Here is a 72089-nt window from a genome sequence, read left to right on the forward strand (position 1 = left end):
TGCACTTGAAATGTGGCCTTTTAGGCTCGTGGAGGCAGAAGCTTTCCATAGCCTCATGCCGGCGGCGGCCGGGTGTCCATACTCGGTCCCCAGCCGCCACTGTATTTCCCGGTATCGCCTCCGCCTTCCACAAGCACGGGTCCCACAACATTACCCGTGCCCTCCCCAGTGCACTTACTGGTAAGGACCGCCTAACCACAAACACGTGGACAGGTGAATGTGGCCAGGGACGGTATGGAGCCAGTCCACAACTTTTTTTTGCTAAGAGTTGTATTTAGCTCGGTGAAAGGACTGGCATAGAGGGAAACAGTATCTACCCTGCGTGTCATTTCTCCCAGGAAGTCCTGTAATTGAGCTTGTTTCAGAAGCAATGGCAGCCTGTCCAACATCAACTCGCACTTGTCGGTGGTGCTTTGACACACACACATCTTTCTTTGCGCATTTAATTTCTTGAATACAGAGTTGGACAATGGCCTGATCTGTTATGCGCTTTGAGAAATAACATGCATAAGCATGGCCGATCCACAATAAAAAAGCAGGAATAGAGTGTCTGGGAACCTTACCCCGCACTTTTCTTAACCAGGACAGCTTTTCGGTAGGTTTGGACGGGCCCACCAGAGAACCGGAGGGCCCTGGCTTCTCCTTCAGGAGAGTTCATAGTGCCGAGGTGAGGCCATGATGATGATAGAGGCCTCCATCTGTTTAGTTTTCTGTTACTTGGAATGCAAGTGCAAGTATGCAGCCAGCCACGCACCCACCCACCCACAGGCCGCAACACTAAACTGCCAGATTTCTGGGAAGCTCTTTGCACTTGAAATATGGCCTTTTAAGCCTGTGGAGGCTTTTCACAACCTCATGCCGGTGGCGGCCGGGTGTCCATACTCGGTCCCCAGCCGCCACTATATTTCCCGGTATCTCTTCCGCCTTCCACAAGCACAGGTCCCACAACATTACCCGTGCCCTTACTGGGAAGGACACAGACATGTGGACAGGTGAATGTGCCCAGGGACGGTACGGAGCCAGTCCACAACTTTTTTTTGCTAAGAGTTGTATTTAGCTCGGTGAAAGGACTGGCATAGAGGGAAACCGTATCTACCCTGCGTGCCATTTCTCCCAAGAAGTCCTCTAAAGCTGCTTGCACTTGAAATGTGGCCTGAACATTACTGCTGGTACTTTTCTGTGGGAATTTGCTTGCCTCCTACCAGCCTGGAATATTTCCAGCAAACTATGGTACGACGCCATGGTATTAGCACTGTCCCCAGTACAAGTAGCGAAGCCATCCACAGTTTCCTTCTCAGGAAATTTATTTGGTAGACTGAGTGGCTGCCCAAATACATTTTCTCACAAAGGAGCTAAAGATAGAGTGGCAGTATGTGCAAGTTTCTCCAGCCTGTTAGATATTATAGAGGGTGAACGGCAGCACATTGGATCAGTGGTTAGCACTGAAGCCTTGCAGCGGTGGGATCCTGGGTTTAAATCCCAGCAAAGACAACATCTGCAAGGACTTTGTATGTTCTCCCTGTGTTTGCGTGTGTTTCCTCCTCAGTAAAAAAGCAGCCAAAGAGTGTCCGGGAACCTTCCCACTCAAATTTTCTTAGCCAGGAATGTTTCTTGGCAGGGTTGGACAGTCCCACCAGAGAATCCTCTGGTGTGCCTTGGCTTCTACCTCAGGAGAGTTCATGATAGAGCTAACTTTGCAGTTGCTATGGGGCTCTTGAGCGGGTGAGAAAGGTTAGCCCTCAGAATCAAATCCTCTGGTGGGCACAATGTTTTTCAATCTGAAACAGCTTTTCAGTGGGAGTTGTATTTCACCACAGCCATATTATTTAGCTCAGTGAAAGGACTGACATAGAGGGAAACCGTATCTACCCCGGCTGTCATTTCTCTGTCACCAGGTTCCGCTCATTCTCACACACGACCATGCCTGGCTGTATGTTCAGCGGTGAGAGCCACAGACCAGGCTGCTGTGTTACAGCTTTCAACAACTCTGCAGCGCTGGGCGGTTTGTCAATTAAACATTAAGCATGTTATCTTCAGCACAGCCTGTTGCCGCTTGGCCAAGGCAGTGCTGTCAACTTGTGACTGATGTGGTCATTTCGGAGATGAAGGAGGAGGTGAATGAGCTGAACAATGTGATTACATTGAGGTTAAATTGGTGACGCTGTTTTTTATGCTAAACAAAGATCCTATTGTTTTGTTTTTTTTTACGTTATTTTTTAAGACAAATGCATTAACTGGGAAATGTAATTTTAACATTTTACAACCTTATTAGGCAATGTGGTGTGTGACACATCATCAGACACATCCTTTTTTATTTATGATGTTGGGACTCTGAAAGTCATAAAGCCTATTTTTATAGGGACATCAGACAGCCCTTACTATTCTTTAAAGGCCAGCAGTCGTTCCTAGCTATTGTTAGAGAGCCATCAGCCGGCTATGCTTTGTTGTTCCCATTATTAACAAGTGGGTCTCCTATACTGTTATTGCGTATCCAGTGACTGCAAGGGCTGCTAAAAATTTGGACGCGACCCAATACCCCTTTGAAGAGACATAGAGGAGGGTCTCAGTAAAAAAAATGTTCCCATTATAAAGGAGCAGGTCTCCTATAGTGGTAATGCCCATGCTGTGACTGCAAGGACTGCCAAAATTTGGGAAAAACCCCACTAAAAATTTAAAGACACACAGAGCAGGGCCACAGTAACAAGGTACGACATGTTCCCATTAGAAAGGAGAGGGTCTGCTATACAGTTATAGGGTATGCAGTGAGTCCAATGGCTGACCAATTTTAGGAAAAACCCCACTAAGAATTTAAAGACACATGGAGCAGGGCCACAGTAACAAGGTATGACATGTTCCCATTAGAAAGGAGAGGGTCTGCTATACAGTTATAGGGTATGCAGTGAGTCTAACGGCTGACCAATTTTAGGAAAAACCCCACTAAGAATTTAAAGACACATGGAGCAGGGCCACAGTAACAAGGTACGACATGTTCCCATTAGAAAGGAAAGGGTCTGCTATACAGTTATAGGGTATGCAGTGAGTCCAACGGTTGACCAATTTTAGGAAAAAACCCACTAAGAATTTAAAGACACACAGAGCAGGGCCACAGTAACAAGGTACAACATGTTCCCATTAGAAAGGAGAGGGTCTGCTATACAGTTATAGGGTATGCAGTGAGTCCAACGGCTGACCAATTTTAGGAAAAACCCCACTAAGAATTTAAAGACACAAAGAGCAGGGCCACAGTAACGACAAATTCCCATTAGAAAGGAGAGAGTCTCCCATAGTGTTGGCCTATGCAGTGAATGCAAGAGCTGCCAAAAATTTGGAGGCACTTCAATGCCCCTTGGAAAAGACGTGGAGGAGGGCCTCATAAAAAAAAGTTCCCATTAGAAAGGAGCGGGCCTCCTATACTTGTAATGCCCATGCATTAAGTGTATGGACTGACAAACATTTACCCCTGGGGGGGATACATGAACATACTGTATAAAAATTTTTTTTTACGGGCATCATAAACACCCTTTAAAAAAATTATGTGGGTGTTGCATCACGGACCACGGTCACCCTTGTGATATGGTGGTGGAGGATGAGGAGAAGGAGGAGGACAAGAGCAAATAGCCAAAATCAGGAAGCGTATACCCATGTGTGGGTGTGAAAAGGTGCATGGGAATAGAGTTAGACCTCCCAAGAAAAGACACTGGATTTGAGTTTATGTTACGCTGCTATCATTCGATGGTGTTGAGAAGTCTGGCCCAATCCAGCCCTTGTTCATTTTTATAAGAGTCAGCCTGTCAGCATTTTCAGTTGACAGGCGGATGCGCTTATCAGTTATAATTCCACCAGCGGCACTAAAAACCCGCTCTGATAAAACGCTGGCGGCAGGGCAGGCCAGGACCTCCAAGGCATAGAGAGGCAGTTCATTCCACGTATCCAGCTTGGATACCCAATAATTATAAGGCACAGCGGAATCACGGAGGATGTTGGTACGGTCGGCAAGGTACTCCATCAGCATCTTCCCAAACTTTGCACTCCTTGTGAGTGTACCCCGCGCCTCAGGCCTGTGCGATGGGAGGGTCTGAGAAAACTCTCCCAGAACTTTGACAGTGTTCCCCTGCCTCTGCTGGATTGAAGTTGTGTCTCTCTCACCTGTACTCCTTGGTTGTCCAACGAAGTGTGCTCTCTGCCGCCAGCGTTTTCAGATGGGAATTTTTTTAATAGTTCCGCAACAAGGGCCTTCTGGTACTGCCCCATTTTTGTACACCTGTCCGCTTCAGGAATAAGAGATAGAAAGTTCTCCTTGTAGCATGGGTCTAGAAGTGTCACCAACCAGTAACGACTGTCAACCAAAATTTTGAGAACGCGAGGGTCATGGGAAAGGCAGCGTAACATAAACTCAGCCATGTGTGCCAGACTACTAACAGGCAAGACTTCCGTGTCCTCACCAAGAGGATGACTGACCATGCTCTCCTCCTCCTCCTCTCTGTCCTCTGGCCATCCACGCTGAACAGACGGTATGACAACTGTGCAGGTAGTACCGTCTATAGTGCATGAAACAAGCTCCTGTCCTTCCTCCTCCTCCTATTCCTCATTGTCACCCAATCCACGTTGTGATGAGATGAGGCTTGGCTGTGTGTAATCACCCTGTATGGTTCCTTGCTCCATCTCATCGTGCTCTACCTGCAATGCATCCTCTTTGATTGTGAGCAGAGAGCGTTTCAGAAGACAGAGAAAGCGGGATGGTGACACTAATTATGGCGTCATCGCCACTCACCATCTTGGTGGAGTCCTCAAAGTTTTGGAGGATGGTACATATGTCTGAAATCCATGTCCACTCCTGAGGTCTTATGTGTGGAGTCTGAACTGAATACCAACGGTCTTGTTGATGCTGGTACTCAACAACTGCCCTCTTCTGCTCACAAATCCTTCCCAACATCTGCAGTGTAGAGCTCCAACTCGTGGGGACATCACACACCAGTCTGTGAGCCGGAAGCTGCAAACGCTGCTGAAGCACTGCAAGGGTGGCGGAAGCTGTAGCTGACTTTCTAAAATGGGCACACAGGCGGCGTACTTTAATAAGCAGATCCGGCAGCTCCAGGTAGGATTTGAGAAACCGCTGAACCACGAGGTTAAGCACATGGGCCAGGCATGGTACGTGTGTGAGCTCGCCTCGCCTCAGAGCCGCCACCAGGTTCCGGCCATTGTCACACATGACCATGCCTGGCTGTAGGTTCAGCGGTGTGAGCCACAGATCTGCCTGCTCTTTCCGAGCTGTCCACAACTCTTCAGCATTGTGCGGTTTTTCATGTAAGCATATTAGCTTCAGCACAGCCTGTTGCCGCTTGGCCGAGGCAATTCTGCAGTGTTTCCAGCTTGTGACTGATGTGGTCATTTCGGAGATGGAGGCTGAAGAGGAGGAGGAGGCTGAGGAAGATGAGGTGCAGGAGCTGTAGACCATGGGGGCAACCCTGATTGACCTAGGACCCGCAATCCTTGGCGTTGGGAGGACATGTTCCGTCACAAGGCCCGACTGGGTCCCAGCTTCCACTATGTTAACCCAGTGTGCCATCAGCGAGATGTACTGTCCCTGCCCACAAGCACTTGTCCACGTGTCTGTGGTTAGGTGGACTTTACCGGTAACTGCGTTGTTGAGGACACGGCTAATGTTTTGGGACACGTGCTTGTGTAATGTGGGGACGGCACACCAGGAGAAATAGTGGCGGCTCGGGACCAAGTACCGAGGGACGGCAGTCGCCATCAGGTTGCAGAATGCTTCTGTCTCCACGAGCCTAGGAGGCAACATTTCGAGCGCAAGCAGTCGTAAAATGTGAGAATTTAGTAGTGTGGCCTGTGGGGAGTTGGCTGCATATTTGCGCTTGCGTTCCAAGGACCGGGGTATGGACAACTAAACGCTGTGCTGGGAGAAGGACGTGGACGTGCTTCCTGATTCTGCTACTTGAGAATGTGCAACGACAGGTGCAGGGCAGGAGGCATCTTCGCATGCACCATGGACAGGGGATTGGCTTGCATGCACAACAGTGGAAGAAGCAATGGTGCCACCCGCAGACACTGTTCCTGGACCCTGGGGTTCGGCCCACAAAGTCGGGTGCTTTGCTGCCATGTGCCTGATCATGCTGGTGGTGGTCAGGCTGGTCATTTTGCCACCCCTGCTGATGCTGGCCTGGCAGGTGTTGCAAATGGCCTTTTTGGGGTTATAGGCAGAATCTTTAAAAAATAACCAGACTCGGGAAGACTTAACAGTTGTACTGGCAACTTTCTTCGTGTTGGTGTTACGGGGAACAGTTGCCTGCCTTCTGTCTGCGGCCACCACACTGCTTATTCCTGCCTGTCGGGGTGCTCTGCCTCCCTCCCCCTGTGTGCTGCTGTCCTCGCTCTGCATGTCCTCCTGCCAGGTTGGGTCAGTTACTATATCATCCACCACCTCGTCTTCCACTTCGGCACCCTGGTCCTCCTCCTGACTTTTTTGCAATTGTGTCTCATCATCGTCCACCTCTTGTGACACTTTCTCACCGTCGCCTTCGTGTGACCGTGGCTGCTCAAATATTTGGGCATCGCTACACGCGATCTCCTCTTGCCCCGCTTCAAGTGGACCGGGCAAGAGGCCCGAATCTATAAATGGAAAAGTGAACAGCTCTTCAGAGTGTCCAAGTGTGGGATCAGTTGTCTCGGGGTACTCGGCATGGTGGGAGGAACGAGGATCAGGGTGAGGAATATGCAGTCCCGACTAGAGATGAGCGTTGTTCTACTCGAACTGTTCGCCAATCTTAAATTCGAGCTGTTTTGGGCGGTGTTCGAGCCGGTCGGCGAACACGAACAATTTGAGAAAAATTCGGCTGTTCGAGGTTATGTTCGATAACTGTTCGTGCACCAAAATCATAACTGGATTTTTTCTCAGTAATGATGAAAATTAATGTTAATACGCAGTTTGAGTGTACAGCGGGGCGGGGGGAGGGGCAGGGGATGGATCTCTGCAGGAACAATGAAGATCTCCATTTTTTTTTCTCTTTCCCGCATTTGCAGTGGGGAGGTGCAATCTGTCAGCCTATCAGCAGCGCACACACGGAGCGAAGTGCTTTTTTTCACACAAGCAAGGGCATGTGTGATTGGCAGTGTATGTCACATGTCCTTGCCCTATAAGACCAAGCCATTTTCCCCGTCGCCACCATTTTCTCACTGCTGCAGCTGCGTGTTAGACGGCACCGCTGTTGCTGTGTGCGCTATACCTTGTTAATTTCAAGCCAATTTTCGCACAAATATACAGATAGCTTGGGAGTAGGGAATAGTTGTGATTGCAGTCCTTTTAAGGACTAGGTTACAGCATTTCCTACGACTTTTATCAGGCAGGTCTGTGCTCTTAAATAGATAGATTGTGGGAGTAAAGACTAATTGTAATTGGAGTCCTTTTCAGGACTAGGTTACATCAGTTCCTATCAGTTTTTGCCAGGCAGGTCTGTGCCAGTGCTGTGCAAGTTTTTTTCACAGCATTTGGCTGAATCTAGCAAAGCTAATCCTTTTTGGCCTATTGCAGAGTGTGTTAGTCAGTGGAGTAGCCTATCTGTGTTGCAAGATATACCACCTGTGTATAGAATACCAATTTTTTTACTGCACCTAGTGAAGTAAAATCTTTTGGGCATAGCATCATTCTATTAGTCCATCTATACTGACCTCCATCAGGTTGCAAACTGAATATAATTTTTTTCTGCATCTAGCTCTGAAAAAATATTTGGGCTTCTAGCAGTGTGTGGGACTTGGTCTATTAGTCCATCTATACTGACCTCCATCAGGTTGCAAATTAAAAATAATTTTTTTCTGCATCTAGCTCTGAAAAAATATTTGGGCTTCTAGCAGTGTGTGGGACTTGGTCTATTAGTCCATCTATACTGACCTCCATCAGGTTGCAAATTAAAAATAATTTTTTTCTTCATTTATCTCTCAAAAAATATTTGGGCTTCTAGCAGCGCGTGGGACTTGTTCTATTAGTCCATCTATACTGACCTCCATCAGGTTGCAAATTAAAAATATTTTTTTTCTGCATCTAGCTCTGAAAAAATATTTGGGCTTCTAGCAGTGTGTGGGACTTGGTCTATTAGTCCATCTATACTGACCTCCATCAGGTTGCAAATTAAAAATAATTTTTTTCTGCATCTAGCTCTGAAAAAATATTTGGGCTTCTAGCAGTGTGTGGGACTTGGTCTATTAGTCCATCTATACTGACCTCCATCAGGTTGCAAATTGAATAAAAAAATTTTCTGCATCTAGCTCTGAAAAAATATTTGGGCTTCTAGCGGTGTGTGGGACTTGGTCTATTAGTCCATCTATACTGACCTCCATCAGGTTGCAAATTAAAAATAATTTTTTTCTGCATCTAGCTCAGAAAAAATATTTGGGCTTCTAGCAGTGTGTGGGACTTGGTCTATTAGTCCATCTATACTGACCTCCATCAGGTTGCAAATTAAAAATAATTTTTTTCTTCATTTAGCTCTGAAAAAATATTTGGGCTTCTAGCAGTGTGTGGGACTTGTTCTATTAGTCCTTCTATACTGACGTCCAGCAGGTTGCAAATTGAATATAATTTTTTTCTGCATCTAGCTCTGAAAAAAATATTTGGGCTTCTAGCGGTGTGTGGGACTTGGTCTATTAGTCCATCTATACTGACCTCCATCAGGTTGCAAATTAAAAATAATTTTTTTCTGCATCTAGCTCTGAAAAAATATTTGGGCTTCTAGCAGTGTGTGGGACTTGGTCTATTAGTCCATCTATACTGACCTCCATCAGGTTGCAAATTAAAAATAATTTTTTTCTGCATCTAGCTCTGAAAAAATATTTGGGCTTCTAGCAGTGTGTGGGACTTGGTCTATTAGTCCATCTATACTGACCTCCATCAGGTTGCAAATTGAATAAAAAAAAATTCTGCATCTAGCTCTGAAAAAATATTTGGGCTTCTAGCGGTGTGTGGGACTTGGTCTATTAGTCCATCTATACTGACATCCATCAGGTTGCAAATTAAAAATAATTTTTTTCTGCATCTAACCCAGCCAATAGTTTTGGCCTAATACCACAGTTTGGCCACTCAGCTCTGCTCGGTTACCATCCATTGTTTTTTTGTGCAAACAACTCCAGAGTTGTGAATTAGTTAACCACCAAAATGAGTGGAAAAAGGCCTGCTGCTGGTGGAAAGGGGAATAGGCGTGTTGGGAAGGGGAAAAAAGGTTGTGTCCGTGGGGTAGGTGCAGAAGAAAGACCATCTTCCAGCCAAACTAAAATGTCTACTTCTTTTAGCGGACAATGTGATAAGATCCCTTTCTTACGGCCACGCCAATCGCTACAAATTCCAGATGAGGCACAAAAACAGCAGGTGCTTCAACGGATATCAAGTGCTCCTTTAAGTGGGCTCTCCTCCACATCAACTTCAACATCACAAATACTCCAGTCCTCAAAGGTGTCACCCAAATCGCACTTGCTTCCTCACAGCTCCCAAATCTCCAGCTGCCCGTCTGAGTATGAGGTAGAACAGATGGTTGAGTCTGCAGAGCTGTTTACTCATACTATAGCCTGGGAATCAGAGGTCGACTCCAGCGCTTCTGTGAATCCAGACGAGGAAATGATCTGCACTGATGCCCAGAATCTTTATGAGTCGGATCCAGGACCAGACGCAGAAGGTTCTGACCATAATGTAGACCCTCATTCCCAAACTGTAACTCCTGTTGGTGGAGACAATGAGGAAGACGATGATAAGACTCAAATACCTGATTGGAGCGACAACTTTAGTTTTTTGTCAGGGCAGGAACAGGTTGGCTCTGAGGACGACGGGTGTGATAACGCACAGGGTGATGATGATGAGGTCGGAGATCCCACTTACTGTCAACCCACAGTCAGCCAAGAGATGAGGTCAGCAGAGGAGGTAGAGGAAGATGCTAGTGACGACGAGGTCAGGTTGCGCCTTCCTGGACAGAGACGTAGTACTGGAAGCACGTCAACAACTGCATCCTCAAACACAACTCTGTCTCTCACCACAAGTCGTGGTGGCTCTTCAGGTCGCATGGGTGCTAAGCCTTGCATAGCCTGGGCATTTTTTCAGATCGATAAAGATGACCCAACTCGTGTTATCTGTAACATTTGTCAGCAAAAGCTAAGTAGAGGCCAAAAAATACATAGTTTGAGTACTTCATGCATGAACCGGCACATGGACATGAAGCATAAGTTGCAGTGGGAAGCTCAGTGTGCTACAATGCGGTCTAGCCGGCCGGGCCAACCACCGTCTGCCATATCTTGTGCATCCGCGGCCTCTTCATCCTCTGTGACTGGGGGGACAGCAGTCACACCTGTTTTGGGGCGCAGACCTGCCACCTCTTTACCCGCAACAGCCAGCGTGATTGGCAGGTCATCATTTTCTTTGGAGGTGGTAACACCAGCTGGTCTTGAGCGCTGTCCGACATCGATAGCACCACCTTTGGATCAAGGCAACCTAACATGTCCGCCTGCATCTTCCTCACAGACCGGCAGTTTTCCGGGGACACCCTTATCAACCCCGTCTAAGCACAATAGCCAGCCCTCGGTCCCTCAGATGTGGACAAGTAAAAGACCATTTCCTCCTAGCCATGAGAAAGCTAAGAGGTTGAATTTCACCATCTGCAAGCTCTTGGCTACAGAAATGCTGCCTTTCCGCCTGGTGGACACAGAGGATTTTCGAGACCTTATGTCCGTCGCAGTGCCCCAGTACCAGATGCCCAGTCGGCACTACTTCTCAAAGAAAGGTGTGCCTGCGCTCCACCAGCATGTCGCACACAACATCACCGCTTCTTTGAGAAACTCTGTGTGTGACAGGGTGCATTTCACCACAGACACTTGGACGAGTAGGCATGGACAGGGGCGTTACATGTCGCTGACTGGGCACTGGGTAACTATGGTGACAGCAGGACAAGGGGCTGCTGTCCAAGTCTTGCCGTCCCCACGAGTTGTGCGTCAATCCTCTTTATGTCATTTTTCCTCCACTGCTTCTGCCTCCTCAACCTCCTCTCGGTCTTCCACCTGCACCCAAAGGCTGTCTGGTCATGCCACAAGCTTTCTAACTGCGCAGAAGGGATCCTGCACACCTCCTTACTATGCTGGCAGTAGGGCTCAACGTCATCAGGCGGTTTTTACATTGAAATGTCTGGGAAATGTGAGTCACACAGCTGAGGAGTTGTGGTCAGCTCTGGAGAACCAATTTCATGAATGGTTGTCTCCACTGGACCTGAAACCAGGGAAGGCCGTGTGCGACAATGCTGCAAACCTGGGTGCGGCCCTTCGCCGGGGCAATGTCACACACGTTCCTTGTATGGCTCACGTGTTGAACCTGGTTGTCCAGCAATTTTTAGCCCACTATCCCAGACTAGATGGCCTTCTGCAGAGGGCACGGTCGCTGTGTGCTCACTTCCGCCGTTCGCATCCCGCAGCTCAGCGACTTACATCTCTACAGAAGTCGTTGGGCCTGCCACTTCACCGGCTAAAATGCGATGTGCCTACCCGGTGGAATTCAACTCTGCACATGTTGCAGCGACTGTGGCAGCACCGACAAGCCCTGGTGCAATACGTTCTGACGTATAGCCTGGGCCAACGAGATTCAGAGGTGGGGCAAATCACGCTGGAGGAGTGGTCTCAGATCAGGGACCTATGCACCCTTCTGCACAGTTTTGAAATGGCGACGAAGATGTTTAGTGCTGACGATGTCATTATCAGCATGACTATTCCGGTGATTTACATGCTGGAGCACATGTTAAACATAATTCGGAGTCAGGTGGTGGCACAAGAGGAGGTGGAGGAAGTAGAGGAGGAGGAGTTGTATGCGGAAGGGCTAACATCTGCAAGGTCCAGACGGTCGGCAGCACCAAGGCGGCAGGCATGTGAGGGTGGGGGAGATGATTTTACCAGGGCGCATGGTAGCAGCCAAACTAGTGAGGATGGTGCAGGAGCCCAGGAAGAAGTGGAGGACGAACTGATGGAAGACTCATCAGATGAGGGATACCTTGATCACATTTCTGTTGTGCGAGGTTGGGGGGAGAGGACAGAGGAAGGAAGCATGGTTGCTACCTCGCCACCAACACAACAGGGACTTGGTGCTCCTGGATGCGCAACACACATGAGTGCCTTCTTGCTGCACTACCTGCAACATGACCCTCGAATTGTGAGAATTAGAAATAATCCTGACTACTGGGTTGCCACACTGTTAGATCCCCGGTACAAAAGTAAATTTGCAGAAATTATTCCTGCCATAGAAAGGGATGCACGCATGCAGGAGTATCAGCAGAGACTGTTGCAGAATCTTACATGTGCTTTTCCACAAAATACCAGTGGTGCACGTAGTGAATCTCACAGTTCCAACTTGCCAACCGTGGGACCGTCAAGTGTTCAGCACTCAAACCGTAACAGAACCACAGTATCTGCTGGTAACATCAATTTTGCGGAATCATTTCACCACTTTTTTAGCCCATCCTTTGCAAGGCCACAGGAGACAAGAAGTCTGACACATAGTCAACGCCTAGAGACGATGGTACAGGAGTATCTCCAAGTAAACATTGAAGCCACGACTGTGTCACTGGACCCTTGCTCTTTTTGGGCTTCCAATCTGGATAAATGGCCGGAGCTAGCCACTTACGCCTTGGAGATCTTGTCATGCCCCGCAGCCAGCGTTCTGTCTGAACGTGTGTTCAGCGCTGCTGGTGGTGTGCTGACAGATAAGCGCACGCGGCTCTCCACTGATAATGTAGACAGACTCACGTTCATAAAGATGAACAAATCATGGATCCGAAACGACTTTTCTACCCCTGTGTCATCCTGGGGAGAGTAAAAGCTTGATGATTGGTTAAAATCACCCTACCAACCGTTTTAAGCTTTCAAATTACTAATCATGTTTATCTGTATCTTGACTGGAAAATAATTTGGGCTTTGTAGCAGTGTGCAGCACTGATCCTATTAGGCCATCTATAATAAGCTTCACCAGATTTAAAATTAAAAATAATTTTTAGCTGCATCTAGCCCGGAAAATAATTTTGGGGCTCCGAGATGCGCAAGACACATAAGTGCCTTCTTGCTGCACTACCTGCAGCATGACCCTCATATTGTCAGAATTCGAAGTAATCATGACTACTGGGTTGCCACACTCTTAGAGCCCCCAAACTTTTCGATCAACCTTTTCATTTTAATAAAGACCAAAAAAATGGTCATTTTTGAAATTATAAGCATTAGCAGGTTGTTAGAAACTGAAATCAAACAGTTTTCAACTCAAAACTTTATTCTAGGTGATGTTACATTTTCACATAGGACCCCTTGTTCGAAAGGAGCTTCTGAACTCTCTCGTCCATTGAATTTGTCAGGTTTTGGATGGTTTCTGCTTCAATTGTTTTGCATGAGGACAGAATACCCTCCCAGAGCTGTTGCTTAGATGTGAACTGCCTCCCGCCATCATAGACACTCCTTTTAATGATGCTCCAAAGGTTCTGAATGGGGTAGAGGTCAGGGGAGCATGGGGGTCACACCATAAGTTTGTCCCCTTTTATGCCCATATCAGCCAGAGATGCAGATGTTTTATGTGCAGCATGAGATGGTGCATTATCATGCAGAAAAATGATCTTGCTGTGAAATACACGGTTCTTCTTCTTGAACCATGGCAGGAAGTGCTGTTTGAGAAAATCCACATACATTATGGAGTTCATCTTTAGCGCCTTCAGGGATCCTAAAGGGGCCGACAATCTCTCTCCCCATGATTCCAGCCCAAAACATTACTCCACCTCCTCCTTGTTGGCGCTGTAGCCGTGTTTGCGTGGGGTGTCCATCAACCAGCCATCCTCCACTCCATTCATCTGGACCATCGAGCGCTGCACGGCACTCATCTGTGAACAAAACAGTTTTGAAATCAGTCTTCATATAATGTTTGGCCCACTGGAGCCGTTTCTGCTTGTGTGAAGTGGATAGAGGAGGTCGAAAGGATGGCATATGCACAGCTGCAAACCTCTGAAGGACCCTGCATCTTGTTGTTCGGGGGACGTTGGAGGCACAAGCAGCTTCAAAAACTTGTCTGCTGCTATGACAAGGCTTTTTTGCCGCTGCTGTTTCAACCTGACGTAATTGCCTGTAGGAAAGAGTCCTCAATTTGCCCTTATCAGCACGCACACGTGTGTACTGTGAATCAGCTACATACTTCTTGATTGCCAAGACACTTCATCCTGATCATCGCACAATGTTGATTGTAGTCATGCCTTGACCTAAACACTCCACAATTTGTTGCTTCTCAGCAGCCGACACATCCTTTTTCTTTCCCATTTTGGCAGAAAATGTAGGCTGCTTAATAATGTGAGAGAGCCTTCTTAAGTAGTCTTGCCTTTCATTGGACACACCTGCCAAACTAATTAGCACAGGTGTCTGCAATTGCTTACAGTGATATAAAGAGCCCTGACACACATCACCATCAATGAGTTTAACTGACAAACAAACAAATTCTTCCCTTATCACTCCTAAACACTTTTTGCATAATAATTTGGAACGCGGTGTACATGTGCTTTTCCACAAAACACCAGTGGTTCACGTAGTGAATCTTACAGTTCTAACTTGCCAACCGTGGTCTGTATGGAATTGTTCAATAAAGGGCCCAAAATTAAGATAACATAGATGGGAGAGGTCTCTATGAATAGGAATTCCTAAGTATTTGATACCCTGTGAGGGCCAGGCAAAGGGAAAGTTGGACTGGATGGAATCCTATATGGATTTAGGGAGGGAGACATCGAGGGCCTCAGACTTCGCTGCATTGATTTTAAAATTTTACCATGTAACAAAGTGATCTATTTCAGCCATAACAGCAGGGATGGATATATGTGATTGAGTGATATATACTAGGACATCATCAGCAAATAGAGAGCACTTGTACTCGGTGCCTCCCACCTCAATCCACCTAATATTGGGGTTATGGCGAATTGATGAGAGCAGGTGCTCCGTCACTAGGATGTATAAGAGAGGGGACAGAGGACATCCCTGCCTTGTCCCATTGGTGATTGTGAAAGGTGATGAAAATGTTCTGACGCACCCCCTGGGCCTTGGGACACCCGGAGCCGGACCCTTTTTGGTGGATGCTGGTGGTTGTAGTCTTCGTGGCGGCGATCCGGTTCCGTGGCTCAGGGCGGTCAAACCAGTGGCGGAACTATTTATGTGGTTTTGATGTTTAAATGTCCGACTACGCCACCCGTGGATTGCGGTCAGAGTGAACCGCCGCTACAGGGCAGACCGCTAAGGCTGGTGTTGTGGGTGCAGCAGAGCGTAGCATAACTCCCCACGGGAGGAGTATAGCCTCAGGGCAGTGTATGCGGAGGATGGGGGTGATGGTGCAGGGCAGCAGCAGTAACGACACGGAGTCAGTGATGCAGTTCAGGGCCTTTACTCACAGTTCTTATTATCCAGACCACGTCTGCAGGTAACGGCTGCCCACGTCGTACTGTGCTCACCAGGTGAGGGGCTCAGACAACTCCCAGATAACTTTGGAGCGCTTCACAGGACCCCCTTTGTGTGTCCTTTGTCTGGCCTTTCTTACCAACACTTCTGTCCGGCTGCCTCGGGCCTCCTCTTGGTAAACTTGGCGCCAGTTTCCCTGACCCTATGTGGTGCCTTCCTAGCGGGTGGAGCAAGGGGCTGCGCCACATAAAATGTCAGAGCCTCCGGTTTCTAGCTGAGGGTCGTTTCCTGCCTCCACTAGTTCGGGGACCGGTCTCCCCCTTTGGCCTAACCCCTCCACGCAGGTGAATTCGGGCGTGCGGTGGCGACTCGCCCGTCCGCACCCCTGGGATCCCTTCATTCCTCGTTCCTGGAGCCTTCTCCGCTCCTCTTCCTTCCTTCTCCCTCTTGCAGGCCTGGGCCTCTGTTACTAGGCCCGCCTCCGGAGCAGAGCTCATGCAGAGCCCCTGCTCCCTGCCACTTCTGCTCAGACTTCTCTGCACTGAACTAAGATGGTGCCCACCTTTTATACTCCCTTCTCAATGCACCCAGGAACTGCTTCCTCCCTGCTCCTGCACTGCAGGGTTCCCCTTCCTCAGTGTTCCCTCCCCCCACTCCAGCCAGGGACAGGGACTGTCGTGCCCATCTCAGGGGCATATTGGTCGCCCTGCCCCACGGCAATGTGGTGTAATGCATGCAGGTGTCGGGTCCTGATCCACACTCCATCCTTATCTGAGAGTGAGATATCACACCTCTGGGTGAGGTGCAATACGTCTGTAGCAACCGAGCCCTCGGTGCTACAGTTCCATTTATCTTCAGCCTAGGTGACGTATTGTGATACAGGGCCGTGATTTTGGCTATAGAAGGGTCCCCTAGACCCCTACCCCAAGCTTTTTAAGAGAATCATATATGGCGTGCCAGGAGACTCTATGGAATGCTTTCTCAGCATCCAACGAGAGTATCTACTTACAAATTTTTAACTGCATCTAGCCCAGGAAATACTTTGTGCCTAGTAGCAGTGTCTGCTAGTCAGCGGATTATCCCGGCTGTTAAGCAAGCTACACCACCTGTAGTTTGGACACTTAATTTTTTCAAAGGAAATGCTTCGGGACCACGGGATACTTAGTGAAGAGCATCAGGAGGCACCCCAAGGCATAGGGGCTGGGACTGGCACTAGGATGCCTTGCGGTGGACAGCCGAGCTCGATCCTTATAAAAGCTTTTTAACTGCAGCAGCTTTAGTGGACGCTACTGGAGCTGGAATTACGCGGCTGCTGGCATGAGACTTGCCCTCCAATAGATCCTTGTAAATGGATTTAAAGTGTATTCATTCAAATTAGAGGGACAATTTAAATTAAAAAGCTTAGAGCTGCCTCCACCACAGGGGGGCTCTCTCGACCCACCAGCGGACAGGCACCAGTATTGGGAGAGGGGGGCTGGCCGTCAGGGTTCACCGCGGCTCTGGCACAAACCCGGCGACACGGAGGTGGCACGGGCAGGAGCGGACTGGCCGTCTCGGCTTCTCACTTTTTCGATTTTAGAAGGGCATGACATGCCTATATCTGTGTCTCCCCCTCCTTTTACTCCTCCACCTCTTTTCTTTTCGCATGACTATATGTACTTGTCACTTTTCCATGTGTTAGTTGTGTCTTCTGAGCAGTTTGTCAGCTTTTGGACACCTTTGAAGGTGTTTTCTATGTGTTTCTATGTGTTTTTGTTTGCCTGCCATTGGTTTTAACGGTGTTCGAAGGTGTTCAACGAACAGTTCGACGAACAGTTCGGCGAACACACGGGTGTTCGACGAACCGAACCAAACTCGAACACTACGGGGGTGGCTCAACACTAGTCCCGACTCACGGCTACTGAGACTTGACTGTGTGGAAGACAGGGTGGTGGTGGTGGCTAAGTGACTGGAAGCATTATCCGCTATCCAACCAACAACCTTTTGACACTGCTCTGGGTTCAATAGTGGTGTGCTGCGGTCCCCTAGAAATTGGGACAGGAAGGTCAGACGAGAAGATGTGGGTGTTTGTTGTGGCACAATTTCTGCTTGCCCACAGCCTTGTCCTCGGCCTCTGCATGCAACATTACCATCATGTCCAGTTCCCCGTCCCTTGCCACGTGCCTTGCCCATTTTAAATGGAGAACAGTATCTTCCACGGTCACTACAAATGACTGAGTTTGGAGCGAACTTATATGTGATCCGTGTGATAGAGAAAACAGAGTTTTAAATACCTGGCCTGTAGGTAAGTAGTTTGACCAACAAACTGCTGTGAATTGCTTCACTGACACACTAAAGGAAATTTTTAATGGAGGCCAGAAATGACAGTATTTTCAGACAACGTATATGTGATCCGTTTGACGGAGAAAACACAGTTTTAAATAGCTGGATTTCTAGCGCTCTAATATGGAAAGGATCTGGCTGTATCCTGCAGTGCCAACAAGCAAATGGCGCAGAAAAACGGTGTTCTCTGGATTGCTTTTTAAGCAAATAATGAGGATTAAGATCCAAAGAAAAGTATTCCTGGCCCCTGAGACCTGGGACTATTTCTACAAATATCTAACAGCAGCAGAAGGCAGAATTGGAATAGAGCCTCTTGTTCTATATGTACTGCAGTCTGCTATATACACTGCCTGCCTATACACCCTGCCTGCCTGATATCTCTGCAGATGGATTATTCCTCAGAAGGACTGTTTGTTAAGATGGATATGTGTAATGTATGGATTTTCTCCCTACACTACCTAATACACAAGCAAATCTGTCCCTGACACAGCAGCACCTCTCCCAAAACAATCAAATGGTGCAGAAAAACGGTGTTCTCTGGATTGCTTTTTAAGCAAATAATGAGGATTAAGATCCAAAGAAAAGTATTCCTGGCCCCTGAGACCTGGGCCTATTTCTAGAAATATCTAACAGCAGCAGAAGGCAGAATTGGAATGGAGCCTCTCGTGCTATATGCACTGCAGCCTGATATATACACTCCCTGCCTATACACCCTGCTTGCCTGATATCTCTGCAGATGGATTAGTCCTCAGAAGGACTTTTTATTAAGATGGATATGTGTAATGTATGGTTTTTATCCCTACACTACCTAATACACTATCAAATCTCTCCCTGACACAGCAGCAGCTCTCCCTGCACTGTCTGATCCGGAGTGACTGTGACGAGCGTGGCGGCGCCAGGTCTGATATAGACCTGATGATGCTGTGCGGCCAGCCAATCACTGTAATGCCCACAACCAACATGGCTACGGCATTACAGTGCATGGCAGGCAATCCCTGCATGTTCAAACATGCAGGGAGGGGACCCGAGTTCCCGCCCGAGCAACCCGGAAATACTCGGCGAGCGCCGAGCTTGTCGAGCACCGTGATGCTTGGGCGAGTACCGAGCAGTGGCGAGCATGCTCGCTCATCACTAATAGCAATGTGTCACTGCTACAATGACAACTAATAATGTGGGCAAGAGCACAACAACGTTACCTATCATTAGTTGCGATGTAGCAAGGTGACATTGTGATCATGTTGCTCGGACACAAGTCACAGTATAGCTCTAACCAATAATGATAAGTTAAGAGTTCAGCTAGCAGCAACTACTACTAAATGGGACGTCACATAATGGGTATATTTATAAAGCTAATCGCAACAGAATTCTGGTGTAGCTTGAGCCAAAAAACTGTCTTTGATGACTTACACCATATTTATGTGACTTAAACAGTTTGAGTGAAATGAGTGGACATTTTGATACAAGTTTTTAAGAATAAAAAATATATAAAAATCAACCTTCATTTCCTCTGTTAAAAATAAAGAGATTAAAAAAATAAGTACTGTATATGTGATATCAATGTTTCTGTGGTTAGATGTAACCATGCAAAAATCAAGCACTAAAACAACTTCACGAGTCTTGGAAAATGGCTGCTTGAACTACATTTTTTTTTATAAACTTCTGAATTTGTTTTCAACACTAAAATATATGTAGAAAAAAAATCTATGCAAGTTTGGTATCGCCATAAAGTCCTCAGCTTTATTGTGGTAGCAAAATCTGAAGAATCCACACTAGTACTGCAGTGTCAGAAATCACTTTATTCTATGCTATGCTCCATAGTTTCTTTGCAGTACATCTATTCTACAATCTGTCTGTGGATCTCACTGTTGCTGATGACTTAAAAATGAAGATTAGAGTAAGCATCAAACACATACAGTACAGACCAAAAGTTTGGACACACCTTCTCATTTAAAGATTTTTCTGTATTTTCATGACTATGAAAATTGTACGTTCACACTGAAGGCATCAAAACTATGAATTGACACATGTGGGATTATATACTTAACAAAAAAATGTGAAACAACTAAAAATATGTCTTATATTCAAGGTTCTTCAAAGTAGCCACCTTTTGCTTTGATGACTGCTTTGCACACTCTTGGCATTCTCTTGACGATCTTCAAGAGGTAGTCAACGGAAATGGTCTTCCAACAATCTTGAAGGAGTTCCCAGAGATGCTTAGCACTTGTTGGCCCTTTTGCCTTCACTCTGCGGTCCAGCTCACCCCAAACCATCTCGATTGGGTTCAGGTCTGGTGACTGTGGAGGCCAGGTCATCTGGCGTAGCACCCCATCACTCTCCTTCTTGGTCAAATAGCCCTTACACAGCCTGGAGGTGTGTTTGGGGTCATTGTCCTGTTGAAAAATAAATGATGGTCCAACTAAACGCAAACCGGATGGAATAGCATGCCGCTGCAAAATGCTGTGGTAGCCATGCTGGTTCAGTATGCCTTCAATTTTGAATAAATCCCCAACAGTGTCACCAGCAAAGCACCCCCACACCATCACACCTCTTCCTCCATGCTTCACAGTGGGAACCAGGCATAGCGTCCATTCGTTCACCTTTTCTGCGTCGCACAAAGACACGGTGGTTGGAACCAAAGATCTCAAATTTGGACTCATCAGACTAAAGCACAGATTTCCACTGGTCTAATGTCCATTCCTTGTGTTCTTTAGCTCAAACAAGTCTCTTCTGCTTTGTGCCTGTCCTTAGCAGTGGTTTCCTAGCAGCAATTTTACCATGAAGGCCTGCTGCACAAAGTCTCCTCTTAACAGTTGTTGAAGAGATGTGTTTGCTGCTAGAACTCTGTGTGGCATTGCCCTGGTCTCTAATCTGAGCTGTTGTTAACCTGCGATTTCTGCAGCTGGTGACTCAGATAAACTTATCCTCAGAAGCAGAGGTGACTCTTGGTCTTCCTTTCCTGGGGCGGTCCTCATGTGAGCCAGTTTCTTTGTAGCGCTTGATGGTTTTTGCATCTGCACTTGGGGACACTTTCAAAGTTTGCCCAATTTTTCGGACTGACTGACCTTCATTTCTTAAAGTAATGATGGCCACTCGTTTTTCTTTACTTAGCGGCTTTTTTCTTGCCATAATACAAATTCTAACAGTCTATTCAGTTGGACTATCAGCTGTGTATCCACCTGACTTCTGCACAACACAACTGATGGTCCAAACCCCATTTATAAGGCAAGAAATCCCACTTATTAAACCTGACAGGGCACACCTGTGAAGTGAAAACCATTTCCGGTGACTACCTCTTGAAGCTCATCAAGAGAATGCCAAGAGTGTGCAAAGCAGTGATCAAAGCAAAAGGTGGCTACTTTGAAGAACCTAGAATATAAGACACATTTTCAGTTGTTTCACACTTTTTTGTTAAGTATATAATTCCACATGTGTTAATTCATAGTTTTGATGCCTTCAGTGTGAATGTACAATTATCATAGTCATGAAAATACAGAAAAATCTTTAAATGAGAAGGTGTGTCCAAACTTTTGGTCTGTACTGTATATAGTAAAGTTATTAAACCTGTATCTGTAAATTTCCACCAACTAAAGGTTATTTCAGTATTCTAGCCTAGAACCTAAAATCTTCAGTTTACATCTAGGCACAATACATGGTACATGGTTACAATTAGATTATGTTTAGCAAGAAGCAGCAGAGCCTACAAAGTTCCTCTCATTAGAAAGATCACAATTGTGCATGTCAATTGCAGCCATCTAGATAAACGGAACTGAGCTGTATTTTGGTCTAATAAGGAGGGCAGATAGGTCATCTATATTGTCTCCAAATAATATTTGCGCCATAATTGACCTTTAAAGGAAACCTGTCTTCAGGGTTTTCTACCCCAAACAATTGCAGTATATGTAATCGGGATGTAATGCTGATTACATCCATACCTTTATTTTAGAAATCTGGGTTTATATTTTAGATCAATTCATTGTTGAATTATTATGCAAATAAGCTGCAAGTGCAGTGGGCGACCACCCAACCCCTAAGAATTCCAATTTCTCCCCATGCCCCTGCAGTACCTGTTGCCGGGAACAAAATGCAGACTGTAACTCTGGGAAAGGAGTCAGTGTGTTGTGTGGAAGATGGCGAAGGAGAATACATAACCTGTTATCCCCTGTTCACCAGTTTGGCTGTGCATAAAATGGACATTGTTTGTAAGAACTGGTCTGGCCTTGTGAATGAAAGAGTCAAAGTGAATGAGGTCATAGAGAAGCAGCAGCTCGCCCACGGGTACCGCCCTGGGCATCTTATATATGTAACATACCCTTAATTACAGCAGCAATATGGAGAACATTACATGACAGTACTGAGCAGTGCAGCTCTGAATGTAAGATTGTGGATGTGAGATTAAGACTTACTAGAAAACAGCGGCAGGGGTCTGTGTCTCCCTGTGCCTCTCTGACTCCCTGCTTCTCTCTGCATAGACTTCAATAAGCAGTTGTAACCTGATTCCTCACTGAGTGGGCAGTGTGTCTTGATTTACATTTTTTTCAGATGGTGAGTTCAGGTCCTGAGGGGAGGAAGAAATGGGCATAAGTAGAAAAAGAAGCAAATGTCTCTGAAAATATACACTGCTCAAAAAAATAAAGGGAACACTCAAATAACCCATCCTAGATCTGAATGAATGAAATATTCTAATTGAATACTTTGTTCTGTACAAAGATGAATGTGCTGACAACAAAATCACACAAAAATCAGCAATGGAGATCAAATTTATTAACCAATGGAGGCCTGGATTTGGAGTCACCCCCAAAATTAAAGTGGAAAAACACACTACAGGCTGATCCAACTTTGATGTAATGTCCTTAAAACAAGTCAAAATGTGGCTCAGTATTGTGTGTGGCCTCCACGTGCCTGTATGACCTTCCTACAATGCCTGGGCATGCTCCTGATGAGGTTGCAGATGGTCATCTGTGGGATTTCCTCCCAGACTTGAACTAAAGCATCCGCCAACTCCTGGACAGTCTGTGGTGCAACGTGACGTTGGTGGATGATGCGAGACATGATGTCCCAGATGTGCTAAATCGGATTCAGTTCTGGGGAACGGACGGGCCAGTCCGTAGCTTCAATACCTTCATCTTGCAGGAACTGCTGACACACTCCAGCCACATGAAGTCTGACATTGTCCTGCATTAGGAGGAACCCAGGGCCAACTACACCAGCATATGGTCTCACAAGAGGTCTGAGGATCTCATCTCGGTACCTAATGGCAGTCAGGCTACCTCTGGCGAGCACATGGAGGGCTGTGGGGCCATCCAAAGAAATGCCACCCCACACCATTACTGACCCACTGCCAACCAGGTCATGCTGAAGGATGTTGCAGGCAGCAGATCGCTCTCCACGGCATCTCCAGACTCTGTCACATCTGTCACATGTGCTCAGTGTGAACCTGCTTTCATCTGTGAAGAGCACAGGGCGCCAGTGGCGACTTTGCCTATCCTAATGTTCTGTGGCAAATGCAAAGCGTCCTGCACGATGTTGGGCTGTGAGCACAACCCCCATCTGTGGACGTTGGGCCCTCATACCACCCTCATGGAGTCGGTTTCTAACCCTTTGTGCAGACGCATGCACATTTGTGGCCTGCTGGAGGTCATTTTGCAGGGCTCTGGCAGTGCTCCTCATGTTCCTCCTTGCACAAAGGCGGAGGTAGCAGTCCTGCTGCTGGGTTGTTGCCCTCCTACGGCCCTCTCCATGTCTCCTGGTGTACTGGCCTGTCTCCTGGTATCGCCTCCAGCCTCTGGACACTACGCTGACAGACACCGCAAACCTTCTTGCCACAGCTCGCATTGATGTGCCATCCTGGATGAGCTGCACTACCTGAGCAACTTCTGTGGGTTGCAGAGTCCGTCTCATGCTACCACGAGTGTGAAAGCACAACCAACATTCAAAAGTGACCAAAAGATCAGCCAGAAAGCATTGGTACTGAGATGTGGTCGGTGGTCCCCACCTGCAGAACTACTCCTTTATTGAGGGTGTCTTGATAATTGCCAATAATTTCCATCTATTGTCTATTCCATTTGCACAACAGCTTGTGAAATTGATTGTCAATCAGTGTTGCTTCCTAAGTGGACAGTTGATTTCACAGAAGATTGATTTACTTGGAGTTATATTCTGTTGTTTAAGTGTTCCCTTTATTTTTTTGAGCAGTGTATATTTCAAAGTTTCTTATAATCGCTTGTTCAATTGATTAATATTAAGATTGTTGAATAGTCAGTGACTATTTAAATTCAAGAAAAACTCATAGAATTTTGATAATTCGCAATGAAAGCCTACTATTCTATAAAATACAAAATAAACTGTATAACAAAATCAAAGTAACCACAACCCTTTAATGGCTTTAAGACCAAATACATTTTACAACCGGTGAACACTTATCTGCCATTCTAATTTCCTGCTTCCTTGATGTAATTTATAGTATTCCACAACTCCTTGCCTTGTACAATGCCTGTGATTTAATTGGTACTTATGCAATTCACCGGCCTTGTTTCTTCCATTAATCGTTCATAATGAAATAGCTTAATTGTTATAATTGGTAGTGTGTCTGAAATCCATTTTGAATTATTTTCCTAGCTAGTACTGGGACTACTGGTGGGGTCAGTGATTAATCATTCCCATTTAAAACACAACGAAAACCATTTATTTTCCTTTCTTTTAAAGCCTCGATAAGGAGCTCTGTGTATGTTTTTTAAATCCATCATTTATTTCTGAATATAGTAAAAAAACATTATGTGCTTTGGAACATTAACCTATATTATTCTAGAATGTTGGTAAGGATAATGCTATTTTTTTTTGCAAGTTTCTTCCTGTTTCCCAAGTAACCTTACTGTAAAAGTATTTTTGTGGCAAAGTCCTTGTTACAAACACAAGTTCAAGTATATAGAGGTTGTCCAGTACGTTATATTGATGGCCTAACCTTAGGAGAGGTCATCAATATCAAATTGGTGAGGGGTGCGTCGCCCGTCAACCCCATCGATCAGCTGTTCCTGATGCCAGAAGTTGTAAGTGATCAGTTGTGGAGTCGAACTGCACATCACGCGCCCCCTGGGCCGTGGGGTACTCGGTAGCCGAGCCCGTGGATGCTGGGGGATGTCACAGTGGCAGTGACCCGGTCCGTGACCCAGGGCGGTCAATAAAAGGGGAAAAGTGAAAGGGGAATAAAGTTTTTATATAAAATGTTCGTGACGCCACCTGCGGTATGCGGCTATATGTGGCCGCCGCTGCGGTGCAGATCCTCTGGAGCTGATGGTAACGCAGCAAGGATAGTTCAGCTCTCCACAGGCAGAGCTTAGCCCCAGGGCAGGATATAGTGACGCTATGAGGTAGATGTTGCTGGTGCTGTGTAGTGCAGGGCTGGTGATGGCGCGGCAATAATTCTAGAACACAGCGGGGTGCAGTCTTCAAGGTTTTACTCACAGTTGTTCAAGAAACCAGGTTACCAGCGCCAGTGTGTAACCTCCCACGTCGTCCTGCGTTCACCAAGGAAGGGGTTCAGCAATCTCTCAAGTAGCTTAGGAGTACTTAAACGGGACCCCGTTCTATGTGCCTTCCTCGGTCGTCTTTTTGCGCGGGCTCTCACCCTCCTGCCCTACGCCTCACAATCAGTGTCCCAAGCCAGTAGCCTCGGGTCTTGTCGGGTGACGTGCAGTCCCCTGAATCCCATGCGGCCACCTTTTCGGCGATATAATTGTGGTTTTGGGCAGCTGCACCTTGAAAGTACAGTAGCCTCCGGTTATCTAGTTATCTAGCTGAGCCTTGTAGTTCTCCACTAGTTAGTGGTCGGTCCCCTCTGCGGCCTGATCCCTGTAGATTCGGGCGCATGGGTGGCTTCCTGCACTTCCCGTGCCCCTGGGATCCCCTCTGTTCCTCTTGGAGCCTTCCTTCTCCTGCCATCCTCTCTCAGTCTGTTCTCCTGGGCCTCCCAGACTAGGCCCGCTCCTTCCTCCTCTCCTCCTGAGCAGAGCTCCTACAGAGCACCTGCTCCCAACTCTCTCTCCTCAGACTGATTTGACTCCTTCAAGATGGTTCCATTCTTATACTCCTACTGAAGGTGCTTCCCTGTACTACTTCCTCCACCCATACCCACTACATGGTTCCCCCTCTCTCGGTTCCCCCCCTTCCAGCCCGGGGGCAGGGCTCAGCATTGTACACTTGCACCTTGCCCCTGCCTGCTGGTCTGGAATGGTGCAGTGTTGGATGCAGGTGGGTGGGTCCCGGGCGGTTACCTGAGAGTGGGATACCACACCTCTGGGTGAGATGCAGTACCTCTGTGGCGACTGAACCCGCTGGGGCGCCATACGCAGCTCTGCCAACTGTATAGTCAGGTATTACACATCCACCCCTATTCAAATGAATAGGGATGAATATACAGTACCCCTCTGTGGCTTATCTCATATTGATGACCTGGATAGGCCATCAATGAAGAGTTGTGGACAAACCCTTTAATTTTCAATTACAAAAGGTTAGTTGAGGATTGGGGCCCTTGAGGAAACACACAATGGGGCACCCGCACAAGCTGCCTTGGTGCATGGATGAGAACCATTGACATACATTGTCCAACATAGACTTTTGATTATCACTTGTACGTTATAGAATTACCTGTCTTGGAAGTTATGACATCTTTCAAGTCATCGCATAATTTTATGCTGCATCAGCTCTTCTGTGAAACTAAACCAGATAGGCTAGCCTTCACTTCCCATGAGCATCAATGAGTCTTGGACAGCTGTCACTCTATTATTGGTTCACCCATTGTTCTTCTTTGGATCAGTTTTGATAGTTGCATATCAGGAATACCCCACAACTTCGCTTTGGCTAAAGGATTGGGTCATATCATCCCCATAATTACTTGGGATGTTAAACTTTCCCATTTTTCTTGCTTCCAATTCATCAACTACAAGATCTAACTGTTAAATTACTGCCTAATAACACAACATTTTTACAAAGGCTATCATTATGAAATAATCAATATCATTCACTTTGCTTGTCATGTTACGGCTGATCAGTTTATGCTCACCTGCTGAATATCAGTTGGCAATGCAATGCCTGTTCCTGTTTTCCATACTGACTTGGTGTTAAAGTTTGGAGTATTGCATGTCTTCAAAATCACGTTCCATTGTGAATCTTTCGAATGGTGGCAGCAATTGTTAAGACAATGTCATAAGATTGTGTAAATCACCAGATTGAAGCCTTGTCCATACCAAGCAGAAATTCCTGATAGTCAGATACAGAGGTGCGTATAGCTTGTCATAGCTCATTACACACCGGTCACAAAATATAGATGAATTATGGTAATATGCAGAAATTGTGTTCATCTTCTTTAACCATCTTTAAAGGAAATCTATCATCAGAAAAGCATCTATTTTTATTCACATTTTTAAGATGATTATAATTTTTTATGTCACTATACAAGTGAAAAATTCTGTCATATGTCTAATGACTAATGAACTCTCACAATACACTTCAATTTTTGTGGAGATCCCTCCTAAACGATCCAGCAGAATTACAATGAAAAATAATACCTTTATTACAAACCTGGAGAAAGATAACATAGTATCCACTACTCCAATAGGTGATAAAGACAATCAACGTCGGATTGGGGAACATTGTGCCCACTAGAGGACTTGATTCTGAGGGCCCACCATTCACATCCACAAAATCAATGCATTATCATTAAAGGGTTTTTTTGGACCAGGAGTAATTTTCATCAGGCACTATATCTTATGGAATTGCCATAAGATACACAATGTTAGGACCTGGCTTTGCTTGCTGGTTCGATTGATCATCATACGATTGCACATATGCGATTTGCATTCTTATGGTTATGTGCCGACTAGCTATTCTTACTGCTTCTCAGAATGCTAATGTTAAAGTAATGAGAGACACAAGGAGAAAATCAGTCAGCATATGACTGCAAGAGAAGTTAGATATCATATGACCACAAGTATGCAAATTGCATATGAGCGAACACTTGACGACTGATCAAACCAGCAAGCAGTGCCGAATCCTAATAATGTGTATACTACACACTGTTAGGATTCAGAATGATACAGTTCCTGGAGAAGATTAGCCCCTGGCCTTGAAAATTCCTTTAAGAGGTTTGTCCATGATAGCCTATCCTTGGATATGTCATCAATATCAGACTGTGGGGGTGCGACTCCCAGCACCCCAATTAATCAACTGTTGCCGATGCCGGCGGTGTCTGATTGTGATCAGTTGTGGAGATGCACAGCCCAGCTCCATCAAATGTATAGTGTTCACAGCAGGGTACTGCACATCCGCCCGTATTTGAATGAATAGAGGTGGATCTCCAGTACCGCTCTGTGGCCCTATAGTTGATGGAGTTATACTGTTCGGTTTCAGAGCTATGCTGGTATGTCACAAATGACATACCAGATGTGTTCGATGAGAGACAAGAATAGAGACGCTACAGGCTATTTTAGCATGTTAAAGCCATGCAGACTGAGCACAGTAGCAAGTACAACATGCAGCTGACATTGCTGTGTTGAATAACGGCTCCTGGACACTTTGGAGAAATGGCTGTACCACTAGTTTCACTATAAAATCGATGTAATGTAGATCTGTTAGTGTACCTGGAATGAAGACTACAGGGGTCCGTACATTATTCCAATTCACAACATTGGAACCAGTGTGAAGTTCCCTCGAGAAGGCCTATTGATGGCGATGCCCATATGTTCTCCAAACCAATATCCAGCTATCATTGTTTTCAAGACAAAAGTAGAACTCATCACCGAAGAGGATAGACCTCCATTCAAACCACCTTGACAAGGCTTGCTTGACACCATGAAAGCCTTTGAAATAGGTGGCATGAGGTCAATTTAACACGTATAGCTGGATGTCTGGGTCGTAGCCAATGTTGTTCAAACCTCTTTTGATGGTTTGTGTAGACACTGTTTGATGCCTAAGGCTTGGTATGTGACGTCCTCTTATACTTGCAAAATAGAATGGATCAATCAAGAAACCAGTGGTGTGGCCATTTTTCCAAAATGTCGCAGTAGTAATTTTTCAACATGCCAATGTCAGACCGCATATTGCTTATGAAATAATGAGAAGCCTGCATAGCATACTATGTAACTATTGGAGTCGGGAAGTGAATTTTTCCTCAATGATGTAAATTGGCCTATGCAACATGGGTTTTTTTTGCCTTCCCCTGGATCAATGCTGCGGAATAGCTGCAGTGCACAAGAAATAGGCTGAACTGGATGGACGCTTGTCTTTTTTCGGCCTTATAAACTATGTAACTGCATGGCCTAAACTTTCTACTGTGGCCTGGCTTAGTGTGTGTGCAGACTTGCGTTCCATCAGTGTAATATGAACATGAAAAATGGCTATTTTATATTTCAAATCCATATTGAAAAAAAATAGGAACCAGACATGTCAGCATTTGTAGGTATCCTACCTCAGTAGACTAGGGGTCATTAGTCCAGACATACTAAATCATAGCTTTAGGTTAAGTTTGCTAACAGTCTGAGGTTTAATCTTTATTACTGAAGGGAATTAGACTTTGTATACCCTGTGTTTGTAATTAGAGTAGAACCAGACACAGACGATTGCACAAAATTGTAAATAAGACTACAGGCATATGGCTTAAGATGGAGAAGCTTATTGTAGTACCAAAAATATAAGTGGCTATCTGAAACCCATTATGATGTATCCAACCTTTAATTAATATTCTGATTATATATTCTGTGTTAAGGTATACTTTATCTGTGAATGTATCTCACTGATACATAGCTTCTTAACACAATATACTGTCTGGGAAGAAAACCTTGTTCTGATTTATAACCCGGTGTAGGATTTACTCTTATCATATATAAACAATATGACAGAAGTAGAATGGTCCGTGAACAGGTCTTGTCCGGTATTGCTTATCTGTGATAGCTGGCCACTGTCACGGGATTGGAATATTGGACAACAACCTATGAACTTTCATGCTTGCATAATATTAGGTTGGGTAAGCCTTTTTCTAAAATATATTAAAACTGTTGAGGAATTCAGTTATGGCAGAAGCATTGTGGACCTGTGAAGAGGACGCTCTTCACAGTGTAGGACCTAGGACGCATTCTCTGCCCATCGCTGAACGCTTCTCCAGCTGAAGTTTCCGGACAGATGATATACATGCTACTAGGGAAATCTTTTTCTTCTTCTATCTAATAACCTTGATAAGTATTTAACCTTTGTAACCTTTAATCTACAAAAGTGTACACAGTATCATAATATCATACTATTCCTTTGATTCTGTATTTTATCTTACAAATTAACTATTATAAATAAAATTGCATTATATTACAAGTGGTTGCCTTCTTTAAAGCCATATCTGAACCTTATTGCTAAAAACTTGGCAATACAATCAGTCACATCTGTGATGCCATTGGTCGGCAATTGCAAACGAAGCTGCTCGTAGTGGATCTTGATGATTTGTCTACCCAAGTGCATTCATCGTGGCAGAATATTCCTCACATATTCATTAATAACCTCATTGATAGCTTCAATGTGTGTAGTTATGAGCGTGGCATTCATACTCAATACTGAATAAGTCTAAATGTCTTTCAATTCTGTGAGTTTCATACTTTGATGATCTTCCCTTCTTAGTGTTGCAATTTCAATACTGAGGAGGTATTTTTACCATGGTCTGTACGTGATTAGATAAATTACTTTGCTTCAAACACAATTTTCATGTCCAGTTATAGTGCAACGATTTCCATATCTGCTATACATGTTGTGGTTTTAAAAAATAACAGGATGCCATACACAGTACGCTAAAAAAATATCTGTCCACATTTGGCCATGATGTGTAAACTATATTTTTCAACATTTTCTACACTATAATGTAACATCTGCCCATTTTTGTAGTCTGCAGATAAAGATGTTTTTGTGCACCATTTCTTCATGAGGGATGAAGAGACTTGGTTTGGGACAGACCACTTATTGTGAATAAAGTATAATGTTAATGCTATAGGATCCAAAAACATTTAGACAATTTTTACGTTTCCAACTTTGTGGCAACATTTTGAAGAAGACCCTTTACAGCTCCATCGTGACTATGTTCCAGTGCACAAAGTGAGGTTCATGTTCACAAAGATTGATGAGTTTAATATCAAGGAACTTATCATTCAAAGAGCTCAGACCTCAACCCCATAGAACACCTTTAGGAAGAATCGCAGCACTTATTGTGAGCCAGACCTTCTAATTCAACATCAGTTCCTGTCCTCACAAATGCTCTTTAGGCTAAATACTCCAAGATCTTGTTAATTTCCTTCTCAGGGGGAGTGGAAGCTGTTATCACCAAAAAAAGAGGGTACAACTCTTATTAACACTAGTGTTGAGCCACCCCCGTAGTGTTCGAGTTCGGTTCGGTTCGTCGAACACCCGTATGTTCGCCGAACTGTTCGTCGAACTGTTCGTCGAACACCTTCGAACACCATTAAAACCAATGGCAGGCAAACAAAAACACAGAGAAACACATAGAAAACACCTTCAAAACCTGACAAACTGCTCAGAAGACACAACTAACACATGGCAAAGTGACAAATACATATAGTCATGCGAAAAGAAAAGAGGTGGAGGAGTAAAAGGAGGGGGAGACACAGATATAGGCATGTCATGCCCTTCTAAAACCAAAAAAGTGAGAAGCCGACACGGCCAGTCGATTCCTGCCCGTGCGACCTCCGTGTCGCCGGCTTTGTGCCAGAGCCTCGGTGGACCCTGACGGCCAGCCCCCCTCTCCCAATACTGGTGCCTGTCTGCTGGGGGGTAGAGCAAGCCCCCCTGCGGTGGTCGCAGGTCTAATCTTTTTAATTTAAATTGTCTCTCTAATTTGAATGAATACACTTTAAATCCTTTTACAAGGATCTATTGGAGGGCAAGTCTCATGCCAGCAGCCGCGTAATTCCAGCTCCAGTAGTGTCCACTAAAGCTGCTGCAGTTAAAAACCTTTTATAAGGATCGAGCTCGGCGGTCCACCGCAAGGCGTCCTACCGTCAGTCCCAGCCCCTATGCCTTAGGGTGCCTCCCCGATGCTCTTCACTGAGTATCCCGGGGGCCCGAACCATTTCCTTTGAAAAAATTAAGTGTCTAAACTACAGGTGGTGTAGCTTGCTTTACAGCTGGGATAATCCGCTGACTAGCAGACACTGCTACTAGGCACAAAGTATTTCCTGGGCTAGATGCAGTTAAAAATTTGTAATTAGATACTCTCGTTGGACGCTGAGAAAGCATTCCATAGAGTCTCCTGGCACGCCATATATTATTCTCTTAAAAAGCTTGGGGTAGGGGTCTAGGGGACCCTTTTATAGGCAAAATCATGGCCCCGTATCGCAATACGTCACCTAGGCTGAAGATAAATGGAACATTTTTATCATCTTTCATAATCACCAATGGGACAAGGCAGGGATGTCCTGCTCTCATCATTTTGCCATAACCCCAATATTAGGTGGATTGAGGTGGGAGGCACCGAGTACAAGTGCTCTGCATTTTCTGATGATGTCCTAGTATATATCACTCAATCACATATATCCATCCCTGCTGTTATGGCTGAAATAGATCACTTTGTTACATGGTCAAATTTTAAAATCAATGCAGCGAAGTCTGAGGCCCTCGATGTCTCCCTCTCCAAATCCATACAGGATTCCATCAAGTCCAACTTTCCCTTTGCCTGGCCCTCAAGGGTATCAAATACTTAGGAATTCCTATTCATTCTCCCGTCTATGTTATCTTAATTTTGGGCCCTTTATTGAACAACTCCACACAGACCACGGTTGGCAAGTTAGAACTGTAAGATTCACTACGTGAACCCCTGGTGTTTTGTGAAAAAGCACATGTACACTGTGTTCCAAATTATTATGCAAAAAGTGTTTAGGAGTGATAAGTAAGAATTTTTATGTTTGTCAGTTAAACTCATTGATGGTGATGTGTGTCAGGGCTCTTTATTAGAGATGAGCGTTGTTCTACTCGAACTGTTCGCCAATCTCAAATTCGAGCTGTTTTGGGCGGTGTTCGAGCCGTTCGGCGAACACGAACAATTTGAGAAAAATTCGGCTGTTCGAGGTTATGTTCGATAACTGTTCGTGCACCAAAATCATAACTGGATTTTTTCTCAGTAATGATGAAAATTAATGTTAATACGCAGTTTGAGTGTACAGCGGGGTGGGGGGAGGGGCAGGGGATGGATCTCTGCAGGAACAATGAAGATCTCCATTTTTTTTTCTCTTTCCCGCATTTACAGTGGGGAGGTGCAATCTGTCAGCCTATCAGCAGCGCACACACGGAGCGAAGTGCTTTTTTTCACACAAGCAAGGGCATGTGTCATTGGCAGTGTATGTCACATGTCCTTGCCCTATAAGACCAAGCCATTTTCCCCGTCGCCACCATTTTCTCACTGCTGCAGCTGCGTGTTAGACGGCACCACTGTTGCTGTGTGCGCTATACCTTGTTAATTTCAAGCCAATTTTCGCACAAATATACAGATAGCTTGGGAGTAGGGAATAGTTGTGATTGCAGTCCTTTTAAGGACTAGGTTACAGCATTTCCTACGACTTTTATCAGGGAGGTCTGTGCTCTTAAATAGATCGGTTGTGGGAGTAAAGACTAATTGTAATTGCAGTCCTTTTCAGGACTAGGTTACATGAGTTCCTATCAGATTTTGCCAGGCAGGTCTGTGCCAGTGCTGTGCAAGTTTTTTTCACAGCATTTGGCTGAATCTAGCAAAGCTAATCCTTTTTGGCCTATTGCAGAGTGTGTTAGTCAGTGGAGTAGCCTATCTGTGTTGCAAGATATACCACCTGTGTATAGAATACCAATTTTTTTACTGCACCTAGTGAAGTAAAATCTTTTGAGCATAGCATCATTCTATTAGTCCATCTATACTGACCTCCATCAGGTTGCAAATTAAAACTAATTTTTATCTGCATCTACAGTACCTCTAAAAAAATATTTTGGCTTCTAGCAGTGTGTGGGACTTGTTCTATTAGTCCATCTATACTGACCTCCATCAGGTTGCAAACTGAATATATTTTTTTCTGCATCTACCTCTGAAAAAATATTGGGCTTCTAGCTGTGTGTGGGTCTTGTTCTATTAATCCATCTATACTGACCTCCATCAGGTTGCAAACTGAATATATTTTTTTCTGCATCTACCTCTGAAAAAATATTTGGCCTTCTAGTAGTGTGTCGGACTTTCTCTATTAGTCCATCTATACTGACCTCCATCAGGTTGCAAATTAAAACTAATTTTTATCTGCATCTACAGTACCTCTGAAAAAATATTTGGGCTTCTAGCAGTGTGTGGGACTTGTTCTATTAGTCCATCTATACTGACCTCCATCAGGTTGCAAACAGAATATATTTTTTTCTGCATCTACCTCTGAAAAAATATTGGGCTTCTAGCTGTGTGTGGGTCTTGTTCTATTAATCCATCTATACTGACCTCCATCAGGTTGCAAACTGAATATATTTTTTTCTGCATCTACCTCTGAAAAAACATTTGGCCTTCTAGTAGTGTGTCGGACTTTCTCTATTAGTCCATCTATACTGACCTCCATCAGGTTGCAAATTAAAACTAATTTTTATCTGCATCTACAGTACCTCTGAAAAAATATTTGGGCTTCTAGCAGTGTGTGGGACTTGTTCTATTAGTCCATCTATACTGACCTCCATCAGGTTGCAAACTGAATATAGTTTTTTCTGCATCTACCTCTGAAAAAATATTGGGCTTCTAGCTGTGTGTGGGTCTTGTTCTATTAATCCATCTATACTGACCTCCATCAGGTTGCAAACTGAATATATTTTTTTCTGCATCTACCTCTGAAAAAATATTTGGCCTTCTAGTAGTGTGTCGGACTTTCTCTATTAGTCCATCTATACTGACCTCCATCAGGTTGCAAACTGAATATAATTTTTTTCTGCATCTAGCTCTGAAAAAATATTTGGCCTTCTAGTAGTGTGTCGGACTTTCTCTATTAGTCCATCTATACTGACCTCCATCAGGTTGCAAATTAAAACTAATTTTTATCTGCATCTACAGTACCTCTGAAAAAATATTTGGGCTTCTAGCAGTGTGTGGGACTTGTTCTATTAGTCCATCTATACTGACCTCCATCAGGTTGCAAACTGAATATAGTTTTTTCTGCATCTACCTCTGAAAAAATATTGGGCTTCTAGCTGTGTGTGGGTCTTGTTCTATTAATCCATCTATACTGACCTCCATCAGGTTGCAAACTGAATATAATTTTTTTCTGCATCTAGCTCTGAAAAAATATTTGGCCTTCTAGTAGTGTGTCGGACTTTCTCTATTAGTCCATCTATACTGACCTCCATCAGGTTGCAAATTAAAACTAATTTTTATCTGCATCTACAGTAGAGATGAGCGTTGTTGTACTCGAACTGTTCGCCAATCTCAAATTCGAGCTGTTTTGGGCGGTGTTCGAGCCGGTCGGCGAACACGAACAATTTGAGAAAAATTCGGCTGTTCGAGGTTATGTTCGATAACTGTTCGTGCACCAAAACCATAACTGGATTTTTTCTCAGTAATGATGAAAATTAATGTTAATACGCAGTTTGAGTGTACAGCGGGGCGGGGGGAGGGGCAGGGGATGGATCTCTGCAGGAACAATGAAGATCTCCATTTTTTTTCTCTTTCCCGCATTTGCAGTGGGGAGGTGCAATCTGTCAGCCTATCAGCAGCGCACACACGGAGCGAATTGCTTTTTTTCACACAAGCAAGGGCATGTGTGATTGGCAGTGTATGTCACATGTCCTTGCCCTATAAGACCAAGCCATTTTCCCCATCGCCACCATTTTCTCACTGCTGCAGCTGCGTGTTAGACGGCACCGCTGTTGCTGTGTGCGCTATACCTTGTTAATTTCAAGCCAATTTTCGCACAAATATACAGATAGCTTGGGAGTAGGGAATAGTTGTGATTGCAGTCCTTTTAAGGACTAGGTTACAGCATTTCCTACGACTTTTATCAGGCAGGTCTGTGCTCTTAAATAGATAGATTGTGGGAGTAAAGACTAATTGTAATTGGAGTCCTTTTCAGGACTAGGTTACATCAGTTCCTATCAGTTTTTGCCAGGCAGGTCTGTGCCAGTGCTGTGCAAGTTTTTTTCACAGCATTTGGCTGAATCTAGCAAAGCTAATCCTTTTTGGCCTATTGCAGAGTGTGTTAGTCAGTGGAGTAGCCTATCTGTGTTGCAAGATATACCACCTGTGTATAGAATACCAATTTTTTTACTGCACCTAGTGAAGTAAAATCTTTTGGGCATAGCTTCATTCTATTAGTCCATCTATACTGACCTCCATCAGGTTGCAAACTGAATATAATTTTTTTCTGCATCTAGCTCTGAAAAAATATTTGGGCTTCTAGCAGTGTGTGGGACTTGGTCTATTAGTCCATCTATACTGACCTCCATCAGGTTGCAAATTAAAAATAATTTTTTTCTTCATTTAGCTCTGAAAAAATATTTGGGCTTCTAGCAGTGTGTGGGACTTGTTCTATTAGTCCTTCTATACTGACGTCCAGCAGGTTGCAAATTGAATATAATTTTTTTCTGCATCTAGCTCTGAAAAAATATTTGGGCTTCTAGCGGTGTGTGGGACTTGGTCTATTAGTCCATCTATACTGACCTCCACCAGGTTGCAAATTAAAAATAATTTTTTTCTGCATCTAGCTCTGAAAAATATTTGGGCTTCTAGCAGTGTGTGGGGCTTGGTCTATTAGTCCATCTATACTGACCTCCATCAGGTTGCAAATTAAAAATAATTTTTTTCTGCATCTAGCTCTGAAAAAATATTTGGGCTTCTAGCAGTGTGTGGGACTTGTTCTATTAGTCCATCTATACTGACCTCCATCAGGTTGCAAATTAAAAATAATTTTTTTCTTAATTTAGCTCTGAAAAAATATTTGGGCTTCTAGCAGTGTGTGGGACTTGTTCTATTAGTCCTTCTATACTGACCTCCAGCAGGTTGCAAATTGAATATAATTTTTTTCTGCATCTAGCTCTGAAAAAATATTTGGGCTTCTAGCGGTGTGTGGGACTTGGTCTATTAGTCCATCTATACTGACCTCCATCAGGTTGCAAATTAAAAATATTTTTTTTCTGCATCTAGCTCTGAAAAAATATTTGGGCTTCTAGCGGTGTGTGGGACTTGGTCTATTAGTCCATCTATACTGACCTCCATCAGGTTGCAAATTAAAAATAATTTTTTTCTGCATCTAGCTCTGAAAAAATATTTGGGCTTCTAGCGGTGTGTGGGACTTGGTCTATTAGTCCATCTATACTGACCTCCATCAGGTTGCAAATTAAAAATAATTTTTTTCTGCATCTAACCCAGCCAATAGTTTTGGCCTAATACCACAGTTTGGCCACTCAGCTCTGCTCGGTTACCATCCATTGTTTTTTTGTGCAAACAACTCCAGAGTTGTGAATTAGTTAACCACCAAAATGAGTGGAAAAAGGCCTGCTGCTGGTGGAAAGGGGAATAGGCGTGTTGGGAAGGGGAAAAAAGGTTGTGTCCGTGGGGTAGGTGCAGAAGAAAGACCATCTTCCAGCCAAACTAAAATGTCTACTTCTTTTAGCGGACAATGTGATAAGATCCCTTTCTTACGGCCACGCCAATCGCTACAAATTCCAGATGAGGCACAAAAACAGCAGGTGCTTCAACGGATATCAAGTGCTCCTTTAAGTGGGCTCTCCTCCACATCAACTTCAACATCACAAATACTCCAGTCCTCAAAGGTGTCACCCAAATCGCACTTGCTTCCTCACAGCTCCCAAATCTCCAGCTGCCCGTCTGAGTATGAGGTAGAACAGATGGTTGAGTCTGCAGAGCTGTTTACTCATACTATAGCCTGGGAATCAGAGGTCGACTCCAGCGCTTCTGTGAATCCAGACGAGGAAATGATCTGCACTGATGCCCAGAATCTTTATGAGTCGGATCCAGGACCAGACGCAGAAGGTTCTGACCATAATGTAGACCCTCATTCCCAAACTGTAACTCCTGTTGGTGGAGACAATGAGGAAGACGATGATAAGACTCAAATACCTGATTGGAGCGACAACTTTAGTTTTTTGTCAGGGCAGGAACAGGTTGGCTCTGAGGACGACGGGTGTGATAACGCACAGGGTGATGATGATGAGGTCGGAGATCCCACTTACTGTCAACCCTAGTGTTGAGCCACCCCCGTAGTGTTCGGGTTCGGTTTGGTTCGTCGAACACCGGGATGTTCGAGGAACTGTTCGTCGAACTGTTCGTCGAACACCTTAGAACACCGTCGAACACCGTTAAAACCAATGGCAGGCAAACAAAAACACATAGAAACACATAGAAAACACCTGCAAAGGTGTCCAAAAGCTGACAAACTGCTCAGAAGACACTCTCTTTAAAAAAGCCGGCCGGCAAATTCAGCAGCGGCATACACCGGTACCCGACAATTTAGACAAGAAGGAATAGAGCATCACACATAGATTAGATAGATAGAAACATGTCAGTCACACATATAAGAAGCACAGTGACAGTGTTGGTTACTGCACTTGTCATTTAGTGTAAAGGATTTATTAAAAAAAATATTAGTGTTTTCATGCACCGTCTCTTTAAAAAAGCCGGCCGGCAATTCAGTATCTGTACCCGACAATTTAGAACAGAAAGAATAGAGCTTCACACATAGATTAGATAGATAGAAACATGTCAGTCACATATATAATAAGTACAGTGATAGTGTTGCTTACTGTACTTGTCATTTAGTGTAAAGGATTTATTTAAAAAAATAATAGTGTTTTCATGCACTGTCTCTTTAAAAAAGCCGGCCGGCAATTCAGCAGCGGTACCCGACAATTTAGAACAGAAAGATAGAGCATCACACATAGATTAGATAGATAGAAACATGTCAGTCACATATATATGAAGTACAGTGATAGTGTTGGTTACTGTACTTGTCATTTAGTATTAAAATAAAGGATTTATTATTAAAAAAATTGGCGTGGGGTTCCCCTTAATTTTAGGCTCTAGCGGAGGTTAAGCAGACGGCTGGGGCAGATGTTTGAAGCCTGGGAAGGGGGTAATACCCACGGAGCTTCCCAGGCTACTAATATCAGCCCCCAGCTGAATACATAGCCTTTACTAGCTATTAAAATGGGGGACCCCCCAAAAAAAATGACATGGGGTCCCCCCTAATTTAATAGCTAGCAAAGGCTAGGCAGACAGCTGGGGGCTGATATTAATAGCCCAGGAAGGGAGCCATGAATATTGGCCCCCTCCCAGGCTAGAAACACCAGCCGTCAGCCGCCCCAGAAATGGCGCATTCATAGGATGCGCCAATTCTGGCACTTAGCCTCGCTCTTCCACGCTGCCCTGGTGCGGTGGCAGGGGGTAATAGGGTTGGGGTTGATGTCAGCTTATAATGCCAGCTGACATCAAGCCCAGGTTAGTAATGGAGAGGCGTCTATAAGACACCCCCATTACTAACCCCATAGTCAAAGTTAAAAAAAACACAAACACCCAGAATAAAGTCCTTTAATTGAAATAAAGACACAATCCTTTATTGTTCTAAATTAAACCATACTTACCATCACGCCCATTCCAGCTGAAGCCAACGATCTCCTGCAATAAAAGAAAAATAATAAAGCAACCTCATCCTTACCTTTCCATGGTTCCCACGACAGTTTCAGCTCTGCTACATCGAGATGACAGGCTGGACCGCAGCAGAACGCTGCCATCCAGCCTCTCATCCCGCAGACACTGAGAAGCGCAGGCTTGCTTGCGCTGCTCAGCGTCTCTCTGTGACGACATCCAGATGAGCCGAGTTCATGTCCAATGAACTCGGCTCACCTCATGCACGTCACTGACAGCGTGGGAAAATTCTCACGCTGAAGCGGTGAGTGCAGGAGAATTCTCCCACGCTGTCAGTGACGTGCATAAGGTGAGATCATGTCCAATGAACTCAGCTCACCTCCTGCACGTCACTGACAGCGTGGGAGAATTCTCCTGCACTCAGCGCTTCAGCGTGAGAATTTTCCCACGCTGTCAGTGACGTGCATGAGGTGAGCCGAGTTCATTGGACATGACCTCGGCTCATCTGGATGCCGTCACAGCGAGACAGTGAGGAGCGCAAGCATGCCTGCGCTTCTCAGTGTCTGCGGGATGACAGACTGGATGGCAGCGTTCTGCTGCGGTCCAGCCAGTCATCTCGATGTAGCAGAGCTGAAGCTGTCGTGGGAACCATGGAAAGGTAAGGATGAGGTTGGTTTATTATTTTTCTTTTATTGCAGGAGATCGTTGGCTTCAGCTGGAATGGGTGTGATGGTAAGTATGGTTTAATTTAGAACAATAAAGAATTGTGTCTTTATTTCAATTAAAGGACTTTATTCTGGGCGTTGTGTTTTTTTTAAATACTTTACTAGAAATTCATGGCGGTCATGTCTAATACTGGCGTGACCCCATGAATTTTGGGCTTGAGGCCAGCTGATAATACCAAGCTGGCCCTAACCCCTTTATTACCCAGTGAGCCACCGCACCAGGGCCCTGGATGAGTTGGGTACAGCGCCAGAAGATGGCGCTTCTATGAACGCGCCATTTTCCGGGGTGGCTGCGGACTGCAATTTGTAGCGGGGGGGGGCCCAGAAAGCTTGGGCCTCCCTGCGCTGCAGATTCCAGCCCCCAGCTGCCTAGTTGTACCTGGCTGGACACAAAAATAGGGCGAAGCCCCACGTACTTTTTTTTTAATTATTTCATGAAATTCATGAAATAATTAAGAAAAAAAGGCCTTCCCTATATTGTTGTGTCCGGCCAGGTACAAATAGGCAGCTGGTGGTTGGGGGCAGCCCGTTCCTGCCTGCTGTACCTGGCTGGACACAAATATAGTGCGAAGCCCCACTTCAATTTTTTTTAATTATTTCATGAAATTCATGAAATAATTAAAAAAAAATTGACATGGGGCTTCGCACTATATTTGTGTCCAGCCAGGTACAGCAGGCAGGAACGGGCTGCCCCCAACCACCAGCTGCCTATTTGTACCTGGCCGGACACAACAATATAGGGAAGCCCTTTTTTTCTTAATTATTTCATGAAATAATTTAAAGAAAATTGACGTGGGGCTTCGCCCTGTTTTTGTGTCCAGCCAGGTACAACTAGGCAGCTGGGGGCTGGAATCCGCAGCGCAGGGAGGCCCAAGCTTTCTGGGCCACCCCCGCTGCAAATTGCAGTCCGCAGCCACCCCGGAAAATGGCGCGTTCATAGAAGCGCCATCTTCTGGCGCTGTACCCAACTCATCCAGGGCCCTGATGCGGTGGCTCACTGGGTAATAAAGGGGTTAGGGCCAGCTTGGCATTATCAGCTGGCCCTAAGCCCGAAATTCATGGGGTCACGCCAATATTAGACATGACCACCATGAATTTCTAGTAAAGTATTTAAAAAAAACACAACACCCAGAAAAAAGTCCTTTAATTGAAATAAACACACAATTCTTTATTGTTCTAAATTAAACCATACTTACCATCACGCCCATTCCAGCTGAAGCCAACGATCTCCTGAAATAAAAGAAAAATAATAAAGCAACATCATCCTTACCTTTCCATGGTTCCCATGACAGCTTCAGCTCTGCTACATCGAGATGACAGGCTGGACCGCAGCAGAACGCTGCCATCCAGCCTGTCATCCCGCAGACACTGAGAAGCGCAGGCTTGCTTGCGCTCCACAGTGTCTCTCTGTGAGGGCATCCAGATGAGCCGAGTTATTGTCCAATGATCTCGGCTCACCTCATGCACGTCACTGACAGCGTGGGAAAATTCTCCTGCACTCAGCGCTTCAGCGTGGGAGAATTCTCACACTGAAGCGCTGAGTGCAGGAGAATTCTCCCACGCTGTCAGTGACGTGCATGAGGTGAGCTGAGTTCATTGGACATGAGCTCACCTTATGCACGTCACTGACAGCGTGGGAGAATTCTCCTGCACTCAACGCTTCAGCGTGAGAATTTTCCCACGCTGTCAGTGACGTGCATGAGGTGAGCCGAGTTCATTGGACATGAACTCGGCTCATCTGGATGTCGTCACAGAGAGACGCTGAGCAGCGCAAGCAAGCCTGCGCTTCTCAGTGTCTGTGGGATGAGAGGCTGGATGGCAGCGTTCTGCTGCGGTCCAGCCTGTCATCTCGATGTAGCAGAGCTGAAGCTGTCGTGGGAACCATGGAAAGGTAAGGATGAGGTTGCTTTATTATTTTTCTTTTATTGCAGGAGATCGTTGGCTTCAGCTGGAATGGGCGTGACGGTAAGTATGGTTTAATTTAGAACAATAAAGGATTGTGTCTTTATTTCAATTAAAGGACTTTATTCTGGGTGTTTGTGTTTTTTTTAACTTTGACTATGGGGTTAGTAATGGGGGTGTCTTATAGACGCCTCTCCATTACTAACCTGGGCTTGATGTCAGCTGGCATTATAAGCTGACATCAACCCCAACCCTATTACCCCCTGCCACCGCACCAGGGCAGCGTGGAAGAGCGAGGCTAAGTGCCAGAATTGGCGCATCCTATGAATGCGCCATTTCTGGGGCGGCTGACGGCTGGTGTTTCTAGCCTGGGAGGGGGCCAATATTCATGGCTCCCTTCCTGGGCTATTAATATCAGCCCCCAGCTGTCTGCCTAGCCTTTGCTAGCTATTAAATTAGGGGGGACCCCACGTCATTTTTTTGGGGGGATCCCCCATTTTAATAGCTAGTAAAGGCTATGTATTCAGCTGGGGGCTGATATTAGTAGCCTGGGAAGCTCCGTGGGTATTACCCCCTTCCCAGGCTTCAAACATCTGCCCCAGCCGTCTGCTTAACCTCCGCTAGAGCCTAAAATTAAGGGGAACCCCACGCCAATTTTTTTAATAATAAATCCTTTATTTTAATACTAAATGACAAGTACAGTAACCAACACTATCACTGTACTTCATATGTATGTGACTGACATATTTCTATCTATCTAATCTATGTGTGAAGCTCTATTCTGTCTGTTATAAATTGTCGGGTACCGCTGCTGAATTGCCGGCCGGCTTTTTTAAAGAGACGGTGCATGAAAACACTATTATTTTTTTTGATAAATCCTTTACGCTAAATGACAAGTACAGTAAGCAACACTGTCACTGTACTTCATATATATGTGACTGACATGTTTCTATCTATCTAATCTATGTGTGATTCTCTATTCTTTCTATTCTAAATTGTCGGGTACCGCTGCTGAATTGCCGGCCGGCTTTTTTAAAGAGACGGTGCATGAAAACACTATTATTTTTTTTGATAAATCCTTTACGCTAAATGACAAGTACAGTAAGCAACACTGTCACTGTACTTCATATATATGTGACTGACATGTTTCTATCTATCTAATCTATGTGTGATTCTCTATTCTTTCTATTCTAAATTGTCGGGTACCGCTGCTGAATTGCCGGCCGGCTTTTTTAAAGAGACGGTGCATGAAAACACTATTATTTTTTTTGATAAATCCTTTACGCTAAATGACAAGTACAGTAAGCAGCACTTTCACTGTACTTCGTATATATGTGGCTGACATGTTTATATCTATCTAATCTATGTGTGAAGCTCTATTCTTTCGGTTCTAAATTGTCGGGTACAGGTGTATGCCGCTGCTGAACTGCCGGCTTTTCATGTTTCACTGTTGGCACTGTTCCCATCGATTTGGGCAATCACTGTAATGCCACAACCACCATGGCTGTGGCATTACAGTGAGTGGCAGACAATCCCTGCATGATTGGTGCTCTAAATAGCGCCAGACATGCAGGACACGCTTTTGGTGCACGAACAGTTATCGAACATAACCTCGAACAGCCGAATTTTTTGCAAATCGTTCGGGTTCGTCGAACAACTCGAACACCGCCCAAAACAGCTCGAATTTGAGATTGGCGAACAGTTCTAGTCGAACACCGCTCATCTCTAGTCAACCCACAGTCAGCCAAGAGATGAGGTCAGCAGAGGAGGTGGAGGAAGATGCTAGTGACGACGAGGTCAGGTTGCGCCTTCCTGGACAGAGACGTAGTACTGGAAGCACGTCAACAATTGCATCCTCAAACACAACTCTGCCTCTCACCACAAGTCGTGGTGGCTCTTCAGGTCGCATGGGTGCTAAGCCTTGCATAGCCTGGGCATTTTTTCAGATCGATAAAGATGACCCAACTCGTGTTATCTGTAACATTTGTCAGCAAAAGCTAAGTAGAGGCCAAAAAATACATAGTTTGAGTACTTCATGCATGAACCGGCACATGGACATGAAGCATAAGTTGCAGTGGGAAGCTCAGTGTGCTACAATGCGGTCTAGCCGGCCGGGCCAACCACCGTCTGCCATATCTTGTGCATCCGCGGCCTCTTCATCCTCTGTGACTGGGGGGACAGCAGTCACACCTGTTTTGGGGCGCAGACCTGCCACCTCTTTACCCGCAACAGCCAGCGTGATTGGCAGGTCATCATTTTCTTTGGAGGTGGTAACACCAGCTGGTCTTGAGCGCTGTCCGACATCGATAGCACCACCTTTGGATCAAGGCAACCTAACATGTCCGCCTGCATCTTCCTCACAGACCGGCAGTTTGCCGGGGACACCCTTATCAACCCCGTCTAAGCACAATAGCCAGCCCTCGGTCCCTCAGATGTGGACAAGTAAAAGACCATTTCCTCCTAGCCATGAGAAAGCTAAGAGGTTGAATTTCACCATCTGCAAGCTCTTGGCTACAGAAATGCTGCCTTTCCGCCTGGTGGACACAGAGGATTTTCGAGACCTTATGTCCGTCGCAGTGCCCCAGTACCAGATGCCCAGTCGGCACTACTTCTCAAAGAAAGGTGTGCCTGCGCTCCACCAGCATGTCGCACACAACATCACCGCTTCTTTGAGAAACTCTGTGTGTGACAGGGTGCATTTCACCACAGACAGTTGGACGAGTAGGCATGGACAGGGGCGTTACATGTCGCTGACTGGGCACTGGGTAACTATGGTGACAGCAGGACAAGGGGCTGCTGTCCAAGTCTTGCCGTCCCCACGAGTTGTGCGTCAATCCTCTTTATGTCATTTTTCCTCCACTGCTTCTGCCTCCTCAACCTCCTCTCGGTCTTCCACCTGCACCCAAAGCCTGTCTGGTCATGCCACAAGCTTTCTAACTGCGCAGAAGGGATCCTGCACACCTCCTTACTATGCTGGCAGTAGGGCTCAACGTCATCAGGCGGTTTTTACATTGAAATGTCTGGGAAATATGAGTCACACAGCTGAGGAGTTGTGGTCAGCTCTGGAGAACCAATTTCATGAATGGTTGTCTCCACTGGACCTGAAACCAGGGAAGGCCGTGTGCGACAATGCTGCAAACCTGGGTGCGGCCCTTCGCCGGGGCAATGTCACACACGTGCCTTGTATGGCTCACGTGTTGAACCTGGTTGTCCAGCAATTTTTAGCCCACTATCCCAGACTAGATGGCCTTCTGCAGAGGGCACGGTCGCTGTGTGCTCACTTCCGCCGTTCGCATCCCGCAGCTCAGCGACTTACATCTCTACAGAAGTCGTTGGGCCTGCCACTTCACCGGCTAAAATGCGATGTGCCTACCCGGTGGAATTCAACTCTGCACATGTTGCAGCGACTGTGGCAGCACCGACAAGCCCTGGTGCAATACGTTCTGACGTATAGCCTGGGCCAACGAGATTCAGAGGTGGGGCAAATCACGCTGGAGGAGTGGTCTCAGATCAGGGACCTATGCACCCTTCTGCACAGTTTTGAAATGGCGACGAAGATGTTTAGTGCTGACGATGCCATTATCAGCATGACTATTCCGGTGATTTACATGCTGGAGCACATGTTAAACAGAATTCGGAGTCAGGTGGTGGCACAAGAGGAGGTGGAGGAAGTAGAGGAGGAGGAGTTGTATGCGGAAGGGCTAACATCTGCAAGGTCCAGACGGTCGGCAGCACCAGGGCGGCAGGCATGTGAGGGTGGGGGAGATGATTTTACCAGGGCGCATGGTAGCAGCCAAACTAGTGAGGAAGGTGCAGGAGCCCAGGAAGAAGTGGAGGACGAACTGATGGAAGACTCATCAGATGAGGGAGACCTTGATCACATTTCTGTTGTGCGAGGTTGGGGGGAGAGGACAGAGGAAGGAAGCATGATTGTTACCTCGCCACCAACACAACAGGGACTTGGTGCTCCTGGATGCGCAACACACATGAGTGCCTTCTTGCTGCACTACCTGCAACATGACCCTCGAATTGTGAGAATTAGAAATAATCCTGACTACTGTGTTGCCACACTGTTAGATCCCCGGTACAAAAGTAAATTTGCAGAAATTATTCCTGCCATAGAAAGGGATGCACGCATGCAGGAGTATCAGCAGAGACTGTTGCAGAATCTTACATGTGCTTTTCCACAAAATACCAGTGGTGCACGTAGTGAATCTCACAGTTCCAACTTGCCAACCGTGGTCTGTATGGAATTGTTCAATAAAGGGCCCAAAATTAAGATAACATAGATGGGAGAGGTCTCTATGAATAGGAATTCCTAAGTATTTGATACCCTGTGAGGGCCAGGCAAAGGGAAAGTTGGACTGGATGGAATCCTATATGGATTTAGGGAGGGAGACATCGAGGGCCTCAGACTTCGCTGCATTGATTTTAAAATTTTACCATGTAACAAAGTGATCTATTTCAGCCATAACAGCAGGGATGGATATATGTGATTGAGTGATATATACTAGGACATCATCAGCAAATAGAGAGCACTTGTACTCGGTGCCTCCCACCTCAATCCACCTAATATTGGGGTTATGGCGAATTGATGAGAGCAGGTGCTCCGTCACTAGGATGTATAAGAGAGGGGACAGAGGACATCCCTGCCTTGTCCCATTGGTGATTGTGAAAGGTGATGAAAATGTTCTGACGCACCCCCTGGGCCTTGGGACACCCGGAGCCGGACCCTTTTTGGTGGATGCTGGTGGTTGTAGTCTTCGTGGCGGCGATCCGGTTCCGTGGCTCAGGGCGGTCAAACCAGTGGCGGAACTATTTATGTGGTTTTGATGTTTAAATGTCCGACTACGCCACCCGTGGATTGCGGTCAGATTGAACCGCCGCTACAGGGCAGACCGCTAAGGCTGGTGTTGTGGGTGCAGCAGAGCGTAGCATAACTCCCCACGGGAGGAGTATAGCCTCAGGGCAGTGTATGCGGAGGATGGGGGTGATGGTGCAGGGCAGCAGCAGTAACGACACGGAGTCAGTGATGCAGTTCAGGGCCTTTACTCACAGTTCTTATTATCCAGACCACGTCTGCAGGTAACGGCTGCCCACGTCGTACTGTGCTCACCAGGTGAGGGGCTCAGACAACTCCCATATAACTTTGGAGCGCTTCACAGGACCCCCTTTGTGTGTCCTTTGTCTGGCCTTTCTTACCAACACTTCTGTCCGGCTGCCTCGGGCCTCCTCTTGGTAAACTTGGCGCCAGTTTCCCTGACCCTATGTGGTGCCTTCCTAGCGGGTGGAGCAAGGGGCTGCGCCACATAAAATGTCAGAGCCTCCGGTTTCTAGCTGAGGGTCGTTTCCTGCCTCCACTAGTTCGGGGACCGGTCTCCCACTTTGGCCTGACCCCTCCACGCAGGTGGATTCGGGCATGCGGTGGCGACTCGCCCGTCCGCACCCCTGGGATCCCTTCATTCCTTGTTCCTGGAGCCTTCTCCGCTCCTCTTCCTTCCTTCTCCCTCTTGCAGGCCTGGGCCTCTGTTACTAGGCCCGCCTCCGGAGCAGAGCTCATGCAGAGCCCCTGCTCCCTGCCACTTCTGCTCAGACTTCTCTGCACTGAACTAAGATGGTGCCCACCTTTTATACTCCCTTCTCAATGCACCCAGGAACTGCTTCCTCCCTGCTCCTGCACTGCAGGGTTCCCCTTCCTCAGTGTTCCCTCCCCCCACTCCAGCCAGGGACAGGGACTGTCGTGCCCATCTCAGGGGCATATTGGTCGCCCTGCCCCACGGCAATGTGGTGTAATGCATGCAGGTGTCGGGTCCTGATCCACACTCCATCCTTATCTGAGAGTGAGATATCACACCTCTGGGTGAGGTGCAATACGTCTGTAGCAACCGAGCCCTCGGTGCTACAGTTCCATTTATCTTCAGCCTAGGTGACGTATTGTGATACAGGGCCGTGATTTTGGCTATAAAAGGGTCCCCTAGACCCCTACCCCAAGCTTTTTAAGAGAATCATATATGGCGTGCCAGGAGACTCTATGGAATGCTTTCTCAGCATCCAACGAGAGTATCTACTTACAAATTTTTAACTGCATCTAGCCCAGGAAATACTTTGTGCCTAGTAGCAGTGTCTGCTAGTCAGCGGATTATCCCGGCTGTTAAGCAAGCTACACCACCTGTAGTTTGGACACTTAATTTTTTCAAAGGAAATGCTTCGGGACCACGGGATACTTAGTGAAGAGCATCAGGAGGCACCCCAAGGCATAGGGGCTGGGACTGGCACTAGGATGCCTTGCGGTGGACAGCCGAGCTCGATCCTTATAAAAGCTTTTTAACTGCAGCAGCTTTAGTGGACGCTACTGGAGCTGGAATTACGCGGCTGCTGGCATGAGACTTGCCCTCCAATAGATCCTTGTAAATGGATTTAAAGTGTATTCATTCAAATTAGAGGGACAATTTAAATTAAAAAGCTTAGAGCTGCCTCCACCACAGGGGGGCTCTCTCGACCCACCAGCGGACAGGCCCAAGTATTGGGAGAGGGGGGCTGGCCGTCAGGGTTCACCGCGGCTCTGGCACAAACCCGGCGACACGGAGGTGGCACGGGCAGGAGCGGACTGGCCGTCTCGGCTTCTCACTTTTTGGATTTTAGAAGGGCATGACATGCCTATATCTGTGTCTCCCCCTCCTTTTACTCCTCCACCTCTTTTCTTTTCGCATGACTATATGTACTTGTCACTTTTCCATGTGTTAGTTGTGTCTTCTGAGCAGTTTGTCAGCTTTTGGACACCTTTGAAGGTGTTTTCTATGTGTTTCTATGTGTTTTTGTTTGCCTGCCATTGGTTTCAACGGTGTTCGAAGGTGTTCGACGAACAGTTCGACGAACAGTTCGGCGAACACACGGGTGTTCGACGAACCGAACCGAACTCGAACACTACGGGGGTGGCTCAACACTAATCTACAGTACCTCTGAAAAAATATTTGGGCTTCTAGCTGTGTGTGGGACTTGTTGTATTAGTCCATCTATACTGACCTCCATCAGGTTGCAAGCTGAATATATTTTTTTCTGCATCTACCTCTGAAAAAATATTTGGCCTTCTAGTAGTGTGTCGGACTTTCTCTATTAGTCCATCTATACTGACCTCCATCAGGTTGCAAATTAAAAATAATTTTTATCTGCATCTACAGTACCTCTGAAAAAAAATTTGGGATTCTAGCTGTGTGCGGGACTTGTTGTATTAGTCCATCTATACTGACCTCCATCAGGTTGCAAACTGAATATATTTTTTTCTGCATCTACCTCTGAAAAAATATTTGGCCTTCTAGTAGTGTGTCGGACTTTCTCTATTAGTCCATCTATACTGACCTCCATCAGGTTGCAAATTAAAACTAATTTTTATCTGCATCTACAGTACCTCTGAAAAAATATTTGGGCTTCTAGCAGTGTGTGGGACTTGTTCTATTAGTCCATCTATACTGACCTCCATCAGGTTGCAAACTGAATATATTTTTTTCTGCATCTACCTCTGAAAAAATATTGGGCTTCTAGCTGTGTGTGGGTCTTGTTCTATTAATCCATCTATACTGACCTCCATCAGGTTGCAAACTGAATATAATTTTTTTCTGCATCTAGCTCTGAAAAAATATTTGGCCTTCTAGTAGTGTGTCGGACTTTCTCTATTAGTCCATCTATACTGACCTCCATCAGGTTGCAAATTAAAACTAATTTTTATCTGCATCTACAGTACCTCTGAAAAAATATTTGGGCTTCTAGCAGTGTGTGGGACTTGTTCTATTAGTCCATCTATACTGACCTCCATCAGGTTGCAAACTGAATATATTTTTTTCTGCATCTACCTCTGAAAAAATTTTGGGCTTCTAGCTGTGTGTGGGTCTTGTTCTATTAATCCATCTATACTGACCTCCATCAGGTTGCAAACTGAATATATTTTTTTCTGCATCTACCTCTGAAAAAATATTTGGCCTTCTAGCAGTGTGTCGGACTTTCTCTATTAGTCCATCTATACTGACCTCCATCAGGTTGCAAATTAAAACTAATTTTTATCTGCATCTACAGTACCTCTGAAAAAATATTTGGGCTTCTAGCAGTGTGTGGGACTTGTTCTATTAGTCCATCTATACTGACCTCCATCAGGTTGCAAACTGAATATATTTTTTTCTGCATCTACCTCTGAAAAAATATTGGGCTTCTAGCTGTGTGTGGGTCTTGTTCTATTAATCCATCTATACTGACCTCCATCAGGTTGCAAACTGAATATATTTTTTTCTGCATCTACCTCTGAAAAAATATTTGGCCTTCTAGTAGTGTGTCGGACTTTCTCTATTAGTCCATCTATTCTGACCTCCATCAGGTTGCAAATTAAAACTAATTTTTATCTGCATCTACAGTACCTCTGAAAAAATATTTGGGCTTCTAGCAGTGTGTGGGACTTGTTCTATTAGTCCATCTATACTGACCTCCATCAGGTTGCAAACTGAATATAGTTTTTTCTGCATCTACCTCTGAAAAAATATTGGGCTTCTAGCTGTGTGTGGGTCTTGTTCTATTAATCTATCTATACTGACCTCCATCAGGTTGCAAACTGAATATATTTTTTTCTGCATCTACCTCTGAAAAAATATTTGGCCTTCTAGTAGTGTGTCGGACTTTCTCTATTAGTCCATCTATACTGACCTCCATCAGGTTGCAAATTAAAACTAATTTTTATCTGCATCTACAGTACCTCTGAAAAAATATTTGGGCTTCTAGCTGTGTGTGGGACTTGTTGTATTAGTCCATCTATACTGACCTCCATCAGGTTGCAAACTGAATATATTTTTTTCTGCATCTACCTCTGAAAAAATATTTGGCCTTCTAGTAGTGTGTCGGACTTTCTCTATTAGTCCATCTATACTGACCTCTATCAGGTTGCAAATTCAAAATAATTTTTTTCTGCATCTAACCCAGCCAATAGTTTTAGCCTAATACCACAGTTTGGCCACTCAGCTCTGCTCGGTTACCATCCATTGTTTTTTTGTGCAAACAACTCCAGAGTTGTGAATTAGTTAACCACCAAAATGAGTGGAAAAAGGCCTGCTGCTGGTGGAAAGGGGAATAGGCGTGTTGGGAAGGGGAAAAAAGGTTGTGTCCGTGGGGTAGGTGTTAAAGCAACAGTAACATCTGCAGAAGAAAGACCATCTTCCAGCCAAACTAAAATGTCTACTTCTTTTAGCGGACAATGTGATAAGATCCCTTTCTTACGGCCACGCCAATCGCTACAAATTCCAGATGAGGCACAAAAACAGCAGGTGCTTCAACGGATATCAAGTGCTCCTTTAAGTGGGCTCTCCTCCACATCAACATCACAAATACTCCAGTCCTCAAAGGTGTCACCCAAATCGCACTTGCATCCTCACAGCTCCCAAATCTCCAGCTGCCCGTCTGAGTATGAGGTAGAACAGATGGTTGAGTCTGCAGAGCTGTTTACTCATACTATAGCCTGGGAATCAGAGGTCGACTCCAGCGCTTCTGTGAATCCAGACGAGGAAATGATCTGCACTGATGCCCAGAATCTTTATGAGTCGGATCCAGGACCAGACGCAGAAGGTTCTGACCATAATGTAGACCCTCATTCCCAAACTGTAACTCCTGTTGGTGGAGACAATGAGGAAGACGATGATAAGACTCAAATACCTGATTGGAGCGACAACTTTAGTTTTTTGTCAGGGCAGGAACAGGTTGGCTCTGAGGATGACGGGTGTGATAACGCACAGGGTGATGATGATGAGGTTGGAGATCCCACTTACTGTCAACCCACAGTCAGCCAAGAGATGAGGTCAGCAGAGGAGGTGGAGGAAGATGCTAGTGACGACGAGGTCAGGTTGCGCCTTCCTGGACAGAGACGTAGTACTGGAAGCACGTCAACAACTGCATCCTCAAACACAACTCTGCCTCTCACCACAAGTCGTGGTGGCTCTTCAGGTCGCATGGGTGCTAAGCCTTGCATAGCCTGGGCATTTTTTCAGATCGATAAAGATGACCCAACTCGTGTTATCTGTAACATTTGTCAGCAAAAGCTAAGTAGAGGCCAAAAAATACATAGTTTGAGTACTTCATGCATGAACCGGCACATGGACATGAAGCATAAGTTGCAGTGGGAAGCTCAGTGTGCTACAATGCGGCCTAGCCGGCCGGGCCAACCACCGTCTGCCATATCTTGTGCATCCGCGGCCTCTTCATCCTCTGTGACTGGGGGGACAGCAGTCACACCTGCTTTGGGGCGCAGACCTGCCACCTCTTTACCCGCAACAGCCAGCGTGATTGGCAGGTCATCATTTTCTTTGGAGGTGGTAACACCAGCTGGTGTTGAGCGCTGTCCGACATCGATAGCACCACCTTTGGATGAAGGCAACCTAACATGTCCGCCTGCATCTTCCTCACAGACCGGCAGTTTGCCGGGGACACCCTTATCAACCCCGTCTAAGCACAAAAGCCAGCCCTCGGTCCCTCAGATGTGGACAAGTAAAAGACCATTTCCTCCTAGCCATGAGAAAGCTAAGAGGTTGAATTTCACCATCTGCAAGCTCTTGGCTACAGAAATGCTGCCTTTCCGCCTGGTGGACACAGAGGATTTTCGAGACCTTATGTCCGTCGCAGTGCCCCAGTACCAGATGTCCAGTCGGCACTACTTCTCAAAGAAAGGTGTGCCTGCGCTCCACCAGCATGTCGCACACAACATCACCGCTTCTTTGAGAAACTCTGTGTGTGACAGGGTGCATTTCACCACAGACACTTGGACGAGTAGGCATGGACAGGGGCGTTACATGTCGCTGACTGGGCACTGGGTAACTATGGTGACAGCAGGACAAGGGGCTGCTGTCCAAGTCTTGCCGTCCCCACGAGTTGTGCGTCAATCCTCTTTATGTCAAAGTTCCTCCACTGCTTCTGCCTCCTCAACCTCCTCTCGGTCTTCCACCTGCACCCAAAGCCTGTCTGGTCATGCCACAAGCTTTCTAACTGCGCAGAAGGGATCCTGCACACCTCCTTACTATGCTGGCAGTAGGGCTCAACGTCATCAGGCGGTTTTTACATTGAAATGTCTGGGAAATGTGAGTCACACAGCTGAGGAGTTGTGGTCAGCTCTGGAGAACCAATTTCATGAATGGTTGTCTCCACTGGACCTGAAACCAGGGAAGGCCGTGTGCGACAATGCTGCAAACCTGGGTGCGGCCCTTCGTCGGGGCAATGTCACACACGTGCCTTGTATGGCTCACGTGTTGAACCTGGTTGTCCAGCAATTTTTAGCCCACTATCCCAGACTAGATGGCCTTCTGCAGAGGGCACGGTCGCTGTGTGCTCACTTCCGCCGTTCGCATCCCGCAGCTCAGCGACTTACATCTCTACAGAAGTCGTTGGGCCTGCCACTTCACCGGCTAAAATGCGATGTGCCTACCCGGTGGAATTCAACTCTGCACATGTTGCAGCGACTGTGGCAGCACCGACAAGCCCTGGTGCAATACGTTCTGACGTATAGCCTGGGCCAACGAGATTCAGAGGTGGGGCAAATCACGCTGGAGGAGTGGTCTCAGATCAGGGACCTATGCACCCTTCTGCACAGTTTTGAAATGGCGACGAAGATGTTTAGTGCTGACGATGCCATTATCAGCATGACTATTCCGGTGATTTACATGCTGGAGCACATGTTAAACAGAATTCGGAGTCAGGTGGTGGCACAAGAGGAGGTGGAGGAAGTAGAGGAGGAGGAGTTGTATGCGGAAGGGCTAACATCTGCAAGGTCCAGAAGGTCGGCAGCACCAAGGCGGCAGGCATGTGAGGGTGGGGGAGATGGTTTTACCAGGGCGCATGGTAGCAGCCAAACTAGTGAGGAAGGTGCAGGAGCCCAGGAAGAAGTGGAGGACGAACTGATGGAAGACTCATCAGATGAGGGAGACCTTGATCACATTTCTGTTGTGCGAGGTTGGGGGGAGAGGACAGAGGAAGGAAGCATGATTGTTACCTCGCCACCAACACAACAGGGACTTGGTGCTCCTGGATGCGCAACACACATGAGTGCCTTCTTGCTGCACTACCTGCAACATGACCCTCGAATTGTGAGAATTAGAAATAATCCTGACTACTGGGTTGCCACACTGTTAGATCCCCGGTACAAAAGTAAATTTGCAGAAATTATTCCTGCCATAGAAAGGGATGCACGCATGCAGGAGTATCAGCAGAGACTGTTGCAGAATCTTACATGTGCTTTTCCACAAAATACCAGTGGTGCACGTAGTGAATCTCACAGTTCCAACTTGCCAACCGTGGGACCGTCAAGTGTTCAGCACTCAAACCGTAACAGAACCACAGTATCTGCTGGTAACATTAATTTTGCGGAATCATTTCACCACTTTTTTAGCCCATCCTTTGCAAGGCCACAGGAGACAAGAAGTCTGACACATAGTCAACGCCTAGAGACGATGGTACAGGAGTATCTCCAAGTAAACATTGAAGCCACGACTGTGTCACTGGACCCTTGCTCTTTTTGGGCTTCCAATCTGGATAAATGGCCGGAGCTAGCCACTTACGCCTTGGAGATCTTGTCATGCCCCGCAGCCAGCGTTCTGTCTGAACGTGTGTTCAGCGCTGCTGGTGGTGTGCTGACAGATAAAGATGAACAAATCATGGATCCGAAACGACTTTTCTACCCCTGTGTCATCCTGGGGAGAGTAAAAGCTTGATGATTGGTTAAAATCACCCTACCAAACGTCTTAAGCTTTCAAATTACTAATCATGTTTATCTGTATCTTGACTGGAAAATAATTTGGGCTTTGTAGCAGTGTGCAGCACTGATCCTATTAGGCCATCTATAATAAGCTCCACCAGATTTAAAAATAAAAATAATTTTTAGCTGCATCTAGCCCGGAAAATAATTTTGGGGCTCCGAGATGCGCAAGACACATAAGTGCCTTCTTGCTGCACTACCTGCAGCATGACCCTCATATTGTCAGAATTCGAAGTAATCATGACTACTGGGTTGCCACACTCTTAGATCCCCCAAACTTTTCGATCAACCTTTTCATTTTAATAAAGACCAAAAAAATGGTCATTTTTGAAATTATAAGCATTAGCAGGTTGTTAGAAACTGAAATCAAACAGTTTTCAACTCAAAACTTTATTCTAGGTGATGTTACATTTTCACATAGGACCCCTTGTTCGAAAGGAGCTTCTGAACTCTCTTGTCCATTGAATTTTTCAGGTTTTGGATGGTTTCTGCTTCAATTGTTTTGCATGAGGACAGAATACCCTCCCAGAGCTGTTGCTTAGATGTGAACTGCCTCCCGCCATCATAGACACTCCTTTTAATGATGCTCCAAAGGTTCTGAATGGGGTAGAGGTCAGGGGAGCATGGGGGTCACACCATAAGTTTGTCCCCTTTTATGCCCATATCAGCCAGAGATGCAGATGTTTTATGTGCAGCATGAGATGGTGCATTATCATGCAGAGAAATGATCTTGCTGTGAAATACACGGTTCTTCTTCTTGAACCATGGCAGGAAGTGCTGTTTGAGAAAATCCACATACATTATGGAGTTCATCTTTAGCGCCTTCAGGGATCCTAAAGGGGCCGACAATCTCTCTCCCCATGATTCCAGCCCAAAACATTACTCCACCTCCTCCTTGTTGGCGCTGTAGCCGTGTTTGCGTGGGGTGTCCATCAACCAGCCATCCTCCACTCCATCCATCTGGACCATCGAGCGCTACACGGCACTCATCCGTGAACAAAACAGTTTTGAAATCAGTCTTCATGTAATGTTTGGCCCACTGGAGCCGTTTCTGCTTGTGTGAAGTGGATAGAGGAGGTCGACAGGATGGCGTATGCACAGCTGCAAACCTCTGAAGGACCCTGCATCTTGTTGTTCGGGGGACGTTGGAGGCACAAGCAGCTTCAAAAACTTGTCTGCTGCTATGACAAGGCTTTTTTGCCGCTGCTCTTTCAACCTGACGTAATTGCCTGTAGGAAAGAGTCCTCAATTTGCCATTATCCGCACGCACACGTGTGTACTGTGAATCAGCTACATACTTCTTGATTGCCAAGACACTTCATCCTGATCATCGCACAATGTTGATTGTAGTCATGCCTTGACCTAAACACTCCACAATTTGTTGCTTCTCAGCAGCCGACACATCCTTTTTCTTTCCCATTTTGGCAGAAAATGTAGGCTGCTTAATAATGTGAGAGAGCCTTCTTAAGTAGTCTTGCCTTTCATTGGACACACCTGCCAAACTAATTAGCACAGGTGTCTGCAATTGCTTACAGTGATATAAAGAGCCCTGACACACATCACCATCAATGAGTTTAACTGACAAACAAACAAATTCTTCCCTTATCACTCCTAAACACTTTTTGCATAATAATTTGGAACGTGGTGTACATGTCCTTTTCCACAAAACACCAGCGGTTCACGTAGTGAATCTTACAGTTCTAACTTGCCAACCGTGGTCTGTATGGAATTGTTCAATAAAGGGCCCAAAATTAAGATATCATAGATGGGAGAGGTCTCTATGAATAGGAATTCCTAAGTATTTGATACCCTGTGAGGGCCAGGCAAAGGGAAAGTTGGACTGGATGGAATCCTATATGGATTTGGGGAGGGAGACATCGAGGGCCTCAGACTTCGCTGCATTGATTTTAAAATTTTACCATGTAACAAAGTGATCTATTTCAGCCATAACAGCATGGATGGATATATGTGATTGAGTGATATATACTAGGACATCATCAGCAAATAGAGAGCACTTGTACTCGGTGCCTCCCACCTCAATCCACCTAATATTGGGGTTATGGCGAATTGATGAGAGCAGGTGCTCCGTCACTAGGATGTATAAGAGAGGGGACAGAGGACATCCCTGCCTTGTCCCATTGGTGATTGTGAAAGGTGATGAAAATGTTCTGACGCACCCCCTGGGCCTTGGGACACCCGGAGCCGGACCCTTTTTGGTGGATGCTGGTGGTTGTAGTCTTCGTGGCGGCGACCCGGTTCCGTGGCTCAGGGCGGTCAAACCAGTGGCGGAACTATTTATGTGGTTTTGATGCTTAAATGTCCGACTACGCCACCCGTGGATTGCGGTCAGAGTGAACCGCCGCTACAGGGCAGACCGCTGAGGCTGGTGTTGTGGGTGCAGCAGAGCGTAGCATAACTCCCCACGGGAGGAGTATAGCCTCAGGGCAGTGTATGCGGAGGATGGGGGTGATGGTGCAGGGCAGCAGCAGTAACGACACGGAGTCAGTGATGCAGTCCAGGGCCTTTACTCACAGTTCTTATTATCCAGACCACGTCTGCAGGTAACGGCTGCCCACGTCGTACTGTGCTCACCAGGTGAGGGGCTCAGACAACTCCCAGATAACTTTGGAGCACTTCACAGGACCCCCTTTGTGTGTCCTTTGTCTGGCCTTTCTTACCAACACTTCTGTCCGGCTGCCTCGGGCCTCCTCTTGGTAAACTTGGCGCCAGTTTCCCTGACCCTATGTGGTGCATTCCTAGCGGGTGTAGCGAGGGGCTGCGCCACATAAAATGTCAGAGCCTCCGGTTTCTAGCTGAGGGTCGTTTCCTGCCTCCACTAGTTCGGGGACCGGTCTCCCCCTTTGGCCTGACCCCTCCACGCAGGTGGATTCGGGCGTGCGGTGGCGACTCGCCCGTCCGCACCCCTGGGATCCCTTCATTCCTCGTTCCTGGAGCCTTCTCCGCTCCTCTTCCTTCCTTCTCCCTCTTCCAGGCCTGGGCCTCTGTTACTAGGCCCGCCTCCGGAGCAGAGCTCATGCAGAGCCCCTGCTCCCTGCCACTTCTGCTCAGACTTCTCTGCACTGAACTAAGATGGTGCCCACCTTTTATACTCCCTTCTCAATGCACCCAGGAACTGCTTCCTCCCTACTCCTGCACTACAGGGTTCCCCTTCCTCAGTGTTCCCTCCCCCCACTCCAGCCAGGGACAGGGACTGTCGTGCCCATCTCAGGGGCATATTGGTCGAACTGCCCCACGGCAATGTGGTGTAATGCATGCAGGTGTCGGGTCCTGATCCACACTCATTCCTTACCTGAGAGTGAGATATCACACCTCTGGGTGAGGTGCAATACGTCTGTAGCAACCGAGCCCTCAGGGTGCTACAGTTCCATTTATCTTCAGCCTAGGTGACGTATTGCGATACAGGGCCGTGATTTTGGCTATAAAAGGGTCCCCTAGACCCTACCCCAAGCTTTTTAAGAGAATCATATATGGCGTGCCAGGAGACTCTATGGAATGCTTTCTCAGCATCCAACGAGAGTATCTAATTACAAATTTTTAACTGCATCTAGCCCAGGAAATACTTTGTGCCTAGTAGCAGTGTCTGCTAGTCAGCGGATTATCCCGGCTGTTAAGCAAGCTACACCACCTGTAGTTTAGACACTTAATTTTTTCAAAGGAAATGCTTCGGGACCATGGGATACTCAGTGAAGAGCATCAGGAGGCACCCCAAGGCATAGGGGCTGGGACTGGCAGTAGGATGCCTTGCGGTGGACAGCCGAGCTCGATCCTTATAAAAGCTTTTTAACTGCAGCAGCTTTAGTGGACGCTACTGGAGCTGGAATTACGCGGCTGCTGGCATGAGACTTGCCCTCCAATAGATCCTTGTAAATGGATTTAAAGTGTATTCATTCAAATTAGAGAGACAATTTAAATTATAAAGCTTAGAGCTGCCTCCACCACAGGGGGGCTCGCTCGACCCACCAGCGGACAGGCACCAGTATTGGGAGAGGGGGGCTGGCCATCAGGGTTCACCGCGGCTCTGGCACAAACCCGGCGACACGGAGGTGGCACGGGCAGGAGCGGACTGGCCGTGTCGGCTTCTCACTTTTTGGATTTTAGAAGGGCATGACATGCCTATATCTGTGTCTCCCCCTCCTTTTACTCCTCCACCTCTTTTATTTTCGCATGACTATATGTACTTGTCACTTTTCCATGTGTTAGTTGTGTCTTCTGAGCAGTTTGTCAGCTTTTGGACACCTTTGAAGGTGTTTTCTATGTGTTTCTATGTGTTTTTGTTTGCCTGCCATTGGTTTTAACGGTGTTCGAAGGTGTTCGACGAACAGTTCGACGAACAGTTCGGCGAACACACGGGTGTTCGACGAACCGAACCGAACTCGAACACTACGGGGGTGGCTCAACACTACTCTTTATATCACTGTAAACAATTGCAGACACCTGTGCTAATTAGTTTGACAGGTGTGTCCAATGAAAGGCAAGACTACTTAAGAAGGCTGTCCCACATTATTAAGCAGCCTACATTTTCTGCCAAAATGGGAAAGAAAAAGGATGTGTTGGCTGCTGAGAAGCAACAAATTGTGGAGTGTTTAGGTCAAGGCATGACTACAATCAACATTGCCAAGACACTTCATCCTGATCATCGCACAATCAAGAAGTATGTAGCTGATTCACAGTACAAACGTGTGCGTGCTGATAAGGGAAAATTGAGGACTCTTTCCTACAGGCAATTACATCAGGTTAAAAGAGCAGCGGCAAAAAAGCCTTGTCATAGCAGCAGACAAGTTTTTGAAGCTGCTGGTGCCTCCAACATCCCCCGAACAACAAGATGCAGAGTCCTTCAGAGGTTTGCAGCTGTGCGTAAGCCATCCTGTCGACCTCCTCTATCCACTGCACACAAGCAGAAACAGCTCCAGTGGGCCAAACAATACATGAAGACTGACTTCAAAACTGTTTTGTTCACCGATGAGTGCTGTGCAACACTCGATGGTCCAGATGGATGGAGTGGAGGATGGCTGGTTGATGGACACCCCACGCAAACACGGCTACGGCGCCAACAAGGAGGAGGTGGAGTAATGTTTTGGGCTGGAATCATGGGGAGAGAGATTGTCGGCCCCTTTAGGATCCCTGAAGGGGTAAAGATGAACTCCATAATGTATGTGGAGTTTCTCAAACAGCACTTCCTGCCATGGTTCAAGAAGAAGAACCGTGTATTCCGCAGCAAGATCATTTTCATGCATGATAATGCACAGTCTCATGCTGCACATAACACATCTGCATCTCTGTCTGATATGTGCATAAAAGGGGACAAACTTATGGTGTGACCCCCATGCTCCCCTGACCTTAACCCCATTCATCAAAAGGAGTGTCTATGATGGCGGGAGGCAGTTCACATTTAAGCAACAGCTCTGGGAGGGTATTCTGTCCTCATGCAAAACAATTGAAGTAGAAACCATCCAAAACCTGACAAATTCTATGGAAGAGAGAGTTCAGAAGCTCCTTTCGAACAAGGGGTCCTATGTGCAAATGTAAGATCACCTAGAATAAAGTTTTGAGTTAAAAACTGTTTGATTTCAGTTTCTAATAACCTGCTAATGCTTATAATTTCAAAAATGACCATTTTTTTGTTCTTTATTAAAATGAAAAGGTTGATCGAAGAGTGTGGGGGATCTAAGAGTGTGGCAACCCAGTAGTCAGGATTACTTCGAATTCTGACAATCTGAGGGTCATGTTGCAGGTAGTGCAGCAAGAAGGCACTCATGTGTCTTGCGCATCTAGGAGCCCCAAAATTATTTTCCGGGCTAGATGCAGATAAAAATTATAATTAATTTGAAAGCTGGTGGAGCTTAGTATAGATGGCCTAATAGAAACAGTACTGCAAACTGCTACAAAGCCCAAATTATTTTCCAGCCAAGATACAGATAAACATGATTATTAATTTTAAATCTGGTGGAGTTTAGTATAGATGGCCTAATAGAATCAGTACTGCACACTGCTACAAGGCCCAAATTATTTTCCAGCAAAGATACAGATAAACATGATTAGTAATTTGAAAGCTTAAACGGTTGGTGAGGTGATTTTAACAAATCATCAAGCTTTTACTCTCCCCGGGATGACACAGGGGTAGAAAAGTTGTTTCGGATCCATGATTTGTTCATCTTTATGAACGTGAGTCTGTCTACATTATCAGTGGAGAGCCGCGTGCGCTTATCTGTCAGCACACCACCAGCAGCGCTGAACGCACGTTCAGACAGAACGCTGGCTGCGGGGCATGACAATATCTCCAAGGCGTAAGTGGCGAGCTCCGGCCATTTATCCAGATTGGAAGCCCAAAAAGAGCAAGGGTCCAGTGACACAGTCATGGCTTCAATGTTTACTTGGAGATACTCCTGTACCATCATCTCTAGGCGTTGACTATGTGTCAGACTTCTTGTCTCCTGTGGCCTTGCAAAGGATGGGCTAAAAAAGTGGTGAAATGATTCTGCAAAATTGATGTTACCAGCAGATACTGTGTTTCTGTTACATTTTGAGAGCTGAACACTCGACGGTCCCATGGTTGGCAAGTTGGAACTGTGAGATTCACTACGTGCACCACTAGTGTTTTGGGGAAAAGCACATGTAAGATTCTGCAACAGTCTCTGCTGATAATCCTGCATGCGTGCATCTCTTTCTATGGCAGGAATAATTTCTGCAAATTTACTTTTGTACCGGGGATCTAACAGTGTGGCAACCCAGTAGTCAGGATTATTTCTAATTCTCACAATTTGAGGGTCATGTTGCAGGTAGTGCAGCAAGAAGGCACTCATGTGTCTTGCGCATCCAGGAGCACCAAGTCCCTGTTGTGTTGGTGGCGAGGTAACAATCATGCTTCCTTCCTCTGCCCTCTCCCCCAACCTCGCACAACAGAAATGTGATCAAGGTCTCCCTCATCTGATGAGTCTTCCATCAGTTCGTCCTCCACTTCTTCCTGGGCTCCTGCACCTTCCTCACTAGTTTGGCTGCTACCATGCGCCCTGGTAAAACCATCTCCCCCACCCTCACATGCCTGCCACCTTGGTGCTGCCGACCGTCTGTACCTTGCAGATGTTAGCCCTTCCGCATACAACTCCTCCTCCTCTACTTCCTCCACCTCCTCTTATGCCACCACCTGACTCCGAATTCTGTTTAACATGTGCTCCAGCATGTAAATCACCGGAATAGTCATGCTGATAATGGCATCGTCAGCACTAAACATCTTCGTCGCCATTTCAAAACTGTGCAGAAGGGTGTATAGGTCCCTGATCTGAGACCACTCCTCCAGTGTGATTTGCCCCACCTCTGGATCTCGTTGGCCCAGGCTATACGTCACAACGTATTGCACCAGGGCTTGTCGGTGCTGCCACAGTCACTGCAACATGTGCAGAGTTGAATTCCACCGGGTAGGCACATCGCATTTTAGCCGGTGAATTGGCAGGCCCAACGACTTCTGTAGAGATGTAAGTCGCTGAGCTGCGGGATGCGAACGGTGGAAGTGAGCACACAGCGACCGTGCCCTCTGCAGAAGGCCATCTAGTCCGGGATAGTGGGCTAAAAATTGCTGGACAACCAGGTTCAACACGTGAGCCATAAAAGGCACGTGTGTGACATTGCCCCGGCGAAGGGCCGCACTGAGGTTTGCAGCATTGTCGCACACGGCCTTCTCTGGTTCAGGTCCAGTGGAGACAACCATTCATGAAACTGGTTTTCCAGAGCTGACCACAACTCCTCAGCTCACATTTCCAAGACATTTCAAAGTAAAAACCGTCTGATGACGTTGAGCCCTGCTGCCAGCATAGTAAGGAGGTGTGCAGGATCCCTTCTGCGCAGTTAGAAAGCTTGTGGCATGACCAGACAGGCTTTGGGTGCAGGTGGAGGACCGAGAGGAGGTTGAGGAGGCAGAAGCAGTGGAGGAACTTTGACATAAAGAGGAATGACGCACAACTCGTGGGGACGGCAAGACTTGGACAGCAGCCCCTTGTCCTGCTGTCACCATAGTTACCCAGTGCCCAGTCAGCGACATGTAACGCCCCTGTCCATGCCTACTCGTCCAAGTGTCTGTGGTGAAATGCACCCTGTAACACACAGAGTTTCTCAAAGAAGCGGTGATGTTGTGTGCGACATGCTGGTGGAGAGCAGGCACACCTTTCTTTGAGAAGTAGTGCCGACTGGGCATCTGGTACTGGGGCACTGCGACGGACATAAGGTCTCGAAAATCCTCTGTGTCCACCAGGCGGAAAGGAAGCATTTCTGTAGCCAAGAGCTTGCAGATGGTGAAATTCAACCTCTTAGCTTTCTCATGGCTAGGAGGAAATGGTCTTTTACTTGTCCACATCTGAGGGACCGGCTGTTGTGCTTAGACGCGGTTGAGAAGGGTGTCCCCGGCAAACTGCCGGTCTGTGAGGAAGATGCAGGCGGACATGTTAGGTTGCCTTCATCCAAAGGTGGTGCTATCGATGTCGGACAGCGCTCAACACCAGCTGGTGTTTCTACCTCCAAAGAAAATGATGACCTGCCAATCACGCTGGCGGGTAAAGAGGTGGCAGATCTGCGTCCCAAAACAGGTGTGACTGCTGTCCCCCCAGTCACAGAGGATGAAGAGGCCACGGATGCACAAGATGTGGCAGACGGTGGTTGGCCCGGCCGGCTAGGCCGCATTGTAGCACAGTGAGCTTCCCACTGCAACTTATGCTTCATATCCTTGTGCCAGTTCAAGCATGAAGTACTCAAACTATGTATTTTTTGGCCTCTACTTAGCTTTTGCTGACAAATGTTACAGATAACACGAGTTGGGTCATCTTTATTGATCTGAAAAAATGCCCAGGCTATGCAAGGCTTAGCACCCATGCGACCTGAAGAGCCACCATGACTTGTGGTCAGAGGCAGAGTTGTGTTTGAGGATGCAGTTGTTGACATGCTTCCAGTACTACGTCTCTGTCCAGGAAGGCGCAACCTGACCTCGTCGTCACTAGCATCCTCCTCCACCTCCTCTGCTGACCTCATCTCTTGGCTGACTGTGGGTTGACAGTAAGTGGGATCTTCAACCTCGTCATCATCACCCTGTGTGTTATCACACCCGTCGTCCTCAAAGCCAACCTCTTCCTGCCCTGACAAAAAACTAAAGTTGTCGCTCCAATCAGGTATTTGAGTCTCATCATCATCTTCCTCATTGTCTCCACCATCAGGAGTTACAGTTTGGGAACGAGGGTCTACATTATGGTCAGAACCTTCTGAGTCTGGTCCTGGATCCGACTCATAAAGATTCTGGGCATCAGTGCAGATCATTTCCTCGTCTGGATTCACAGAAGCTCTGGAGCCGACCTCTGATTCCCAGGCTATAGTATGAGTAAACAGCTCTGCAGACTCAACCATCTGTTCTACCCCATACTCAGACGGGCAGCTGGAGACTTGGGAGCTGTGAGGAAGCAAGTGCGATTGGGGTGACACCTCTGAGGACTGGAGTATTTGTGATGTTGAAGTTGAGGTGGAAGAGAGCCCACTTAAAGAGGCACTTGATATCCATTGAAGCACCTGCTGTTTTTGTGCCTCATCTGGAATTTGTAGCAATTGGCGTGGCCGTAAGAAAGGGATCTTATCACATTGTCCGCAAAAAGAAGTAGACATTTTAGTTTGGCTAGAAGATGGTCTTTCTTCTGCAGATGTTACTGTTGCTTTAACACCTATCCCACGGACACAACCTTTTTTTCCCTTCCCAACACGCCTATTCCCCTTTCCACCAGCAGCAGGCCTTTTTCCACTCATTTTGGTGGTTAACTAATTGACAACTCTGGAGTTGTTTGCACAAAAAACAATGGATGAGAACCGAGCAGAGTTGAGTGGCCAAACTGTGGTATTAGCCCAAAAGTATTGGCTGGGTTAGATGCAGATAAAAATGATATTGAATTTGCAACCTGGTGGAGGTTAGTATAGATGGACTAATAGAACAAGTCCCACACACTGCTACAAGCCGAAATATTTTTTCAGAGCTAGATGCAGAAAAAAAATAAATTGAATTTGCAACCTGATGGAGGTTAGTATAGATGGACTAATAGAACAAGTCCCACACACTGCTACAAGCCGAAATATTTTTTCAGAGCTAGATGCAGAAAAAAATTATATTGAATTTGCAACCTGATGGAGGTTAGTATAGATGGACTAATAGAACAAGTCCCACACACTGCTACAAGCCGAAATATTTTTTCAGAGCTAGATGCAGAAAAAAATTATATTGAATTTGCAACCTGATGGAGGTTAGTATAGAAGGACTAATAGAACAAGTCCCACACACTGCTACAAGCCGAAATATTTTTTCCGAGCTAGATGCAGAAAAAAATTATATTGAATTTGCAACCTGATGGAGGTTAGTATAGATGGACTAATAGAACAAGTCCCACACACTGCTACAAGCCGAAATATTTTTTCAGAGCTAGATGCAGATAAAAATTATTTTGAATTTGCAACCTGCTGGAGGTTAGTATAGATGGACTAATAGAACAAGTCCCACACACTGCTACAAGCCGAAATATTTTTTTCAGAGCTAGATGCAGAAAAAAATTATATTGAATTTGCAACCTGATGGAGGTTAGTATAGATGGACTAATAGAACAAGTCCCACACACTGCTACAAGCCGAAGCCCAAATATTTTTTCAGAGCTATATGCAGATAAAAATTATTTTGAATTTGCAACCTGGTGGAGGTTAGTATAGATGGACTAATAGAATGATGCTATGCCCAAAAGGCTTTACTTCACTAGGTGCAGTAAAAAAATTTGTATTCTATACACAGGTGGTGTAGCTTGCAACACAGATAGGCTTCACCACTGACTAAAACACACTGCAAGAGGACAAAAAGGATTTGCTTTGCTAGATTTAGCCAAATGCTGTGAAAAAAACTTGCACAGCACTGGCACAGACCTGCCTGGCAAAAAGTGATAGGAACTGATGTAACCTAGCCCTGAAAAGGACTGCAATTACAATTAGTCTTTACTCCCAACCTATCTATTTAAGAGCACAGACCTGCCTGATAAAAGTCGTAGGAAATTATGTAACCTAGTCCTTAAAAGGACTGCAATCACAACTATTCCCTACTCCCAAGCTATCTGTAGATTTGTGCGAAAATTGGCTTCAAATTAACAAAGTATAGCGCACACAGCAACAGCGGTGCCGTCTAACATGCAGCTGCAGCAGTGAGAAAATGGTGGCGACGGGGAAAATGGCTGGGTCTTATAGGGCAAGGACATGTGACATACACTGCCAATGACACATGCCCTTGCTTGTGTGAAAAAAGCAGTTCGCTCCGTGTGTGCGCTGCTGATAGGCTGAGAGATTGCACCTCCCCACTGCAAATGCGGGAAAGAGAAAAAAAAATGGAGATCTTCATTATTTCTGCAGAGATCCATCCCTGCCCCTCCCCGCTGTACACTCAAACTGCGTATTAACAATAATTTTCAGCATTACTGAGAAAAAATCCAGTTATGATTTTGGTGCACGAAGAGTTATCGAACATAACCTCGAACAGCCAAATTTTTTTCAAATCGTTCGGGTTCGCCGAACGGCTCGAACACCGCCCAAAACAGCTCGAATTTGAGATTGGTGAACAGTTCGAGTCGAACACCGCTCATCTCTAATTAACACCCATGGTTTTGGAATAAGATGTATAACAAACTCATATAGGAGTGAGAGTCAAGTGTTCAATATCAAATGCCATGTGCATGGATCCCAAAGCGAGAAGAATAAAAGATTCCTTTATCTCTTCAATTTCTAATAATACATGATTTATTTATTCTCAGAATGTTCGAACAATCTCAAACCATGCTGAGACAACAGCTAGAGAGACATATTTTTAGACCTGTGATGTTTGAAACATGCATTTCTGTTTATGATATCTTCCATTGACTTATTCTTTGAAATGTAAATGTATAAGAGATACGCACTCCTATTTATACTGTAGGTATCAGCAGATACCTCGGGCTGCCTAGCTACAAGCATAGAAACCAAGAGTGTTTGTGCACGGGAACAGATATTGAATTGTCTTCAAATGATTGCTTGCCAAAGAGAGCTGAAAGTGGGGGTAATACATATTAAGTCATATGTAGACAGATTTTTATGATATATATGTTTTCACTGTCTTTAATAATTCAATATGCAATAAAGCCTATTGTTTGGAACACAGCAGTATATACAGTAAGTTATGAAGCTTTGTAGTTCTGAGATCATGACTTTAAATGTAGTACAGTGGAAATTCCTCTTGGTTACGTAAGTTTCAAACCACACCTTCAAACCATGCTTTGGCTCAATGTAGAGATCCAATAAACCTCAGAGTTTACATATACATGGACTTTAATGAATAAAAATATTGTGAGCACAATATGAGACAAGATAGGGGGACTGTGAGTGTAATCTCAAATATTTCAGTTCTACAGTGTGCAAATAAATACATGTAGTAACCTGATTGAGAGTCTACATTTGTACTATTCTTAGGATAGGCTATCAATATCTGATTGGTGGAGGTGCGACACTCTACACCCTCGGTGATTAACTGTTACCGGCATCAGTGGGCAGAAGTTTTCGGATGCCGCCAGAACACAGCTGCTCCCTCAAAAGTATAGTGGTCGTTGCTGAGTACTGCTTATTTGAATAGGGGTGGATCTGCAGTACCCGGCCACGGGTACTATAGAAATGATGGATCTGTTGTGTTCCGGCAGCAATCTAGAACTTCTGGCCACCATTAAAGGTACAGCACAAAGTGACTGTTCAAACTAAGTACAGACGCTCAGTGCTATAAAATTTATTTGGAGTTGGTCACTCCTTGTTCTTCCATTGCATGGACTCTTGTTTGGTCTCAGGATCACGCTGGTGGACCCATGTTTCATGACACGCAATAATTTGAGAATAGAAGTAACTTGGATTTTCTATAAGCATGTCTAAATTCTCTTGGCTAAATTGCTGATGTCATGTTTTTTGCTCTGGCATCAACATTCATGGCACTCACTGGTAACTGACCGTAGACATCATCAAAACATCATGAATGATTCTGGAAACCATGCCAACTAAAATGCCCAATTCATGACCTATAATACTGACTATGACGTGACGATCTTCCAAAGTCATGGTCTCCACTTTACTTTCCTTTAAAGATGCTTCAACAGGTCACCCAGAATGGCGAACATCTTCAATTCTACCCCATTTAAAATGCTTGGCCTAAAACTTTAGTACTAGTAGGAAGATGAATCATCAGCATATACAGCAGCCATCCTTTTATGGATTTTTTTGGGTTTATTTTCTTATTTTGGAAGGATTTTATTCATGGAACGAAGATCTAAATCCCTCACTCTCTTTGTAGAGCAGCACTGTACTGCACTTGCCATCCTGTCACCTCCAGTGCTTTCATCAGACTGGACTTCTACTGTGTCGGTTGCATGTCCAAACATGTCTCAACATACACAGAAAATCTCAGCTCTCTAACACTAACAGAATATGCTGAGGTAGATAACTTTTTGAACACCCTCATGTACATATACCACCCTCGACACTTAAAATATAAATTAAAAATTCAGTACTCATTGTACCAATATTAGTTTTATTTTTCATGTCAATTTATATGTAAATTAAATTAAAAAGTTCTGTAATGATAGTACAATGCATTGTGGTAGTTTTAACTTCAACACGGCTGAGCTCAGTGAGTGACAAGACACTGCTCCTGAGCTCAACCCCTGGGCTCGCTCTCTGGAGCGGTTCATTCTCTGCAGCTCCTTGGCGTCAGCGGTCAGAGGATTACAGCAGGAGACACTTAGGACAGGCGAGCATAAGGATTTTATTATTTTATTCTTATTTCTACAGTCGGACACAGAGGGAGCACACACAACTACCCTCATCATTGTCCCTGCTGGTGCTGATCACAGCGCCAGCAGGGAGCCATGATGGGGGCAGCATTCAGCACCTGGCGCTTGGGAACAGCGCTAACTGTAGCACTGATTCCCAGGCGCTGGTACGTGTCACACTAATGACACATGGAAGTCATGCGTGTTTCTTCAGCGTGAGACACTTTTGCGGACCGTGCATCCGCAAAAATATGGACATGTCAGTGTGTGGAGCACATGGACATACGGTCCATGGAAACACACTGACATGTGTGCAGACCCATATATTTGAATGGGTCTGCATGTGTCAGTGCCTCCAGTACGTGTGGAAACTGTCACCACACGTACTGGAGACACGGACGTGTGAAAGAGCCCTTAATTTGTAAAGCAGCTTTTAAAATCTATGGGCTGTACACAGATCTCCCTGAGAATCTCCCTTTAGAGTTTATTTTAAATGAAAGGAGGTGTTACTGGTGTGAGACATGTAATGACTGACAGTCAGCTCTCCTGATCTATATGACACCCTGACTCCTGATATATATAACTCACACTGCTAACTCCCTCTTTCATTTACAATAAGCTCTGGAGCCAGATTCCCCTGGAGGTCTGTGTCCAGCCCAGAGATCTGAACAGCTCATTTACATATTAATAAAAATGGGGATTTTTTGGGAATAGGACATCAGATCAAAGATATCAAGGTATAATTTTATTCAGCTTCCTATGACCTATATGCCCATATAGATGGTTTAGGATGGAGGAAGGTTGATCCTACTGACAGATTCCCTTTAAAGGGAATATGTCAGAAAGTTTTTGCTATGTAATCTGACAGCACCATGAGGTAGGGACTAGAGATGAGCGTTGTTCTACTCGAACTGTTCGCCAATCTCAAATTCGAGCTGTTTTGGGCGGTGTTCGAGCCGTTCGGCGAACACGAACAATTTGAGAAAAATTCGGCTGTTCGAGGTTATGTTCGATAACTGTTCGTGCACCAAAATCATAACTGGATTTTTTCTCAGTAATGATGAAAATTAATGTTAATACGCAGTTTGAGTGTACAGCGGCGTGGGGGGAGGGGCAGGGGATGGATCTCTGCAGGAACAATGAAGATCTCCATTTTTTTTTCTCTTTCCCGCATTTGCAGTGGAGAGGTGCAATCTGTCAGCCTATCAGCAGCGCACACACGGAGCGAAGTGCTTTTTTTCACACAAGCAAGGGCATGTGTCATTGGCAGTGTATGTCACATGTCCTTGCCCTATAAGACCAAGCCATTTTCCCCGTCGCCACCATTTTCTCACTGCTGCAGCTGCGTGTTAGACGGCACCGCTGTTGCTGTGTGCGCTATACCTTGTTAATTTCAAGCCAATTTTCGCACAAATCTACAGATAGCTTGGGAGTAGGGAATAGTTGTGATTGCAGTCCTTTTAAGGACTAGGTTACAGCATTTCCTACGACTTTTATCAGGCAGGTCTGTGCTCTTAAATAGATAGATTGTGGGAGTAAAGACTAATTGTAATTGGAGTCCTTTTCAGGACTAGGTTACATCAGTTCCTATCAGTTTTTGCCAGGCAGGTCTGTGCCAGTGCTGTGCAAGTTTTTTTTCACAGCATTTGGCTGAATCTAGCAAAGCTAATCCTTTTTGGCCTTTTGCAGAGTGTGTTAGTCAGTGGAGTAGCCTATCTGTGTTGCAAGATATACCACCTGTGTATAGAATACCAATTTTTTTACTGCACCTAGTGAAGTAAAATCTTTTGGGCATAGCATCATTCTATTAGTCCATCTATACTGACCTCCATCAGGTTGCAAATTGAATATAATTTTTTTCTGCATCTAGCTCTGAAAAAATATTGGGCTTCTAGCTGTGTGTGGGACTTGTTCTATTAATCCATCTATACAGACCTCCATCAGGTTGCAAACTGAATATATTTTTTTCTGCATCTACCTCTGAAAAAATATTGGGCTTCTAGCTGTGTGTGGGACTTGTTCTATTAATCCATCTATACAGACCTCCATCAGGTTGCAAACTGAATATATTTTTTTCTGCATCTACCTCTGAAAAAATATTGGGCTTCTAGCTGTGTATAGGACTTGTTCTATTAATCCATCTATACAGACCTCCATCAGGTTGCAAACTGAATATATTTTTTTCTGCATCTACCTCTGAAAAAAATATTGGGCTTCTAGCTGTGTGTGGGACTTGTTCTATTAATCCATCTATACAGACCTCCATCAGGTTGCAAACTGAATATATTTTTTTCTGCATCTACCTCTGAAAAAATATTGGGCTTCTAGCTGTGTGTGGGACTTGTTGTATTAGTCCATCTATACTGACCTCCATCAGGTTGCAAACTGAATATATTTTTTTCTGCATCTACCTCTGAAAAAATATTGGGCTTCTAGCTGTGTGTGGGACTTGTTGTATTAGTCCATCTATACTGACCTCCATCAGGTTGCAAACTGAATATATATTTTTCTGCATCTACCTCTGAAAAAATATTGGGCTTCTAGCTGTGTGTGGGACTTGTTCTATTAATCCATCTATACAGACTTCCATCAGATTGCAAATTGAATATAATTTTTTTCTGCATCTAACCCAGCCAATAGTTTTGGCCTAATACCACAGTTTGGCCACTCAGCTCTGCTCGGTTCCCATCCATTGTTTTTTTGTGCAAACAACTCCAGAGTTGTGAATTAGTTAACCACCAAAATGAGTGGAAAAAGGCCTGCTGCTGGTGGAAAGGGGAATAGGCGTGTTGGGAAGGGGAAAAAAGGTTGTGTCCGTGGGGTAGGTGTTAAAGCAACAGTAACATCTGCAGAAGAAAGACCATCTTCCAGCCAAACTAAAATGTCTATTTCTTTTAATGTGATAAGATCCCTTTCTTACGGCCACGCCAATCGCTACAAATTCCAGATGAGGCACAAAAACAGCAGGTGCTTCAACGGATATCAAGTGCTCCTTTAAGTGGGCTCTCCTCCACATCAACTTCAACATCACAAATACTCCAGTCCTCAAAGGTGTCACCCCAATCGCACTTGGTTCCTCACAGCTCCCAAATCTCCAGCTGCCCGTCTGAGTATGAGGTAGAACAGATGGTTGTGTCTGCAGAGCTGTTTACTCATACTATAGCCTGGGAATCAGAGGTCGACTCCAGCGCTTCTGTGAATCCAGACGAGGAAATGATCTGCACTGATGCCCAGAATCTTTATGAGTCGGATCCAGGACCAGACGCAGAAGGTTCTGACCATAATGTAGACCCTCATTCCCAAACTGTAACTCCTGTTGGTGGAGACAATGAGGAAGACGATGATAAGACTCAAATACCTGATTGGAGCGACAACTTTAGTTTTTTGTCAGGGCAGGAACAGGTTGGCTCTGAGGACGACGGGTGTGATAACGCACAGGGTGATGATGATGAGGTTGGAGA

Source organism: Phyllobates terribilis, unplaced genomic scaffold, assembly GCF_046119375.1.
Source record: "Phyllobates terribilis strain yellow unplaced genomic scaffold, ASM4611937v1 Scaffold_2__4_contigs__length_985480577, whole genome shotgun sequence".
In the NCBI taxonomy this organism is placed as follows: Eukaryota; Metazoa; Chordata; class Amphibia; order Anura; family Dendrobatidae; genus Phyllobates; species Phyllobates terribilis.